At 42.2% G+C, this 72,089-nt stretch overlaps 1 protein-coding gene across 1 annotated transcript; it reads left to right on the top strand.

The window, feature by feature from the left end:
- Nucleotides 1–21,668: 21,668 nt before the first annotated feature.
- Nucleotides 21,669–53,679, top strand: LOC147886547 (folate-sensitive fragile site protein). The gene is made up of 11 exons (XM_087395661.1): nt 21,669–21,802; nt 23,214–23,281; nt 25,692–25,776; nt 25,988–26,071; nt 33,037–33,076; nt 46,154–46,199; nt 49,925–49,983; nt 50,190–50,257; nt 52,654–52,740; nt 52,921–53,015; nt 53,113–53,679. The coding sequence occupies exons 1-11, from the start codon at nt 21,747–21,749 to the stop codon at nt 53,214–53,216; spliced, it is 792 nt and encodes a 263-aa protein (XP_087251787.1). The 5' UTR covers nt 21,669–21,746; the 3' UTR covers nt 53,217–53,679.
- Nucleotides 53,680–72,089: the final 18,410 nt, after the last annotated feature.

Here is a 72,089-nt window from a genome sequence, read left to right as displayed (position 1 = left end):
ATGAGAATAAGGGACATATGCTATAGTTGTGGATTGTGAGTAGGACGGTTTTATCAAATCAAGGAATATATGGATACAAGCTTCCTGGAAATAGAGCAAAAATTGTATGGTGAAAAGGCTTTATGGCAGGATCGACTAGCATGCCACAACTTCCACAACCACTGGGTTACACGCATGGCATCCCAACTCCATGATCACAATAAGCCATAACCCAAGGATGGGTAATAAAATGGATCTGGGAGTATGTTGTCTCTGTGCCAGCATGGACTTAGGTAGCACAGAATGTGTGTGTAGAGTAGTGACAAAGCTCCTCTTGTACTTGCATAAGGCTAGGAATATAATCCCTCTTAGGAATCCAACTTGCATGTTCTACATGCAAGTTCTACATACGATTCCTACATGCATGTTCTACATGCAAGTCCTACATGCATGTTCTACATGCAAGTTCTATATGCAACTCCTACATATGCAACATGCAACTTACAACTCCTACATGCAACTTCTACATGTAGAGAGAGAATGTCTTACAATCCCTACATGTAGAGAGAGAAGCTCTCCAACTTGAATAAATACCCCATAATGGAATGAAGCCCACACTCTTTGGGGCATTGTGTTGAGTTCTACTTTGGTATTCAAAGCAATTGTCTCCAAGTGTCCATGCTTCCTTGCACTCCATGTCCAAAAGCATGTCCTACCTTGCAACTCCTCCTCCCCTCTCCTCCAACCTTGCAATCCATCCTCTCCCTCTCCTCCTCCCTTCTCCTCCTCCCTTCTACTCTTACACCTTCTTCCTCTCCCACTCCTATGCTCCCCCTAAACCCTTAGTCCCTCAACCCTTGACCTCCATGATCTACGAGGGAGACGAGTTCTCCACCATGTACTATACCTTGAAACTTGGATCCTCCTTCTGAACCGTGAACCTCTTTTAAACCCTAGAATCTCCTTCTAAACCTTGGAACCTCCTTCTGAACCCTGAACCTCCCTCTAACCCTCAAACTCCTCCTAAACCCTTCAACCCCCAATGAAGGCAAAAGCCTTCATTACCTCAATCATGATGATGCACTTCCCTTTCACACATGCATGTACTATGTTTGCTTACCACACTTAAGCCTACGTCTTTCACTGGAATACGACCCGACGTCCTAAGCTACACTTATACTACAAACAACCACACCGATATATATGTAGGTGACAAAAAGCCTCGGAACCCTGCATACGGAGAATACCCTACTCTTCCTACAAAAGCCATGGGAGAGAGCCAACACCAAGGTACTTGGTGCAACAAACGTACATCCATCATGTTCAAGCAGCAATGACAAGGTGCTAAATAAAGAATAGAAGAATGAATGGAGGACAAAGACTCCAAAATTATCATCACCAACAAATGAGAGGCCAAAATCAACTTTGGGCCTATTGATTATGAAAAATCAAGGAAAAGATTGGAGAGAAGAACCATAAGAACCTACCTTGAAAAAGTTAGAACCACAAGAACCTACTCACAAGGACAAGGGCAAAGAACCAATATAAGAGAATCACACACAAAGGTCATCCTTTACCTCCTTTCATGTGGTTGCACAAGAACCTGTCTCAAAAAGAGAGACAGTAACACAAGAACCTACTCGACCACCAGTCTACCAAAATGCCTTTGAATTCATTGCACCATCTTCATGGCAATTACACAAGAGCTTGCCTTCTGAAAAGAGACCTTAACACAAGAACTTGTCAAGAAAATAATGGAATCTTCTTTGGAAGCTACACAAGAACCTTCCTTAGTAATAAATTCAGCATCAAGCTTCGTGACAGCTACTATAGGTCACACCAACTAGGCCAGACATAGTGCAAGTCATGAAAGAACCTTCCAATAAGAATGATGAATTATTTTCACTAGAAACTTTCTCAGAAGCAACTTGGGCTCAAAAAAAGAAGAAGATCTCTGAGACATTACGATCCTACTCACATTTTCTCCAGCAGACATACATCACTTTATTACGGTGAGAAAATGGAAGTTGAACATGCTTATAAAGAGGCGACCTCCCCAGTCCATTGTGTCAGATCAGTTCAAATTAGATCAGATCTTCTAGCTAGTAGCTCTTCACCTAGTATCTGTCTAGATCACCATCTAAGCTCTATTGTGGGAGTGTATAGGTGGACGGAGCCATCGTATGTACTACAAAAGTATTGAAGGAAAAGTTCATTCGTCTCCAATTTGCTGTGTACTCTCTATTCTTTGTTCAGTTTTTGTTCCACTGCGCCGTGTAATTTAACATAACCCTGTGGCCACCTTGTGTGCTGTCCTGAGTGCCCAAAGCACTAAATCTAAATGTTGATCCCAATCTTGTGGGTGATCAGCAATTGTTCTTTTGTAAACTTTTTTCATGAGCTTGTTGGAGCTTTCAACCAATCCATTGGCTTGTGGGTAATATGCTATGGATTTTTGGTGCAGCATCATGTGCATCTTGGTCATTTTTCTGATGGTTTTGTTAATGAAATGGGTTCCTCTATCAAATACAATCTCAATGGGAACACCAAATCTGGTTACAATATTGTGATACAACTATTCTAGCTTTGCATGTCTTCAATGCTACAGCCTCAACCCATTTAGTGCAATAATCAGTAGCACCAAGAATATACTGATTACTTGAGAATTTGGCTAGAGGTTTGATTGGTCCAATAAACCAATCCCCACTTCTGAAAAGGTCCCAATGGAAGAATGGGCTGATGTGGCATTATGTCACTATCCATTGGTCTATCATCCCTTTGACATGACAAGTATGATTTGGCATAATCGTGTGCATCTTTTAATACTGTGGGCCACCATAATCCAGCTTGCAAGATTTTCTTGCCCGTGATATCACCTGAGAAGTGGCCTTATGATGGCCCTCCATGTGCCTTTGCTAGCATGGCTTTTGCTCATGGTCTTTGGTCAATACCTCTTCTATATAATACTCCAGCAACAATAAGGAAAGGTCTGCTTTGCAATACTAACTTTTTTCTTTGATCCCTATTCAATGTTTATGGAATTAGTCCATCAGTAAGGAAAAATAACATCTTGTCATACTATTTTGGTGGTTCTTCTATCCTTACCCCATAAATAAACCTACATCAGGGAGTTCATCTAGGATGCCAAGGTATCTTAAAAATCTGCAATGCCATTTGATTTGGCCTAGAAATCTTTGAAGTTATTTGATGTTTTTTGGGGCTTTTGCATTCTGAATTGCTGAAACCTTGTTAGGATCAATCTCCATTCCTTGTTGTGAGATAATATGTCCTAGTAGAATTCCTCTACTAACAACAAAAGCACACTTTGCTGGATTTAAACTGAGACCATCAAATCTACATCTAGCAAAGCATAATGCTAAGTGATTTAAGTGTTCCACCATTTTTCCAAAAACTGAGAAATCATAAAATACCTTCATGAAGGATGTGAGGTACTCTGCAAATACCTCTTGTATATATTTTTTGAAAAGTAGGTGGGGCATTCTTTAGTCCAAAAGTCATCACATTTGATGCAAACACACCCCATTCTGTGACAAAAGCGGTTTTATCTCTGTCTTCTGGAGCCATTCTGATATCGTTGTACCCACTGAAACCATCCAAAAAGCTATAAATTTCATTTCCAATCAGCATCAAGTAATGAATCACAAAATGGTATTGGGAATGGATCAGTGATAGTGTCTGCATTTAACTTTCTATAGTCTACACAGATTCTTAGTTTCCCATTTTTCTTTGGAACAATGACAATAGGAGATAACCATGTGACATGTGTCAAAGGATAAAAGAAACCAACTCTTAATAGCTTGTCAATCTCCTCTTTGACCAGCTTGGCATAATTTGGATTCATATCTACTTTGTATGATTGGTACTGCATCAATCTTCAGATTGATTCTATGTGGCAGAATTTAGGATCTACTCGTTTCATATCAGTGTAGTGCCATGCAAAAATATCTTTGTACTACATCAATAATTCTTTGAGTGCCATTTTAAAAGCTAGAGAGAGATTTGAACTTACCATGACTGGTTGTGGGTTGTCATTGTTTCCCAAGTTCATTTCCTCCAAGTCATCCTACTTGACCCTGGCACTTTTTTGCATACGTTCTTCAAACTATATTTTTGCCTCCATGATTGCTTCCTCTGCTGACTTAGCAGTGATGTCCTCTGGTGTATCATGTTTGCTTGCATCAGTGTCTTCTGTTGTATTTTTTTCTGTGAAAACTTGATCCAACTGGTTTTCGACTTTGTTCTATTCTACAACAGTCAGATCTGTGTCGAAATGTGGTATCTGCTGTTTGAACCTGTATATTGATCAATAATCTTAATAACATCAATCTCAAAAATAGGATATATAGTGGGGTTCCTTTTGAGGAAAATTTCTTCTTCATCTTCATCAAAATCTGGAATCATATTGATTCCCTCTCCTTGCAGTGGCTGTGTTTTTCTTGGAAAACACCTTCTTGAGGATAGGTTGATTTTAACTTTCTTTTTCCCTTTCCTGATAGTGATTCTCTCTGAGCCCCAGTCTTGCTTGACCTTGGCAGCTCTTAACCAAGGCCTACCCAATAGTATTGGAGTAAGCAGAATCTTTTTCCTCCATTTGGAGTACTACAAATGTGAGTGTGAATGTGAGTCCCATGATTGTAATCCCTTGCCCTCTCAGTATTCCAAGAGATTGAATTCTCCTTTGGTCAGCCATCCTCACCTGGAATGGTGTTGGAACCAATTCATTGCAGCAAAAAATTTTTGAATAAATCTTATGAGAGGATATTGACACCTGAGCCTCCATCAACCAATACTTCTGGGATTCTCTACCTTTTGTAGTCTACATCAATGAGCGGTACTTTGGTAGTCGACATCTTCAACTGTTGATGAGTAAATATCAAGAATTTCCTCTTCATCATTTCTTGGTTGTTGAGCTTGTGTTGGATGTGACTCTTATGGATGCAATTTCTTGCAAATTTGATGTTTGAAAGCTAGAACCAAGTTCAGTAGTTGATCAAGAGTAATTTGTACCTTGGAGTCCATTAAATCTTGGAAAAAGAGTGTGTTATCCTCATTTTGAATGTTAGTGTCTTGTTGCATCTCTTGGGCTTTTGTAGTAGTAGCCTTACTACCTTGAGTTGTTGTGGCCTAGATCATAGTCTGTGGTTCTATCTGTTTAGTTGTATTTTTTAATTCTGGGAACTCCGACACTGTTCCGACCAGAAAGTTTGTTTTCTTTCTCGGAGTGGCATTTTGAGTAAGTATTTTGTGGATGTGGGATCTTCTCAGGAAACTGTCCTGAGGGATTGCTACTGCATTGTAAATTTGTAGCATGATTTTTGCATTGTTGTTGGTGAGCAAGCGGACTGTTGTCAGCGGATCTGTTGATACTGCATTATCCCTTTGTTTTGTTATTCCATTGTTCTTTTCTGACATCCTATGAGGCGTTCTTCTATAGTACTTGTTGCAATGCTTTGTTTCTTGTCTCAGTTTGATTTGGCCAGTTCATTGGCCTGGCTGTTTCCCTTGGGGCATCTCCTAGCCCCGGGTAGTGGCTTTGTATTCTTTGATCTTGTAACTGCCAAAGACTGAACATTTCTTTGATTGCATTGATTGTTGTGGTTGTACTCCTGATGGATGGGCTCTAGATAGACCACATGTACTCCTGGAGGAGGTTGTTGCTGATGATTTTGATTGTTCCTTCCATTGTATTGAATAATGGGTATACCTCTCTCTTCCCTGTGCTTGCACCAAAGCTCACATGGTGGACCTTGCCTATGGCCATCCATACCGTAGTAGGTGCAAGCTTGGTCTTGCATTTGCCTTGGCTCTATTAGTTCCCCCATGGTTGTTGATTTGGCCTTCTTGGAGCTGCATTTTGATATCTTTGTTGTGGTGGTCTTGCCACTGCTATTTGATTAGCAGGTATTGTCGGTGCTTGATTCTATTATTGCTGAATGTAAGGTGGTACTCTGCCTTTATAATTGGGGTTGTACCAGCATCTTTCTTTGTCGTGATTGTCCTTTTTGCAGAATTTGCATAGAACTTTTTGTTGTTGTGGGGGTGGATTTAAGCTTTGTAGCTGGTCTTTAATCATCTTCTCCGACTTGGAGATTTTTTATGCTGTCTTTTTTGCTGTTCCTTTTTCTATTTTTTGAGTTTCTCGAAAATCAATACAAGTGAATCCTAGCTAGCATATGCCTTTACAAAATTAGCCTCCTCATGATCTCCATAGTTAATCACACGTGGTCATACATGGGCATCAGGATGTGTTGCCGTGAAGATTCGTTCCTTACCGTAGAGGGCAGACCCTACCGGAAGGTGTTTCCATTGCTTTCACTGTCGATCTTGACCTTACTTATGTTTCTAAGGATTAAGTAGGCCCAAATCTTATCTGGATTTTGCACTGCCTTGATGATCCATTGCGCCATGATTTTGGCTGTAGATTTCTCCACATCTACAATTCCTAACCCTCCAACTACCTTTGGCATTGTGCATGTTTGCCATTTAACTTTAGGAACCTTGTGATTGACCTCATCTCCTCGCTAGAGAAAAGATCTAAACAAGCTATTAATTTGTCTCAAGACCTTCTTAGTTGGGAACGAGCAAGAAATGAAATAGATAATGGAGGGGTAGATGTAATGATTGAGGACAAACTTTCTTCTTGCTAGAGTCAGTTGCAATCCTTGCCATCTATTCACCTTGCTTTTGACCCTGTCTAAGACCCAATCCCATCTGTCCTACAGAGTGCATCCGAAGCCCATAGGGATTCCTAGTAATCTGAAAACCTCTCCTTTCTCAATCTCTTTACACCCCTTATTATACGGAGAAAGGGGGGGAGGGCTCAAGGTGCCATATATCCCCATTTTATTGTGATTTATTTTGGATCCCGAGGACATGCAAAAGGTATTTAAACACTCCAAAGTAACTTGCACTGACTCTTCATCATTGTGTGGTGTTAGATTTGTGTCGTCTACAAATTGTTGGCACATAATATGTCTGCCTCCTTCCACCTGAATTCCTTTAACTGTACCCTTGTCTAGTTCATCCTTAACAAGCCATCCTAGTGCATCTGTAGCTATAGCAAAGAGCAGAGGAGCTAGCAGGCAACCTTGTCTGATTGATCTTTTAAGCCCAAAGGGTTGTGTCGTTCTACCATTTACTTGAACCTTGCTTATAGCTTGACACAATAGAATTTCTACATAAGAAATAAAGCCGGGTCCAGCTCCCATGTCTTTGAGGGAGGACAAGATAAACCCCCATTCCATTCTATCATAGGCTTTGTCAAAGTTTATTTTGAGGAAGCATATGTCCTACTGAGTCTCCTCAGCCAGTTCAAGTCCTTCCCACAAGGTGAGAATAGCTTCAAGGATATGTCTTCCTTGTATAAACCTCTTTTGATCCTCCCTTATCCAGCATTGCATCTTGGTTTTGAGTCTAATAGCAAGTGCCTTTGCAAAGATCTTATAGCTACAATTCAGCATGGTCAACGGTCTCTAGTTCTTCAGTTCCTCTTTGGTCCACCCTTAGGGATAAGTTTTATCATGCCTGTGTTTATTCTTGGGTCTAAGAACCCTTTCGCTTTGGAATCTTGCCAGAGCAACATGAAATAGGGGCCTACCGTTTCCCAGAAGACTTGATAAAACTCTATAGGAAGGTCATCTTCTCCTAGAGTCTTACCCTTCCCCATTTGATCTACTGCACCTTTCATTTCCTTTAAGGTGAGGTCTATGTCCAGGTAAATGCTATCAAAAGTGAAGACTTTTCTTTCTCTAGCTTTAGAGGATTTCCCATGAGATTTCCCATGAGCTATAGCCTTTTATGTTGTGATGATCTCCTCCTCTCCTAGCAGCTGGTTAAAGTGTTCTGAGATCACCTCAAGAATTTCAACCGGGTCTTGAATGTGTCTGTCTCTGACTTGAAGAGCCTCTAGGGATTCTTTAGTGTGTTTTTTCCTCAGGCTTTTAAACATATCCTCATTAGCATTATCTACTCTTCCCACCCACCAATCCCTAGTGTAAATCTTGGCCTTCTGCCTACTATTTCTGCTTCTACTCTGAGTTTAGCTCTGACTATCCTTAGTTGCCTCTGACCCTGATTAGTGTTGTCATGCTCAAGGAGAGCCAGCTGCTCTTCAAGGTTCTGAGTTCTAAGAGACCTATCTTTGTCAGTTCTCCGCTTGATTGCTTGCAATAAAATTTTAGTCCTAGTCGTGGCTCTAATTCATTTATCTGTTGCATTAGCTGGACCCCCAAAGGCATTGTGCCAGATTTTACTTGATGTATGGGAGTTGAAAAAAGAAAGGATTGGCTTTGAACCAAGAGCGCGGCCAATGATCCTTTCTTCCTTTTCCAGGACTATGGAGATGGGTTTGTGATCCGAGAAGGGGAGGGTACCCAGCGCTCTACTCTTAACACAAAGCATCTCCTCAACTATTCTCTTGGAGCAATAAGCTCTATCCAGATGCCCTTTTCTATGGAGGTGTCCTACCTGGTTATTTGTCCAAGTAAAAGCAGTTTCTTCTTATATGTCCACCAACTCTGCCCTTTCTTTAAGTGCAACCACGTATTCAGTTCATGGCCTCTTATCACACTACCTATCCCTTTCCACCTGTCCATTCTACTCTCAACCATATCAAAGTTTCCAAGTAGAAGCATGTTGTCTGCCAGGTGAATGGTTTCCCACAAAAGAGCCGAATTTGGAGCATAAACCGAGAAGACCTAGCAAGAGAGATTAGGATGAACAAATTCCACCCCAACCTCGAATTTGCCAAATATCGGTATAACTCTTCCTACTCCTTGAACCATGATCAGTTGTGAACCAGCTTCTCTTGTCATCGATCTGCTTTAAATGCCAGAGAAGCTTAGCTCCTCCAACTTTGACTTCTTGGAGAGCTAAGAAGTCAGGGGAAAGCTTGTTTGTTCTCCACAGTCTCTTGAAAACTAGGGGTTTCAAGTCATTAGTTAACCCTTGAACATTTACTGAGAGACACGTAAATTTGGGTGGAGCTTTTGTTCCTCAACTTTTTGAAGTTGATCGGGCTCATTTGAGGGGATAACGCAAAACCTCTAGACAACCTCCTCTTTTCTCTTTCTGCTAAACTCTTCTTGGTAGGGTTATCTAGGTTGGAGCTATTCATTTTTTTTCAAATTGGATTGCTCTTTTCCCCTTCACAATGGTGAAAGGTTGTTCATCCTGTGAGATGGTTTCGAGTTCGGCTTGCTCTAATTGAGCTTCAAAATCCTGAGTGTTGGGGACAAACTCCTCTTCTCTTGAGGTGTCTTCCATGTTCTCTCCACTGGTCCTCTCTTCCTCTATCTATTTATCTTTCTTTTCTATCTCTATCCGACTCTTTTTAACCTGATTCTATTTCTCTTCCTGTGGCGAAGGAGGTGGTTCCTCTACCCTTGTATTTTCCAGTGCGTCTAGCTCTTTACTCTTCTCAGCTTGCTTCTCTTTACCACCACGACTATTGCGGCGGGCAGGGCAGTCTTGTATAAAGTGTATGCCCAAACCACAGAGAAAACATGAGTTCGGGATATTCTTATAGAACACCTTTTGTATTAGTTCAGACCGGTCGCCATCAAGCAACCGGATGGCATTGGGAGGATCTATAGACAAGTCCATAAGCACACAAGCTAGTGGATTTCCTCTAGGACTTAAGAATCTCTCCATTTCTAATCCTAGAAACTGGCCAAGAGGGAGACAAAGCACACTTCCAACTGAGGAAAGAGCGACAAGGGAAGGTCTGGAAACTCTACCCAAATGGGCGCTTTAGTGGGCGGAGGTAAGTCTAGATTGAACAAAGGTTCCCACAGCTAGACAGAGAGGGGTTGGTTCTTGATCGTCCATGTGCCTTTCTGCACTACTTCCATCACCATTTCTACCTTCTCAAAAATAAAGACGATATATCCGTTTCTCAAGAAGCGAATGCTTGTGACATTTAGTCCTTCACGCGACCACAAATTCCTAATCCATTCCTCTAGGAACATTGCAGGAGGCGAGGGCCATGAATGTAACCAACAACCACACAAGAACATAGCCATTTGGTTGTTTCATTTAGCATTCCATTGTGGACCTTCACTGTCGGAAGCTTACCTTTGATAGTGCTTCCATCTATGCTAGCAAGCTTCTCAATCGGTCCTATGCTGGAGGTGTTGCCGAAGATACGTTGGGCCCTTGGGGTGAGCTGTTCCCACACGGTTTGCTTTGGGGCTTGCGGCACTTTGAAGAGGCTCCTTCCTCCACCTTGAATAGCTCCAATGTAGGAGCCTCTCAACACATCTTGCATGGACACCCTTGCTTCGGCCTGCTGCATTGGATCTTGATGTGGAGCTCCATTGGACTGGTGTGTTTGTTTTGGCATTGAAAAGGTGACTCCTTTAGACTTTTCTATCGTTTTTTTTCCTGATAAAGATGGGAAGTTGTTGGGGGCCGATTTGAAAGCGCTTAGCAGTTCTCTAATAGTAGCTGTTGTTCCGCCGGCATTGTGCATATCACTGTCCTCCACTTGGAATGTGAAGCCCGATGTCGTACCATCCTTGGCATTTTCTTTGGTTCGATCAAGATCTTGCATGATGAGGTCTACCTTACTATTGTCTTCATGATTCAGGGCTGGCAACTCTAGTTCAATAGAGAAGAGGGGGATTACTTTAGCAAGGTGGGCTCCCACCCTATCTCTGCCGCCATCATTGGGGGAGACCTTGTCGCCGCCATCGCTAGGAGTCACTAGATGATGCCATAAGTTATTTATTTAGGTTGCTTACAAACTTGCTTCCACTTGGATTATAAAAGCTATTACCTCTCTTAACACTGACTGGGCCAATCTTTTGCTTAAGAAATTTTAAATTTGTCAGACCTTTCAGGGCCCCTAGGTGGAAATATTTTCCTCTCCTCTCATAGTCCTCTCTGTTGTGGGGTAAAGGGAGTTTTATGGCTTTGGACACAATTTGGGCATCTTTTTTCTTTACTAAACAACAGCTAAGTGATGATTTCCTAAAAGCCTGGCAATTATCAAAGAAAGGTTTGACTACTTGGGGAGTTTTGTGGGACAAGGCCAACTTTAAATGGAAGACATGGTTGGATATCAAAAGGAAATTCAAACTTAATAATGCAGATCAAGAGCTGGTCATGAGTAGAATACAACTATGGGAGGGTGACACTACTTGGAAAGGGGCATTATCTTAAACTTCACTAGAAAATTTAGTTGGCTTGGCAACTCATTGTTTTTATCGATACCCACTCCTTCCGAGGGTATATAAGAGGTGGTTTTCATCGTCAATTCTAGGTGGAAACTCTCTGATACAAAAATGGGATGTCAGGTTCTCATTGATTTGGGACAAAAAGATACTAGAAAAAATGTCCACTCCTATGGCTAATCCACCAAGTTGTCTGGACCACCTACAAGAGCTTGAGTATTGGCAAGGGACATGGAACCTGTAAATCTTGTGTTGGAATCAAAGAAGACATTTTTCACCTCTTTATTTCCTACCCCAGGGCTAGAAAAGTCTAGAAGGTGATCCAGTCAATGCTAGGGAACCAATCAATTGGAAATCACTTCTACTGGGGAATGCACTCAAGCTACCTTATGCCACATGGGTCAACATCAGAGCACATGCACTGTGGTTCATATGGATTGCCACCCAAAGTGTGTATGTTGGCCTCCCATCTATGACGCTATGGAACTGCATAGAACTTGGGATGGGTTCTGAGACATGGAGGTGCACGTAGGTACTCTTTCAAGAAGATTACATCAAAGAGTTTGGGGTGGCTCCAATCAGGTTGGGGATCCAATTTGCTGACCCAAGCTTCACTAACTTGATGCTAACGAAGGTTGTTAGGGAAGTTGTCAAGGGTCCATCCACCTCGAGTTTTCATATTAGGATATTTGCTCCAGAAATCCTTGATGGGGTTACTAGGAAGTGGTATCACATCAAAATCATACCCATCATTGGAATTTGGTGTGGGAGTGCAAATTGGATTATCCGGATCCTGATATTCAAAATCAAATACTGGGTCATTTTCTGCTAATGGTAGCACAAGTAGTGTCGGAGGTGATGGCAGGGTAGGAAGAGAATTTGTGGACATGGGGAAGAAATATGGAAGAGTGTTAGTTGTGGGAGGGGAATCAGAGGGGAGGGAGGGAAGAACTAGGCAAATGGTTTGAGTAGCTTGGTAATCCCCTCGAGGGTAGGATTAGCCTAAATTCCTTGCTGCCTGCGACCTTTAGTGGCAATGTGCTCAAAATGCTAGAGGTGGTGTAGTGTGGCAACGTATTGTGTAAGAGCCTTATATGGTACTCGTAGTGGCCTAACAGGAGTGTATCGAGCCAAATGTCTACCTAGAGCAAGAAAGCCTTCACGCGAGCCACCAGATTGAACATGTTTTTTATCAGCAGCATCCCATGCATTGTGGAGTAGCTTGTGTGGCGCATTGGGAGCATGGAGATGCTATTGCTAGTGAGAGTCCAGAGAAAGACATCATGTGGCTGAGCCACCTTTGTAGCAAGAGATTTACAAGGAGTGTCAGTCGAGTGGGAAGACCAAATGACATGTGACTCCTAGAAAATGACCAAATTATTACGAGTGCATCGGAGAGATGTAGATGCGACTAAGGATGGCAGCTTGGTGTGGAGTTTTTGTGGTGCAAAGTGAGGTAGCAAAGTTGCAGACCAGTGTGGGTTTTCTCTAGGCTTGCAAAAGCTGGTTGTTTTGTGTTGGACCCTCTTCAATTACTTGCTAGATTTCTTTTCATCCAAGGGTCTCTCTACACTTAATCTCCAAGGGAGAGCTAGGAGCGGGATGAAGTAGATGTTGTGATGAAAGGAACATGTCGACTCAAAGATAGATTGGATGGAGCAACTACATCGAGAGTTTACTTCATTGCCACAAAAGGCGATTATGCGAAGATGAGGCTGAGAAGAATTGAGATTTGTTAAGGATGATTTGCAGTTTGAAGTGGGTGCTATCATGCACAAGCTATATTGATATGCTATTGGAAATTTCTTCAAGTATGGAGCATTCCATGCTATTTTGTAACACATTTTTATCACTTATGCACGAACAAGGCTCTCTACCTTGACTATGCCCAAAATGATTGTACTCCTTTTTGCACATGCACATAAGGCATCTAACAGCTACTCAGGGGATATTTGTGCATGTGTGGTTTGCACAGTCCACCATGAGTGCCATGTGTTAAGGCATAAACACACGGGTTTAGCCTTACATGGGGAATGCCAAGAGACCCATGTGTGTGGGGATACCAAGGGGTGCATGGTGTGGCCAATGAAGGAGCATTATCCTCTATATTTGTATGCATGCAATGCAAGAGCAACCAATCGATCAGTTATCATTCTTTCTTCATTCTTGTTTCGTGTATCTTCTTGATCTCTGTTTTGAGAGTCTTTTGAGCACAATCTTTATTGGGGCTATGGTCCCAACATGGCGAGAGGCATGAGCAAAGAGATGATGAAGGGAGTAGATGTTATAGGCTGGAGCTCAAGGAAGTTTAAGAGGGTGGTAGCAACAAGGGTAAGTGAGGTTTGGCATAGAGAGTGGTTAGATATGGGAAGTTAGATGTGAGATAGGCCCTTCATCCTCCGACACTTCTTTTTGTTGGTGCAATGCGATCATCGGCTGCTGCAAGGGTGGGATGTTAGTTATGTCATGCCTTGTAGATAATAGTGATGGCCTTTGTAGCAATGGCAACAAACCAGCAATAACCCTAAGGGGAGGATTCCCCATGAGGCATACATATGCAATGAATGCATCCATCCTGAGTGCTATAAACTCGGCATATGTAGACAGGTTTTTGTATTAAAAAAAATCTTTGGATAAGTCTTGGCAAGTTATGCACAGAGTTTTGGCCCCTGTGGAACGTTCGCATTTGATGTTTGGATGAGTTGATATGATCCTGAGTTGGAGTTAGAGTTGCTTCCATTGGATGTGGTATACCATCGTTGTGCATTGTAGTGGGACTTCATTGGTGATGTCTTCCATTGCCTCATTGTTTTGCACTAGCAATTGGAGTTCAAGCTTGGAAATGACTATCTTTTGGGATTGCATCTCATCCATTTTTTCCTTATATTTATGGTAGATGGATGTATATGCCTCCTTAAGCTTTTTCATTTGCAAGGTGACACCTGCGCTTGTTGAGGAATGACTTCAGTGGTATTGGAACAATGGTCCAAGACTTGTGCTTGAGATGTGCTAGCCTCTTTAGCAGTAGCAAGTTAGTCCTTCAAGCTTTTCTTGGCAATCCTGGAGCCTTCCTGGAGCTCTTCTTGTTTTTGGATTAGAGTGAGTCGAGCTCGTGCCAGTTCCTCCGTTTGGTGAGCATGTGGTGAGGTCAAGTATTCATAGGAGGTTTGTAGGATTGCCATAGCTTGTACTGCTACTGTCAGTTGTATTTGGTCTTTGATGGCTACTACAATTTGTTTTTCCAATTCTTGTGCATGTTCCGATACCACAGTAATTGAACATTTGAGAAATAACTTGCTCCATCACCCAAACACCTGGTGCTACATATTGTAAATGAGCAAACTGCTCGTTAGCCTACATATTGATCTGCCACTTCCACCAATGATAGTTGTGGTAGCCCTCAAGTTTCATCGTCTTTAACTAGGCCAAGTTCTCTGTTACATCATCATCAACTACAAATGAAAATGACTCGATGAGGCATATTGACTTACTCTTTTGGCTCGCTTTAGCTTGCCAACTAAGAGACTGTAGTTGCCAAAGCAAGGAAGGTTTTAGCAGACGATGTAGGAGAACATGCATAGTTATGTGGCAGAATAATTTATATTACGGGTTTGAAGAAAAGTTGATACGGGATAAAGGAGAAGCATCCGCGAAGGGAATTTGAGAATATGGGTGGAATGGAAAGTAACGCTACATGTTAGATTCCACGCATCAATTGGGACCCATCACTTCTTGTATGCGGTTGCTATAAGAAAACAATACAACGTCTGTGCTCAACAGATAACAGGATCTCGTACGCAAGAGAGAAAAGCAGATAGTATGGAGAATCAAAAATTTGATTACTATAGAACTGATACAATAGAACTGATACAATAGATGGCGTTGCCTCCCAGCCATGCGCTCCTGTGAAAGAAGCTTCGATGGCGTGCTGGAAATAGTTGACGACGGAGGCTGGATGCTAAGGAATCAGGGTTGCTGTAGCCAGTGATGAAATGGGCTTCACGGGCTTGCTCTTACATAGCCACCACTCGTAGTCAGTTAGGTCCAATTGGGTGACCGACCAAGTTCGCCCAAAACGGTCGACTGGGGGTCGGTCTCAAAATAGGCCACCGACCACACAATAAAACCATGGTGTAAAATAGAGCAACTAACCTACAGTCTCCGTTCGGCCCAGAGCCATCCGGGATCATCTGGGGCTCCAAACGGGCCCCGCAACCCGAGAGTGGGCTGCCCCGGGAAATGCTCCGTCTACCCTCAGTGCGGTCAGTCATGGGATGCCTTCTCGCACTTGCATGTCGCCTAGTTGGCAGTGTACCAACTCTATTTGAAGCCGTCCAGCCATCAGGCCACACATGGCCCCCATCTGGTGTCCAAACCAGGACCTATCGGATAACCGAGCTACTCAAATGCCTTCTCCTCATATGGGGGGTTTACAAGTAGAGTTAGCTGGTTCCCGCGTAGTTACATGAGAGTGGAGCATTGATATCTAACACCCCCCCTCAATGTCCACCCGCAAGTGAACTTACTTTTTCGGCCCAATGCCAAGTCGATGAAGATGCCTCTCCAGCAAGTCTCTTCCAAGAGCCTTCGTGAAGATGTCCGCAGCATTCTCTGTAGTCGGACAGTACACCAAGTTGACCTCTCCATCCATGATGAGCTCGCATACAAAGTGATATTGAATCTCAATGTGTTTTGTGCGAGCGTGGAACACAGGGTTCTTTGCAATCGCCATGCAACTCTGATTGTCACATGATAACTGCGTAGGCTTGTTCTGCACTGCACCCATGTCCCCTAAAATCTTCTTCAACCACATTGCCTCGCAAGAAGAAAAGCATGCTGATTTGTACTCAGCCTCGGTAGAAGAAAGAGCAACTATGGGTTGCTTCTTGCTGACCCATGACACAGCTCCAGATCCAAGTGAGAAACAGTAACCTGTCACTGATCTCCTGCTATCCACGTCTCCTGCCCAATCCGAGTCACAGAATCCGGTCAAGATGTTGCCCTTGGTATAGGTGATGCCATAATCAAGTGTGCCTTTGATGTATTTTAGCACCCGCATCCCTACCCTCCAATGGTTCTCCCGGGGCTTATTGGAAAACCTGCTTAGTACACCAGTCGCAAAACTGATGTCTGGCCGTGTGTTGCACAAGTAAATCAAACTGCCCACAAGCCTTCTGTACTTCGCTTCGTCCACCAGTGGTGATGAATCCTCGTTTGAGAGCTTCATGTCAACCTCCATAGGGGTGCCAACTGCAGCCATGCCAAATGCCTTCAGTATCTCCCTAGCATACTTCAGCTGTGAGATGAAGATCTGTTTTGGCTCTTGCCAAACTTCAATCCCCAAACAGAAATGCATCAATCCGAGGCCTGTCATTTCAAACTCTCTTCCTAGCAAATGCTTTGTCTGCGAGATCTTCTCTTCATGGTCCCTGTTATGACAAGGTCGTCCACATAAAGGATCACGATCATACACCTGCCTCCTTCTCTGAAGATATACAAATTTGCATCAGATGGGCTCCTCCTGAACCCATTTTGTAGAAAGTAGGCATCAATTTGCTGGTACCATGCTCGTGGGGCCTATTTCAGCCCGTAAAGTGCCTTTTCAGTTTACAGACTTTACCTTCTGAATCGGGGATCACAAAGCCTGGTGGTTGTTCCACGTATAGCTCCTCCTTGAGATCTCCATTCAGAAAGGCGGATTTTACATCCATATGAAACACGGGCCAACTTCCCTGGGCTGCTAAAGCCAAAACACTGCGAATTGTGGTTAGTCGAGCTGTGGGAGCAAAGGTATCCTGATAATCAAAACCATGTACCTATGCGAATCCTTTTGCCACGAGCCGAGCCTTGTACTTATCCAACGTGCCGTCGGATTTGTACTTGGTCTTGTACACTCACTTGGTGCCGATTACCTTGCGTTTTGGTGGTCGATCCACAAGGTCCCAAGTGTTGTTCTTCATTATGGAGCCATACTCGGATTGCATAGCCTCCATCCACCTATCATCACCCTGTGCCTCTTCAAGACACTTGGGGTCTTCAGCACGGATCACCTCTATCATCAAAGTGTAGTTGACCAAGTGTTCCTGCGCCCTTCTTTGCTCCTCTAATCTCTTGGACCCCGACGGTGTTTGGATGGTTCCTCCTCAATGGCTGGAGGCTCTTTGTCGTCCAAAAGTTGCTTTGGGAATGGCCGTTGCCGTTGTGGTTCTGCAAGCTCTTCTTCCTCTTCTTTATCTTGAATCCTCCCAAGCACCGTTGGGGGAGTTCGGTCTGCTGTTGGTGGTTGTACTGGATGGATATCCTGGTCCTGGTTGTCTAGGAAGGAAGCATCCTCCTCCAATTGATGCGGCTGTTCTGAGAAGACCACATCGCGACTTACTATTACCTTCTTGGTAACAGGGTTATAGAGACGGTAACCCTTCGCCTCTTCACTGTAGCCCAAGAAAATACACTTCCGGCTCTTCGGTTCCCATTTGTTCCTATTAGCATCAGGGACATGCACAAAATAGTCACATCCAAAAACTCTGAAATGTGCAGCTGAAGGTTTCTTACCAGAAAAGGCATGCACTGGAGTCATCCTGTTCACAGCCTTTGTGTAGCTACGATTCAGAATGTAAACTGCCGTGTTTTACATGCTTCAGCCCAGAAAGTCTTTGGAAGATCTTTCCCTTTCATCATACTCTTGCCCATTTCGCAGATGACACGCATCTTGCATTCTGCTACTCCATTTTGCTGTGATGTATGTGGCGGGGGTTTCTGCCTCTTGATCCTGTGACTTTTGCAGTAACTTTCGGATTCACTTGATGTGAACTCTCCACCTCTGTCTGATCTCAACTTCTTCACCTTCCTCCCCGTTTCTTTCTCGACCATTACATGCCATTCTTTGAACTTACTAAAAGCCTCATATTTAGTCTTCAGGAAGTATATCCATATCCTTCTACTGTAGTCGTCGATCAGCGTCATGAAGTAGTAGGAACCACCCAAAGCTTCCGTCTCCATCTTTCCGCAGAGGTCCATGTGAACGAGCTCTAGAGGAGCCTTTGCCCTGCTAGCCTCTTTAGGAAAGGGCTGCCGATGCTTCTTGCCCATCATGCAAGCTTCACATACATCGAGCAGATCTCTAATTTCTGGTAGGTCTGCAATCATTCCACTTTTATGCATCTCCTTTAAAGAACTAAGGTTTAGATGACCAAACCTCTGATGCCACAGCTTAGTGTTCTTCACATCGGCTCAAGCACTGAAAGCTGAGAGTTCGTAGATGTTGTTGCACCGTGTACCTTTACCAACGACCTTCCCTTAAAGATCCAGAATCTGTGCACCATTCTTATCGAATTGAACTTTGAGGTCCCGATCCGTGATCACAGAAATGGACAACAAGTTCCTCTTGATATCTGGCACATAAAGAACATCGGACAACCGTTTTACAACTCCATCTGACTTGAGAGCAATCGTACCTTTTCCTTTCGCTGGACATTTTGCATCATTGCCGACTGCTACCAGGATGGCATTCCCTACCGGATGTAGAGAGGTATACCAAACCTTCTGACTAGTCATGTGGCGTGATGCACCACTGTCAATAATCCAAGGTTCTCTTCTGCAGGTACATGAACTGCCTCCGTGCAAATCTCCTCAATTGCTACGAACAGCTCTACTGGTACTGCCTGCACGCTGTTGCTGGACTCTTTCTTTACTCCGTTCTTCTCATCTGCAATCTTCTTCCGGCACTCATTCTGCTTGTGCCCTGCCTTGTTGCAATAGAAGCACTTGATCTTCTTCTTTCTCTTTTTATCATAAGAAGAAGATGGGTTACCAGAGTCCTTACCCTTACCTTTCTTTGATCCATCATAGAAAGCCGAATCTTCTCCAGTCCTCGTCTTTTGACGCATCTCCTGCTCGAGAAGCATTGCGCTAAAATCCTCAAAGCTGAGGGGTGGATTTCTATTCTACATATTCAGCGCCGTAACAGGACCGTCGTACTTTGGTGGGAGGATCCGTATGCACCTTCGAGCTAGATTCTCGCTGGTGATGGTGATGTCAATCGAAGTCATCTGATCGCGCAGATTCTTCACCCTGGCGATGAACTTCTCTGCCGCTTCAGACTCAGATAGTTTCTCGTTCGCAAGTTGAGTCTCTAGATTCTGAATCCGCATCTGATTCGTGGTCTCGTACTGATTTTTCAAGACCGTCCATGCCTCCTCCGCTGTGGTGACATGTTGAATTAATGCCATGACAGAATCACTTACACTGCAGACAATAGAACATAGCACATCTGCATTTCTTCTTGTCCACGCGAGAATCTCATCCGCAGTTGGTACTATCTGTTGTCCTGCATTGGTTGGATCCGATCTCGCAACCGGCTTCACGTCCACCCCAGTAGCAGTATTCCAAAGCTTGTATGCGCTTAGGATGGTCTTCATCTTGAACTTCCACAGTCGATAGTTAGTGCCGTCCAACTTTTCGCTTTCGCCGAACGGTGGGATTCGCAGTCTTGCGGGCTGGGCCATCTCTCACAATCTGCTCGCAAATAGAAACACACTACCAAACCTTCTTGCTAGAGCCCAAGCTCTGATACCATGTAAGAAAACAATACAACGTCTGTGCTCAACGGATAACAGGATCTCGTATGCAAGAGAGAAAAGCAGATAGTATGGAGAATCAAAAATTTGATTACTGTAGAACTGATACAATAGATGGTGCTGCCTCCCAGCCGTGCGCTCCTATGAAAGAAGCTTCGATGGCGTGCTGGAAACAGTAGAGGACAGAGGCTGGATGCTAAGGAATCAGGGTTGCTGTAGCCAGTGATGAAATGGGCTTCACGGGCTTGCTCTTATATAGCCACCACTCGTAGTCGGTTAGGTCCAATTGGGTGATCGACCAAGTTCACCCTAAACGGTCGACTGGGGGTCGGTCCCGAAATAGGCCACCGACCACACGATAAAATCGTGGCGTAAAATAGAGCAACTAACCTACAGTCTCCATTCGGCCCAGAGCCATCCGGGATCATCTGGGGCTCCAAACGGGCCCCGCAACCCGAGAGTGGGCTGCCTCGGGAAATGCTCCGTCTACCCTCAATGCGGTCAGTCATGGGATGCCTTCCCGCACTTGCATGTAGCCTAGTTGGCAGTGTACCAACTCTATCTGAAGCTGTCCAGCCATCAAGCCACACATGGCCCCCATCTAGTGTCCAAACCAGGACCTACCGGATAACCGAGCTACTCAAATGCCTTCTCCTCATATGGGGGGCTTATAAGTAGAGTTAGCTGGTTCCCGCGTAGTTACACGAGAGTGGAGCATTGATATCTAACAATTGCAACAACAGCATTTGCAAGAACCGGATGCAGATCTGTGTACTTTTGAAACAATAATAATAGTAGCAGAACTCTTCGGGGCGGATGAAAACATCCCAACGGTGTCTCTAGATGATGCTGATATGGCTTTGCCGAACAAACAATTGTAGTGAATCTGGTTTTAGTAGTCAAAACTGCGACATTGGCTCAGTGGTAAACCAATCATCGCTTATGGTACAACCCACTTCAAGTTGGAGGGTCTGGACAAAAGAATTTGGCCACATAATTTGAAGACGTGGAAATTCGTATGCCAGTAGTAGAGGGATTTGAACCCATAGCCAAGGAAGCAGCCAAAAATTCGATGATGATCAACAGTTTAGTAGCACCCACAATAGTCCATGGTATCCAAATCCAGTGTTAACCCCAGCATGTACCGGACCATCGACAAAGCAAACAACGCGATACTGCTAGGAGATTTCAACATTGATATGTTACAAAAAACAAAACAATCACAAACATTAAAAGAAATTATGACTACCTTTAAATACGACCTATAGTGCGATCACATCACAACAATATATGGAACACAATTGGATCACATATGGAGCAACATACCGAAGACACCCACTCACCGTGGAACAACATACGCATATTGGACAGACCACTCCATAACATACATACGTGCATAATAAAGCAAAGAATTTTATGTATTGCTATATGTTAGTCAATTCCAAGGGGGGGGGCGGGGGGAAGACATTCACTTCTCGCATAGAACTCACAAAAAAAAAACAACCACCACATTTTATTTTTTTAAAATAAAAAATATTAAAACAAGGACTTTCGTGTCGTACTACACATTAAACACCTCCCAAAGAAAAAAAAAACAAAGGCAACTTCATTTCTCATATAAACAAGATTGAACCAGGTTCAATTGGCCTGCCCTGTAGTTTTTCTTTCAGGACAGGATGTTCTCTCAGGTACGGAGCACTAGTGGGGGTTTTGTTGCCAGAAGTGTCTCACATGCATGTACAAGCGAGAGGCGGATCGGGCGACGTGGAACGGTGCATGTGCGAGTTATACCGCAAAAGGGAACTCAAAAAATGAAGCCCCCAGAACTACTTCTCTCTTTGGTTAGATGAAGACCAAACGGCAGGCCAACAAAAACCCAAAAAATAAAACCAAAATTATTAAAACAAAAAAAACCATCCAAGCAGGGCCATAGTGGTGCCACTACCTTGATATTTAGGGCATTTGGCGTTGTAGCTCGCCGAGGTCGAGGTCGGGCATGGCTTCGTTTTCTGCAATCAGAGCCGAGGTGCTTGATCGAGAAGAACGGAAACGGTAATGTTGCTTGTTTTCCTTTCCATCTCGATGCTGCATCTGCAAACAAATCTGTCCATATTCGTAATTATCTCAACGCCAGCGCTTTGATTTCGATGTATACTTGATCATGCTTGAGAAATCAATCTGATAGCCTCTTGTAAGTACACAAGGGCACCAGATGGAGATATCGTCTTCCAATCTTACAGCATAGGGCTAGAACTCGACAAACTGTGGCGATATGGCACAAAATAAGAAGTATGAAATGCTCTACTTGAGATGGGGATCAATTGGTACGTACAAGGAAACAGTCCTGGCTTGGGATTCACAGGTCTGGAGTCGCAGCTGTCATTGCGAATCGCGAGGCTCTCTTGGGACAGGTCCAATGTCAATACATTGGAATTGTGAAGCGCTCTCGTCATCAATCTGAGGATGTGCAATACCAAAACCTAAAACGACCAACAACAGCGGCCATACTTTACAAAACCCAAAGACAGTCTCTATAAATACATGTGTAGAAAAAGTTCATAAATTCTATGGTTTATAACTTTTGTTCTCTATGGATATGGAAATTGTCCTACCTACATCAGGGATTCTATACCGTAGGTGTGGGTTGTGATTTGCTAGTGGAATAGTTCACCCTAGTATTCATTTAGCATGAATGTGAACCCTTTGGTAATATGAAGTTGTTGGCACTACTTGCTTCGGGATTGACAAGAAAGAGGAAGTTATATATGGTGAGAAAGGAGGGTTGGGTGCAAAATTCTGCTACAAGGGTTAGCCACAGCTTGCTGCCATGATTTCTGACGGAATTGGGCTACATTTGAATAGGAAGCATTAGACTGTTCTTATGTCTTTGAACAGGCTCCTGAGGCTCCTGGAATCAGATGATCCTTCAGATGAATCATTAACAAAGTCCCAACAATTCAGGTCCAATTGCGACCACAATAGCATCTCTTGCCAAATTTCAATGGTGCAAGCTTCTATCAACAACTTGTACATCACTACGAGCAAGCGATCAAGGAAACATTCTTTTATATTTGATTTTAACTTGTTTTGGTGACATTTTGTCTTCCCACAACACTTTCTAAGTGGCCCAAGCTCGAACTTAAGTTTGAGCATGCCTTCGTTGGCAATTGGCATTGCTGAGCCTTGCGTAGATGACAAAAACAACGTTTAGAGAGATGCATGGAGATGCTTTTATGCATTCTTGAAATCTATACATTAGTACATTGCGATGTGATTTAAGTTAATAAATTAATAAGTATCGTAGATGCTTGGATGTTTCATATTTTCAGTTGATTACAGACGCCTTTGGACAGTTTGATTGGTATTATATTGTTTCAAGATTGTCGTCAGAGTTGTACACGTCATATGTAGATTTGATGGCCATTATTCTGCTATTGATACGGGCTTTGATAATGATTTGCAGGCATTATGCGAGTCATTTGATGGGACTCAATGCATATGATCGACATAAGAAGTTTATGCATGATTATGGTGGGTGCTTGTTTTAGGGCTTTTGAATTTTTGAATTAGAAATAATACTCTTCATCCTAGGGGGTGTGTGTGTGTGTGTGTGTGAATATGTATTTTTCCAAGTTTCACTCCGGATGTCACTTAGGCAATCTTTTTATGATTGTCTTAGTGCTCTCAGATAGATTCCCCTGTCGACTTGTCTTATATTGAAATCTTCAGATAGATTCCTTTGTCTACTTGTCTTACATCAAAATCTTCTGATGTTTGTAATGGCATGTTCCATCTTTGGGGACTGCTTCTTGTAATATAAACAAATATGGATTTCACAAAAAAAAAGTGTGTGTGATGATATATTTTTATTTAGCAGGGGACTGACACCCTAAGTTTCTGTCAATTAAGAACCACTGGCTGGTTTTGGATGCCCGCATAGCATTGTCTGTGTGGATAACTTACTATTGTAAAATGTCGTTAGTGTGTGAGTTTATGTGGGCTCATTTTATTTGATTACCCCACAGCCCTAACAGCTGTTTTCAGGTGTTTGTACAGGGGAAATAAAAGAACAAATAGTTTGAAAATAAATGTCAAGAAAGACTTGGTTATAGCTTAACTAAATAAGAGGTTAATATGCAGAATGGTAAGCCTCTACAGACTCCTATAAATGGCTGAGTCAGCTTCTGTTCATGCAATATTATATAGACAGCTTGTGGGCAGCCTTAATCGCATGACCACCACAAGGCTAGACATCATTCGGGGGCCAGCGAAGAAAACTTTAAGGTCCGTGAAGAACTCAATGCATTTGGGTTTTGGTTTCTGCAAATGTGACGCAACAGACTTGCATCAGACTTTACTGATTCAAATTGGGATGGTTCAGTTCATGCAAGCTCATCACAACTTTATATGATTGGAAAATTTAAAAAAGAAGGGGGAAGCCTCAAAGTCCTTTTTGCTGTTTTTAAAGATTTGCACATTGTTGAATGTCAATCTGGTCTTACATTATGGAATGTCAATCTGGTCTGAGATTATGTATTGCTTTGATTTCTAAGCTGTTGTCATAATAAAGAGCTTGGAATCTGTCTTCACCTGCACGCCAGCATTTGCTGGAGTACTTTTACTTTTAAAGGTGTTATCTAAATTATTATTTTTTAAAATTATTATTCTAAATCTGAAATAAACAAATAAAAGCCAACTAATTTCAAATTAATGATAATTAGTGTTTCCTTATGCTTGCGTTGGTGTTTAATTGGTTGTCTTATGTGTACGTTGGTTTATATTTGTCTTAGCACATTAGTTTTTTTTTTTTTCTGCTTCTTTTTACGATTTAATAAAATTTGAGGGTTAGTTTGGGTTGTGTTGGAAACTTAACCTAATTTAATTCTCTCTCTCTCTCTCTCTCTCTCTCTCTTTGCTTTTCTTCTTCTAATTTTCTGCTTGTTTCTTCCTTTTTCCTTTCAAAGTTTTTGTGGTTTGGTTGTGATTTTAAAGCTTAGTAAGCACTGGGTTTACCCAAGAAATTCCGCAATCTTTGGAAACCCAAATGACAGCTTATGCTTGGGTATTGATGAGAACATAAGCTTAGCTTTGCTTACTAAGTTCTTTTTCTTCTTTTTTATTTTACTGATTTTTTACATTTCCTTTGTTCTTTTGTTTATTCTATAAAAAAATTTATTTTGTAAGATTTTTTACATTCTAGTCTTATGAAGGTATGTATGTTATCTATGTTGTTCTAGTCTTATGAAGGTGAATATATATTCCTTTCTTTCCTCTCCTCATACTTTGTAGAGCCCTTTGACAAATGTCATCATGTCTTCCCATGTTGTTTCTCCTTTCTGAAATTTTGTTGCATGAGTCTGCTTAAAGAATTTTGGGATTATCGCATCTTCTGCAGAACTTCTTCCTTTTGATATGTCTTGTCTGATCACTTATGCTACTCATTCCCATGCTCTTCTTGCTTCTGTGTGATCCTTATGTGTAATTCTGGTGCATGCCCATCCTTTTTCTTCTACTCTTGCTTGCTTTGAAGGATTAGGGTTTGTTTTTGGAAAATTCTGGTCAGATGCTTTGATTTTGGGCAGCTCCAAAGCTTTGATACTGCTGACTCAACGCATCTAAAACCAAAAGTGTCATGGAACAGTCCTCTACAGGGAATGTTTTGTCGAGGGCTACACATGACTGAACATATATGTGAAGGGCTACATGTAATCTAAGGTCATATGGGAAGCTTTACAGCGTCATAGTGCTGACTCAAAGCATTGAACATTGACGGTGTCATGAAAGAGAATTGTACGTGGAATCCTTTTTGGAGGGCTATGCATTAGGACACAGATGTGATGGGCTAGATATATGGAAATCTTACTTTGATACACTAGTATGCTTTTGAAACGTGCTATTAGCTAAGTTTGAAAGGTATTTTGTGTTTCATTCTCTGTTGCAGTACTCCGTTATAATGCTTCCACAGCAGCAGGAGACCAAAGGCAGCCATTGAAGACAGACCAGGACACTCTTCGAGAAACATACAGGTCTTTGATCACTTCTCTTTATGAACGTTCCATGGTTGAATGTGAAGCAGCACTGAAAATGAGAGTCTATTTCAGACTGTCAAGCATAAGCTTTCAATTTGGCTGCTTCATGTAGGCTTTTTTTTCCCATTCTTAGGATGAGATTTGTGCAATTTTTATTTGCAGCAGTATTGATTGGACACTGATAATATGCTTTTCTTTTTTGGGGAAGGTTCATTCGTTCTGAAGAAGACGATTCGGAATCTTCATGGGAACAAAGACTAGCAAAGCGTTACTATGACAAACTCTTTAGAGAGTATCCTAATAATGTTTGGGATTTTCTTTTCCCTGAAAAGGCATCACGTTTTCTTTATTATGTAGTTTCTCCATGGTTGTAATTGACAGCTTGAAATATAACTTCTCAGAATGAATGAACTTTTGTGTAAGGTCCATTCATCCTGAAGAAGCTGATTTCGATCCAAAGACTAGCAAAGCACTATGATGTGAAATTCTGATAGAGCATCCTAATATATGCTTGGCATTTTTTGTCTTCACAGGAAAGGCATCTATTTTTTTCTTTATTATACGGGGTCTCCATGGTTGTAATTGATCTTGGAATTGAAACTAATGTTTAAAATTTAATCATGAATATGGCATCGCATGTAGGGCTAGGGCCAATGATGCACCCCATCACTGCTTTCTTTTGTGAAGAGAGGTCTCGACTTGTTGCTTGTCTTTTGGTACAAGGGGTATCTTGATGAAGGGGGTTCAAGAGAGGTGCCATTCGAGCCACCCTCACCAAACCGACTGGGTGGAAAACCATTCAAGCCATGTGAGCCTCTAAATGATGAAGAAGAACTCGTGCTTTTGGAAGAAAGAAAACAACAGCAAGACACAGAGAAGGGAGGAGGGAAGGTGAGGTGGAAAATAAAGGAAGAAATGGGAAAGGAGACCTAGGAGATATAGGAGAAGAGGGGGATGGGGATTTGGGGGGGGGGGGGGTTGGGGGGGCACATCGGCCTATGGGGAGGTGGGAGCGAGGAAGTGCACGGGAAGGCTGAGTGCTTAAGGGGGAGAGGAGGATGTGTCAGCAGGTGAAGGCTGAGTGCTTTAGGGGAAGGAAAAAGAAGAAAGATGGAGAGGGAAGGGTTTTGCCGAGGGAAGCAGTGTGGCTTGCTAGGATGGGGCAATTGTGGTGAGCAGATACAACAAGGGTAGATGGCTGAGAGCTTTGTAGTGGGGGACATCAGCAAGGGTGGGGACACTAAGAGAGTGGAAGGGAAAATTGAGGCCTTGGTGGAGAGATGCTAAGGGGGCGTAGAAAGAGAGGGGCTTGATTGGTGTCAAGGAGAAGAGAGACGGGTGCTTATGTGTATCTTCTTCCAGCCAGATTGTTGGAACTTGCTCATCTTTTGGCGTGCTTCCCATGCAATGCATGGGAGGCCGTCCTGTGGTAGCTGGGGACATTGACTAGGTACTTTCTCATTCCCTCCATATGAAGGAGTTCCAGGGGTATTATACCCATATTTAAGAGCAAGGTGGAGTAACGAAAGGATTCCTTGACTTCAATGAAGCTTGGAGAAATCGTTTTTGTATTCTCAATTTCATTCCACTCAGAATCCACTCAGAGGCGGAGAGACTGCCCCCCCAAACCTCAAAGCTGTATAAAATCACTGGCATGATTGAAGCGTCAAAGAGGGGTTCTTGAGCATCTAACACCAAATGTCAGCTTGCTTGCATTTGTTCTCGAAAGCGTAGTAGCTTTTCCAACCTGCCTGTAGGCGCATGTCAGCATAGGTGGCCCGGTTATGATCACCCTGCACATTGATACCCAGGAATCCGAAGGACTTGACTGCATCGAGGTGTGGGCCCTAGTAGATGAGACTCAGTGGGGTATCTCTGTGAGTTTTGACCAGCATAGCTTTTGTTTTCCCCACGTTGACCTGTAGTCAGCTACTGCGTTTTTTGCCAGCAAAACCACATCATCTGCATATAGCAGCGAATAGAGGATCTGAGTGCACATATGTGGCCTGGATGTGTGAGGATAATTTCGTCAAGGTGGTCAATGCATAAGCCAACAGTGTGGGGGAGAGGGGGCAGACCTGCTGGACCCCAATGCCACTGGAGAAGGGTTTTGAATGCTGCCCCTTCATGCGGAGCTGGCGTTTCACTTTCTCATGCGTCTGTGAACAGCGGGCATGTTTTCCAATGTCTTGCATTCTTTGGCCATAGGTGTTTCTTGGGAACTGTATCAAAGGCTTTACGGACAATCTACAAAGCAGCAAAAATCTGGCGCTGCCTTTTGGCTTTCTTGCCTTGGTTTCTGCCCAGTTGGTGATTTTAGTTTTGAGGATGGTGCTGTACAGTGTAGGAAGAGTGGACCTGACCATGATTGTCCGATAGTTTGCCGGATTTCCTGTGCCCCCTTGTGTAGGGGCTTGGCCGAGTTGCTTTGTCCAATCTTCTAGGAACCTGTGTATTGCTGCTACATTCAGCATGCTGCATGTCCACATAGCTGCCTTTGAACCTGCCGATTTAATCAGTGCTGCCTGTGTATTTTGAAGGTCAGCTGCCTTGTCATTGGCCATCTTTCAGAGTCCTGCCTCAATGTCCTCAATGGTGAAGAAACTGTCAATAGACAGTGGGGCTTGGCATGTGTGGTTCATGTATAAACCTTATGTGTGGCCTATCACGACAATAAAGTCATGAGACCTTCTTGCTTGCATACCTTTGGGCTGAAGTTATTCCTAAAATGCTTTGGTTGTTGTGGCCCTCCTCCTGACTGTGCTTAGCCTCATATCTACGCTGCTGCTTTTTTATGATCCTGACCCTTTCTTTCCTCCGGTCCTTGCAGTCTCTTTCCTCCTGTCCTTGCAGTCTTGGTCGTATCATTGGTTGCAGCAACGAATTAGTCCCCTGGGAGAGTGGGAAGCATGTGTATGCAGCCCCATGGAGGATCTTTCGGAGAGTCTCCCAGCGCTTCTGTGCTTTTTGTACATATAGCTGGAGTTAGGTTCCATAGAAGTCAGGTGCTATACATATGTTCTGTGCTTTATGCCAAGTGATATTGTGAGCTTATATGTTTTCACAAACCTAATCATTTGACCAGCAAGCGACAAGGGGAGGTTCGTAGACTGGCTTGTATTGTTAGGCATTGCTATAACATGTTGGCATGATAATATAAGGTGAAATCTAGGCTCCTTTATGATGTAATCGTCATTGCTAGCAACAAACTATCACAATGACTGTTTTAATATAATTTAGGATATGAATGGTACTAACGCGGGTGCAGAAGCCCCAACAGCTAAACTTATTCTCATTTATTCTTATTATTATTTTAATCCTTTTCTTTTTGTTTAAGAATTTAATTTTAATTTTAATTTTATTTTTAATTCTCTCTCTCTCTCTCTCTTAATATTATTTTTTTAAAAATTTATTTCTTTAAAAAGTGTGCTTTTGCGTTTTGTTTTAGTTGCTCTCCTTGGTTTATTTCATTGTATGACCGCTTTATTTTTTATTGTATTTTTTAAATTATTGGTAACTTTCCTTTTCTCTTTCTCTTTCTTTGGTGCTTCTAGGTTGATTAAGCTCTTACAGTGGCCTTGGGGCCCTGGCTAACCCTAACTGTAATTGCCAATTTGGGGGTATATTGGCTTAGCGATACATGCTATGATGAATTTGCCTTTTGGAAACGAACAGGGCGATCTCTTGGGATGTCATCTGGCTCCTGTGACATTCCCTTGTAGTAGTAAGGGAGGAGTTACCTTGGGACGAGTAATGACTGTGCAAGCAAGCCCCCCCCTAAATACTACTAGAATTAGGAGATATAGCAAGGGAGAAACTGCCTTGGGATGGGCAGGGAGAGTGCAAGCAAGTTCCCCAATGTTGGATCGTTTGACCTCACCGAACAACATTGGAAATACTAGTGATGGTCTTGTCTCTTTGGTAGGTGATTTAGTTGGGTCTAGCTCGGTAAATCAAAACAAAAAAGTTAGAAGAAACATATATAGAGAAAGGTTTAACTTTTTAGCTAGGTGAAACATGAATAATCTTCATGATTTTGGGGAAGGTAACATTAATTGGTCTAACTTTAAGGCTTTATTAGTTAGCACTCATTATACTAATAATAACATAAGAATACTTAATAAACTAAGACGTCTTAGAAACAAGCATCTCAAGACTTCTATTTCTATTAGTCCTATTCATGCCACGCAAGTAATTTATGTTGTCTATAACATACATAGTAGTAATATGATTTATGTAGGACAAACCTATAGGACAGCTTTTATTTGTTTTCAAGAACATATTAGGGAAGCTAGAAAAGTTCATAGGAAGAATTCCTTAATTGAGAATTCAAAACCCTTATATGCGGCAATGGCAAAGTCTTGTTTCGTTGCTTTCCCATTGAGCATATAGAGAGCCATTTTAATAATGCCAAGGATTTTTACAAGGCTGCTCGTCCTCGTGAATTGTTTTGGATGAGAACTTTACACACTTTCTTCCCAAGAGGTTTTAATTTGGAAGGAAAATCAACTCTTCGTAAAAATAAAAGAACCTCTAAAAAGAACCCTTTGATGTGGAGAACTCATATCAAGCCCTTTAACATTCCTCATTACCAACATAGTCATACACCTAACATCGTATGGAAACCTAAAGTTATGTTACGAGGTTGTCCTAGCTCTCCTGCAATCTCACATGTTGTTCGTGAGTTGCCTCCCTCACTTCCTCTTCCTCCACTTCCCCCTCCTTTAGTTCCTTTAACTTCCTCAGTTCCAAGAGTTTTTGCTTCTCGAGACTATAAAAGAAGACTACTCTACCTAGATAGATTAATGTCTCTGGGTCTTTTTTCAATAAAAGTTTTTGAAAAAGATAATGTCAAAGTTCTTTTTAAACTTCAATACACCTTGGAAAACTTCTCTTTTGAGGATTTAAATTATCTAAATAAGGAACTCTTGATTTGTATTTTTACTTCTCCCTCCCTTGACAAGATAGGCTTAAACTCAATTTTGAAGTCTCCTGAAGTAATGGATTCTCTCTCTCATTTTGTGAGAAGAATTTGGAAGCATCCAGTAGTAGCTTGGAAGTATGTAAAAACTTTAGGACAAAAGGCTTTCAACTATGGAGAGATAAGTAAAAGGCTTTCAGAGCATTCAAAATCTTCTATCCTTAGAGAACCTTGTTGTTATAAAAGTAAGAGATTCCAAAGCTTTATTGATGCTGATTTAGGACATGTAGTCACAGTTGATACCTCAATTTTGCTTTCTAGTAACTTAAGAGACCTTTTCATGAAAGGCACGAAATTTCGATGTACTCTTTTAAAGAGTCTTGCCTTTTAAAAGCTATCAATAAGGGAATCTCAAAGTTTGTTTTGCAATTAGAAGAATGTTTAGGAGTTCAAAATATCTTATCAGAATGGAAAGGGAAGATTTTGAAGAAAGTCGCTTTGAAACTAGAAGAAGTCCCTTCAGTTAATTGCTCAAAGCAAAGTAACCATCTTTCCAAAGAAGATGAAACTCCTCTTCGAAAATTCCATAGGAATTTTGTCATTTCTTATATGGACAAATGTTCCAATAACTTTGTTTTTATTTGCAAAAAGTTTTACTTAGAATGTCTTTTGAGAGAAGTGAACTCGCTTGCCAAAACTTACGCCCCTGCCTTAGTTTCTCAAAGGGATTTGATCTCAAAACATTAGAGTTTTTGCAAGTCTTCTGGGTTGCTCTTGGATAGATTTTCTTTTAGATAATCTTTACATCACAATAGGTGATTCTTTGTTTCAACAAATTATAGGAATCCCCATGGGCACTAATTGTGCTGTCTTTTTAGCAAACTTTTATCTTTTCACTTATGAATTTGAGTTTATGCAACGTCTTATTTCTAATAATACTTGCCCTATCATTTTACATAAGCTTAGCCAAGTTAGGCGTTTTATAGATGATTTATTTGTACCAGATGTTCCTAACTTTCAAGACTATATGTACAAAGACGCTAGTGCTTTTGGAGAAGGAATCTATCCTCGTGACTCTTGTGAACTGAACTGCACTTCAAGAGGGGATTCTTGTGTTTTCTTAGATCTTAGAATTTCTCAATCTACCGTAGGATTAGAGGTTGATATATACAATAAATGTGAACAACCTGAATATAGTGGTTTACACATTATAAAAATGCCTCACATTGACTCAAAACATTTCTGATTTGGCAAAATATGGAGTCATTTCTTCCCAATTCCATAGATTTTCCCACCTTTGTACAACTAGGGAGTCTTTTATCACTCATTGTAGTAATTTGATCACTTTACTATTATACAAGAGGTATAATCCAAGGAAAATAATGAAAAAAGTACGCATAATCTTAGATATGAAGTCTTTTATCTATGGTGTATCGGCCTTAGGTATGTTTAGAATGATTGAACATAAGCTGAAAACAAAAAGCGGGGAGCTGAATAGCCCGTTTTTCTTTTAGTTTCAAAAGAGAGTTTGTTTGAGTATGCTTGTGCTTTCTAAGTTAGAAATGTATTTTTGCCTCTTTGTAGGAAATGATACATAAGTGTAAAGGACCATTTAGCTTTTTATGTTTTAAATAAGAGTGAGAGTGAGAGTGAGAGTGAGAGTGAGAGTGAGAGTGAGAGTGAGAGTGAGAGTGAGAGTGAGAGTGAGAGTGAGAGTGAGTGTGAGAGAGAGAGAGAGAGAGCGATATTCCAGTTTTTTGGAAGATTTTGTTTCTTGACTTGCTTGTTTATTTTTGCTTAGTCACCTGCTTCCTTTCTTCTTTATTTCTTGTTTTCTTTCTCTTTTGTTTATTTGACGTATTTTAGTAAGCACTGGGTTTGCCCAAGAGACTCCGCGGGGTCTTTAGAAACCCAGTATAACTGCTTATGCTTGGGCACTGATGACGACATAAGTGTTGCTTTGCTTGCTAAGTATGTCTTCCTTTTGTTTTTCATAAAAGTTTTTGTGTACCTCTTTTTTCTTCTCTTTCATATTCTCTTTTATTTTCTGTGTAGATTTAGAACAACAAAAGTCTAAATTTGTATGATTGGACTTATTCTAGTCTTACAAAGGTATATATATGAATGGTACTAATTTTTAAGTTTGAGTAAGTAGCGTATTGTTTTTAAAGATAATATATCAGTATTATAAAATTCTTAGGTAGATGGCATTGCTAGAAAGGAGGTTGAGGTTTCATTTTGTATGAATGAGGTGGTCATGTTTATAATTTAAGGATTGTGATGTTTTATGAGAGCATGATTTTGAATACAAAGTTTGGATACTTGACTTTAATCAGGTATTGCATTGCTGATATGGCTCGTTATAAAGACGGCAAGGTAGTGTATTTTCTCTCTAATATAGGGGCCTTCAATAAAAATCATTTTTTGGACATGCTCTATTAATGTAATAGACAGCTAAAAAGATAATAGATTGGAGATTACATTAGGAAAGGGGTTTCAGAATTCAAAAATTGTCCGTACATAGAAGTCTAATCTGAATTACTTTAGAATTAACAAAATTTAACAAGAGTTTTTTTAAAATGATTGTGCTCTCCGATTCCAAGTATTCTCTAGTGTCTGCAACTGTAAAGGAGGTTATGATTGTGTTAATGTCCACAGGAGGTCGAATAAGCATGGTCAAGGGACTGGACTGTGAGACCATAGAATGAGCATATAGACATACATTACTGACATCTTTCATGACTAAAAACTAAGTAGCTGTGCACTAGTGAATCAAAGTGCTTGTCTATGACTTGGGTTAGTCTCCCGGTAAGAGGTTGTTAACATTGTACAAGAATTTTGAGTGAGGCAATGGGAAAGGGGTTGAGAAGAAGTGATCTCTGCTGCTTGGCGTTGGTCACTTGGCTGAAGATTGGTCATGGGTCTGTCATTAGTCTTCATGCCATAAGGTAATGGAATCTCAAGGACGTCGTCGTAGTGGAATTTTGCTGGTTTTCTAACTGGTTACAACTAGGAACCAGTAGTAGAAGCTCTGTTACAGTTGGTATCAGAGCAGATTTTGGGCCAGATCATGGGTACTTTGTGGTTCATTTGTGGATCATCACATCCTGAGTCCAAAGCTGCAAAAATCTGTCGCCAGGAGTGACACTGATCTGCTGCATGTCAGCCATCTGGAGGGTCGAGTTCTTTTTTCTCAAATGGACCACAAAGTCGATTTGGAAGACCTCCAAATCAACCGCATGGTTGGTTTGATCTTTGAACACTTGCACTTGGACTCAAATTGACAACGCGGTGGATTTGGACCAGTTGTGTACGTTTGCAAGAGTAGCGAACTCCAAGTTGACCACGTGATCGATTTGGTGCTTGTGGCTCCTATAAAACAACAACGTGCTCTATTTTGGCCCAAGTGCTCAAGAGTTGATGTCCATGGGTAATTTTTGAGGAACTCCATGGATCTTACTGTTCGAAAAGTCACTGCCCCACCTGTGAGCCCTCGTTTTGAGGGGACAAGGGGGCAGGGGACTGTAGGGGGGTAGGGGACACAGGACCTACCAGGCTGGAAACCCGCACAGCAAAGGAGAGGGGTGCGGCCCTTCTACGCAGCTCATGGAGCAAGAAGTGGCGTGGCAGCAGCAACCCTTGTGCTGGGCACATGGGCCCTTTTATAGGGCTGGGCCAAGCCAACCAACCAGGTCGGTGGAGGCCAGCCTACAGGTCGGTGCTGCAAGCAGGGGGCCGACCCCCTGCTGGTCGGTTTTTACAGCCCCAAGCAGGGCCTATATAAAGTCCCCTCTGCCCCCCTCATTTCTCATCACTTGCACAGACTACCTTGCAAACAGGCAAATGCACATAGGGAGAGAAGTGGCTCAGCACTTGACAGCAACCTTTGGCTGTTTGTACATGCTCACCCGGTGAGCTTTTGTCTGCCCACGATTGTGGAAGAATACATCTGAGTTTTGACTATCTCTTTCTCCGTCTCTCTGAGTGTTGTATGAGCTAGACCAGGAGTGAGGTGTGAGTGATTCTATCCTCTATTTCTAACTTGGTATCAGAGCTAGGTTCACAGCTCTAGATCGGAGTACCTCAGCAAGTATGCGACTCCAATCGACACTCAGGTTTGCTGCGTGGTCAAGTTCTCCGCTGTAAATTCAGTTTACTGCTCTTTTTTACAGCAAGGATGGAGGACAAAGATTCTACTGTCGCCTCTCCAGCCCCTTCTCTTCCTTCCTCCAGATTCCTCTCATTCACCATCCCGAACTTGGGAGAGTTAGGGAAGCTAGACGGGTCGAACTACCCGATCTGGAAGATGAAAATCCGGAGCCATCTAGTGGCCCGGAAGTTGTGGAAGCTAACAACGGGGGGTGGAGGCAAAACCAGAAGACTTGTTGGACAGCAAGGGGAAGATTGTCATTCTAGTGGATGGTGGGGATGTGATCTTTCTTCTAGGAGGTGAAGGATATTCCAGAATGGCAAGAAGCCATGCAGGCAGAGATGGATGCCATTTTGAAAAAATGACACCTGGGATTTAGTGTCCAAACCAATCAAGCGGAAGGTCATCGGGATTAAATGGGTGTACAAGCATAAGTTCAAGTCAGATGGGAGCTTGGACAAGTACAAAGCAAGATTGGTGGTGAAAGGCTATGCATAGTCAGAAGGACTTCACTTCGACGAGACCTTCGCCCCAGGATGGTGACTATTCGAACAATCATTGCCTTGGTTGCTCATCACAGTTGGCCTATTTTTCAGATGGACGTCAAGTCTGCATTTTTGAATGGTAACGTGGAGGAGGAGGTATATGTGGCACAACCACTAGGATTTCAGATTCCAGGATCCCCATTAAAAGTCTACAAACTGAGGAAGGCCTTATATAGGCTGAAACAGGCCCCCAGAGCTTCGTACCAGCGGATAGATGTTTTCTTTTAGAAGATCGGACTTTAACGGAGTCCATCAAAGGCAAATCTTTATCTCGACACAGAGGGGGATTTGCGGCTGGTATTGATTCTATATGTAGATGACCTCATCATTACTGGGGATCATACGAAGAAGATTGCTCAAGTCAAGCGACTTCTTATGGAGGAGTTTGAGATGATTGACTTAGTCATACTTCACTACTTTCTTGGGATTGAGGTGAAGCAGGGAAAGAGCAGTATCTTTATTTCACAGGAAAAATATTGTAGGAAACTGCTCAAATGCTTTGAGATGGAAAATTGCAAAGTAGCAGTGACTCCCATGGAAACTGATCCATCTTAGTCGGTTGATTCATCACTATATTGATGCTTGGTGGAGTTTGTTTTACCTCACCAATACTCGACCAGATATTTCCTACGCAGTTGGATTGCTATGTCAGTTCTCCGCCACACCCAAGAAGGCTCATTGGGACGCATGTATGAGGGTACTAAGGTACTTGAAGGGTACCTGCACCTACGGCATCACTTATACCAGAGGCATTGAGTTGGGAGGTTTCTGTGATAGTGATTGGGCAAGTGACATTGATACCCGGAGATCGACCTCTGGATATTGTTTCTTACTCTCATCAGGAGCTGTGTCATGGCTGAGTAAGAAACAACCTACTGTCGCTCTTTCATCTATAGAGACGGAGTACAGGGCTGTCTGTACAACGGCATGTGAAGCATTGTGGCTCAGGTGGATCTTGGAGGACATGAATGTGGCCCAAGAAGATGCGACTGCGGTTATGTGCGACAACCAGAGTTGCATAGCGATCGCCAACAACCCTATGTTCCACGCACGGACGAAGCACCTCGAGTGTCCACTACCACTTTGTTTAAGAATTCATCGACGAAGAAGTCATAGAGTTGATATACTGCCCGACCAACGGCAACATCTTAGATGTCTTCACGAAGGCGCTTCCCAGGGAGCAGATGGAACATCTCATTCGACGCATGGGAATTGGCCCACAGTTGTGTCATTGAGAGGGGGTGTTAGAAAAGTGACTGCCCCACCTGTGAGCCCCCGTTTTAAGGGGACAAGGGGGCATGGGACTGTAGGGGGGGTACGGGACAGAGGACCTACTAGGCTAGAAACCCTCGCAGCAAAGGAGAGGGACGCGGCCCTTCTACGCAGCTCATGGAGCAGGAAACGGTGCGGCAGCAGGGGGCTGACCCCCTGCTGGTCGGTTTTAACAGCCCCAAGCATGGCCTATATAAAGCCCCCTCATTTCTCATCACCTGCACAGACTGCCTTGCACACAGGCAAGCTCGCAGAGGGAGAGAAGTGGCTCAGCACTTGACAGCAACCTTTGGCTGTTTGTACATGCTCACTCGGTGAGCTTTTGTCTGCCCACGACTGTGGAAGATTATATCTGAGTTTTGACTCTCTCTTTCTCTGTCTCTCTGAGTGTTGTATGAGCTAGATCGGGAGTGAGGTGTGAGTGATTCTATCCTCTATTTCTAACACTTACAGGTTGGGGAATTTTGTTAAGCCTACCTCGGTAAATAACTCCCTGCTCGGTGCACTTGATCGGCAGGTCCAGCTGCCATAGACAAGCAAGGAATCCTCCATCTGGAGTCGGAAAGCCTGCTAGCAGCGCGTGTGTCACCAGTGGGGGCTTCTCCCAAGAAAATAAAGAATAATCTTTATTAGAATTGACTTTGGTCAAAGAATGGTTAAGTTAATTAACCAAGAATAAGTTTTATTGTTTTACTTTTGCTTTGCATCAGTAAAAAGAGAACTGTGGGGACGCCCACAAGGGACTAGAAATAGTCCAAGAACTAGAATGCATGCATTAGACTAACCTTTAACGGGTTAAAGTGTTGAATGTTTGTGGCAATGTGTAGGACCAAGGAAAGTGCAAAGAAGCCCTAGAATTAGGGGAAAGGTGCAAAAAGCAGGTCCTACCAAAGGCAAAAAGCATCCAGAAAGTGGGCGGTTATATGGAGGAGGGCCCCAGCTAAGCAGACAAGCATAAAAAGCAGCGCAATTCTCAAGAAAAGCCCTAAAAGCAGCAAAAAAAGCTAGAAAGCTTGGTTTTTGTATAAAAGTAGCTTTTAGGAAGAACAAAAGCATAAAATAGCTTTTAAAAAGCAGGTTTAGCTTTTTGCTAGGCCAAGTTTATAAAAGAAGAGCCAAAGAGCTGAAGATCATTCAGTTTTGTACTAAGTTCATGCTCTTGTGAAGAGCCAGTTGTACAAAGACTAATTATAAAGACCTTCGGGGGGGGCCAGCCCTTCTTTCTGGCCCCTAGTGCTGTGTTCTTGCTTCTCTCCCTCATCTCCCAGCTACTCTACTTGTCGGCAATCACGTTTCAACAAGCTCTTCAAAGTTCCCACGCTTTGTTCAAGTTCCGGTTACAAATTCTAGTGCAGGAGCAAATTGCAATTTCTTCTACAGAGCCTGTCTTGGATTGCGTGCCAGGTTCTTGAGCCCGAGAGTGTTTCCTTTGCTGCGACTCTGTGCTAGAGTGTTCCCGTTGCTGCGATTTTGGTTTCTACACGTGGATTGAAGCCCGTAAGCGCTTGCAAGCCGTGCCCGGGAGCCCAGGAGGAATTTGCGATTGGTTTGAGGGCTGTTCTTTGGTTTAGTTACGGTTTCAGCCTGCCTCGTGCTATACTATGAGAATTTAAGAGACATTGTTTGATTTTTATTTCCAGCTTTAGAAATGGAGCCAAAGGCAATAGAAATGGATATTGATGTGCCTGAAAATAAACATGTATTTTGAAGTCCTAATTCCTCTGAGCTATACCAAGAATCCCTTAAGAAAGGGAGAGGTTGTCCCAACTTCAGCTTGAACCAGATGTTAGGGCAGTCATGGCGTTTACCCAATTTGCTAAGATTATTCACAATGACCTTTAGAGTGAAATGGGACAAGAATTGGGCATGGGTAATGATTAAATGATAAAATCAGTTGAAAGGTGAGACCAGCTCACCAAATGTGTTGGAGGAGTGGCTAAGCAAATTGGAGGACTGAGTCCGAGGGATGACAGTGCTATAATTCAATTTGCAGTATTGCATCTAGAAGAGTATGCTCATACTTGATTGTGATGAAGAACTGAAGCCTAAGGTACAAGCCAACCAAAGTTGGTGATAACGGACAACCTTGTTTGACCCCAATCGTGCTCATGACCTCCTCTGCCCATCCTGCCGAAGTCTTGACTTTGCCTGATACCTGCTCATATAATGTTCGAATTGCCTAAATAATGTCCTAACTGTACTCTAGATCAAGTATTCTTCGAGGTTCTATGAGATTGAAAAATTAGATACAATGACTTGAATGGGTGGAGCCAGTAAGTGGGCATATGTACCCAAGACAAACACAAACACAAACAACAAATATAACCAGAGAGAGAACGAGAACGAGAACGAGAACGAGAACTAGAAACATAAACATGAATACTAAATATTCTGAAACTCATGGGGAGGACGGAGACACAGTAGTATGGTATCAGTGTGGCGGTCCTCTGTATGCTGTTTGAGGAACCAAGTCTAGTGGGCGACTAAGAATGGCTAAGAGGGTCTATGTAGATAGAGGCTTTGTGTCACGATCTGTGACGTATTCCTTATACCTAGACTTATGGATGGTTTGATGAATGGACACTTGTGGAAGGGTATGCCCTTTCGACGGGACACTTCCTATTGAGGCCCAACCCTTCACAAGAGACACATCCTATTGAAGAGACACTATCATTGTAATGTACCCTCTCATCAAGGGTCACACCCTTCACAAGGGGTACACACCTCTTCATGCACATACAATTTGGAGTACGCACCTTTTCATGTGTGACTCTTCACTCTCTATATAAGAGAGGCTCAATTGTATGGATGACATACTACAGACACTCAAGCAATACAAATATTCCTTGTTCTTTGCTTTTTCAGTCTCCTTTCTGTTCCTTAGAACATTTCTAAATATAGTAAATCTAGGATTTCTTACAGTGGTATCAGAGTAAATTTCGCTCCTACCTGTAGGAAATGCCCCTCACCTTCTAGTGCCTATCTGATGCCTCTACTTCCGCTAGAAGGAAATCCACGCATGTTGTGCATGGAAGAGATGGAGAGGATGAGCGTAAATATTTTTACTGCCAACCCCACCTAAGTCATTAGTGGCCTCTCTATCTACCTCACATCACTAGTTGATGTGAATGAGCACGACAATTCTCGTGTGTTTTGATGTGCTTGGGCTGTGCCAAAACCAAGGGGGACACCCTTTTTTGCCAATGGACGTGCCTTGTCGATGAAGAGCTTTGACTCCTTTTAAAAAGAGACTTACCCCTTCATGAAAAGGCACAACTATTCCAAGGGTCATACCCCAAGGCACCAAGCACCATGTTATAAAAAGGGCGCCTAGGGGGGGCAAAAAGGGACAACCAGCCCCCTTACCCAAGGCCATCCCTAGTGTACATTTGGGTTCAAGTAACCCAGCCTTTAATTTTTGGCAACCACCCAACCTAGGCAGCCAAAAGGAATCACGATTTCATCTCGGCGCAATTTGTACGGGAATCGCCTTTCTTTCCATGCATAAAAGGATTTGTATAAAAGGATGCTCAAGTATGTGTGGGTGTGTGGATTTGTATGTGTGAGAGCATATTTTTATACTATGGTCTACCCCCACTGTTGGGCGCTGATGACGTCAGTGGGGATGTCATAGTAGCTAGTCCCTGCTATGCGTGATGGAGTTTATGATTTTCAATCTTATGAGTGACTATCGTGAGATTGAAAGTGCACTATGTTGTGGTTTTAGAGGATGAGTGTGGGAATGTTCGTGGATTCATCTAGGTATATTTCTTTCCATGCATATTTAGCCTTCCATCTGCCGATTTGCTGCCCTTGTTTCTAGCTTGGCTTTCTTGGCCCTGATCAGCAGCCTTTGCTGCCCTCAAATTCGCCCAAGAACCGTGCAAAGCACAGCCCTCAAGCAGCGCCAGATGCAACGATTTGCTTCAGCCTCTGCCAGCGAATTTCCTTTGAGCCTCTCCTGCTTGCGATATGCTCCTGCCAGCGCCAGTTATGCCTTGAAATCAGCCGATAACTCCCTGCCCTCAACCGCCCTTACCATCTGCTGAACTTTTGCCCTGATTGGATGCTCAGGTCATGCCAAAACGCTGCTGAAGGTGGCTATTTGACTCCGGCTACAGCAAACCCTAATTTCGAAATTTGGAGCCTGCAATTTGTCTTCAACTACCTTGACATCAGGACCCCCTCTAAATCACAATTGATGCTGTACCATTTCCAGCCTGAAGCCCACTGCTTGTACACAATTTTCAGCACCACTATGACAGTCAATCTTTGGTGCCAGGTGGCTTCTTTCCTTTCTTCTTTGAGGACGTTCTCTCAACACATATTTGCTGTCTTTACTCTCACAAAATTACAGCAAATGAACATCTCCTCATTCAAAAATGGAAACCCCTGGTAATGCTCTTGATATCCCTTCAAGGACACCTCGGGCATCACCCATCACCCAATATCGTGTTCAGATTGCACAACCAGCCCACTTTGGAGTTTTTGCATCGTTGGTTTTTTGTCACGTGCCCTTCCCCTACTTGGACGACATCCTATATCTTTTGTGTGAGGCACCTCAACTTCACTACTTCCTCAACACAGTCTAGGTTGTGTTTCACGAGACATGCAGATACCCAGAACCCGATATTCCCCACGAGTTCGATGGCCATCTTTGGAGAGACTTTTACCCCTTAACTTCAGCATCTCTAGGGTATTCTCCACCTCCTTCAGCTTCGAGATATCCTCCTGAGTAGGTTTCACCTTTCCCAAGAGAGTATTTACACACTAAAGGCACTCCTTCTCCTGGATATCCTCCTCTTCCGACAGCAGCTCCTTACCCTTTTCTGGATCCATGGACTTTGCAACCAACTCCTATCCTGTCAAGAGCGGTATCACCCAGTTTGGCATCATCGGTGTTACCTCCTTCTGGACCTCCTCTGCCAGATTTCCACGAGTGGTTCCATCTTGCCTCGCCTGTCCCATCCAGCATGAGCAATCTCAGGGAGCAGCCCGGATCTTCCTCCAAGAATGGTTACAAACTAGAGCACAATCTCATGCTTTTCTCACAGGGACCTCAGAGGTGTCGAACCGCTCGCGTCCAACCTCTCCGGAGATTAGCGATTTCAATCCTAAAAAGTTCCCTAAAGCAAATATACATGGCAAAGCATTACTTCAACTTCAAATTTCTAAACTTAAGGACAACATTTCTAATTTGGTTTGGAAAGTCCAGCAACTCCATGATTCTAGCAGTACCACACATACAGAGGATGACGAGATGCCGCCCGACAACTATGTGGACCCGATTCCATTAGAGATAGAAAACGTTTGACATAAAACTACTGGAACCCTACACTGGTCAGCGGAATCGCTAAACAGTTGACCAGTGGCTCGCCAAAATGCGCATGTATTTTGACACTATTGACCTCACTAAAGGCAAGAAGATTGCCGTGGCAGCTTTCCTATAGCTTTTCTTTGGTGGCAACGGCACTTAAAGGACAGCAAAAGTGTGCTAACTTGGGAACATTTTGAATACGTGCTCCGTAAGCAGTTCATACCTGCCAATGCGGACTTTCAAGCACGCTCAAAACTTCGACAATTGGAGCAAATGGGCTCCCTGTCTTCCTACATCTCCCAGTTCACCACATAGGTGCTGGAGATTGACCATTTGACTGATGAAGATTGCCTCCATGCTTTCATCTCAGAATCCCTTGTTACTCATTGATGTCCGCAAAGTATATATCACCACCACCGTTGGCGCTATTGCTTACCCAGAGCGCATTATAGATTTTCAGAATCAAATCACAGAACTATACATCGGCCAAGGGTGCTCGATGCGACCTTTGACAAGAAGAACATCTCCAGCACAAAAGAACTTTGTACCATCTGCACTGGTGACCATAGATGGTTCGATTGTCCAAAGCGACACAAGCAAAATTCAAATATGGAACCTAGCACTTCCTAGACAGAAGATGCCACTCCCACATAAGACAAGAAAGGCAAAGCTGTTCGAATGGCAAATACCATTCACATGAGCCTTGCCAGCAATCCCGAACCTTCCCTGGACACTCAAGTACTTTGCGTCCAAGGAGCGATTCGTGGAACAACGGTCACTATTCTCATCGACAGTGGCTATTCTTATAACTTCCTAGCTAGTTCTATGGGCGAAAGACTTTGGTTGACCTCTAGTCCTAGTTCCAAGGACTATCAGATCGAACTTGCTAATGAAACTACCTTCTTGTGCAACACCATGGTAAAAAATCTGTCCTTTCGCATCCAACATTATACGGACAAGTTGAATTTTGACATCATGCCTCTTTCCCGGTACGATATCATCCTCGGACAACAGTGGCTCTACGACTATGATTTATCAATCAGTTTTTACAGCCATACAATCTAGTTTGTCCACGAGGGAAAACTTATCGAGTTAATTGATTCTAGGGACGCTTCTTCAAATCCAGTTGCCTCCGCCTGAGAAGTTAAGAAGTGGGCTCGTAAATGCCAAGTGAAGATTGCATGTCTAGTGGTGACGGCAGTTGAGGAGACACCGACAAAGGATCCTCCTGAGTACCTCAACCAGCCTTTTTTCCAGCCTTATTTGGATGTTTTTCCACGGGAATTGCCCAAGCAGTTACCACCTCGACGACCAGTGGATCATCCAATTGAACTCTAAGGAAGTAACCCACCGTCGAAATCTCCTTATCGGGTTTCTTACACACAAAATGAAGAAATCCAAAGACAAGTGATCGAACTACTCGACAAAGGTCACATTAGGCCTAGTCGAAGCCCTTTTGGATCTCTTGTACTACTTGTGGAAAGAAGAATAAGTCCATGCGCCTCTGCATCGACTACCGAGTCCTCAACAAGCTCACTAGCAAAACAAGTATCCATTGCCTCGCATTGATGACCTCTTTGATCAACTTCTGCACGCAACACACTTTTCAAAGATTGATCTTCGCTCACGTTATCTTCAAATTCACATATGAGAAGGCGATGAGTACAAGACAGCTTTTCGAACAAAGTATGGACACTATGAATGTTTGGTCATGCCTTTTGGGTTAAACAATGCTCCGGCCACATTCATGACACTAATTAACGATATCTTCAGGCCTTTCCTCAACAAGTTCGTCATCGTTTACCTTGATGACATCCTTGTTTTCAGCAGATTCTTAAATGAGCACAATCAACATCTTCACCAAGTTTTTGAAGTTTTCCGCGCCAATTCTCTCTACATCAACGTTGAGAAGAGTGAGTTCTTCAAAACTTAACTCAAATATTTGGGACATGTTATCTCAGCCCAAGGCATCTCTGTGGATTCTAAGAAGGTCGAGGTAATCCGAAATTGGCCTACTCCTAAGAATGTTCATGAAGTCCGCTCTTTTCTCTTTGGCAAACTTCTACCATACAAAGGTCTCAGTTTTTCGAGATTGCAGCTTCGAAAAGCACGGCATTTTTCCAGTGGCTCCCGAAACAGAGTATAGTTTCCAACAACTCAAGCAAGCGCTCACTACCACATCTATTGCTGACCCAAACCTTCTGTTTGAGGTCATGACAGATGCTTCTGACATCGCTACAGGAGCAGTCTTGATGCAAGAAGGCAGAGTTATTGCTTTTGACAGCCATAAACATTCCGATATCCAAACCAAATACTCGGTTTATGATAAGGAGATCCTTGCCATTGTACATGCTTACCGCTCTTGGAAACATTATCTCATGGGAGCCGACTTGGTGGTAAAGACAGACCATTATTCTCTAAAGTATATATGACTACTCAGCCAATAATGAATGCTCATCAAGCACGTTGGGTTGAGTTTCTGGCCAACTTTCACATGACCATTAAGTACATTCCAAGACTACGCAATGTGGTTGCAGATGCTCTTAGCAGGTTACCTCTAGCCTCGGCTATGGTAATCTCTACATTATCTGTGGATGTTTAGAATTCTTTCAAAGGGAGTATCTCCAGGATAAAGAATTCGGCACAACAGTACAAGTTCTTTTGAGATCAACCTTCTACGTCAAAACGGAAGATCTTCTCATCCTATTCTTATACAGACGACCTTCTGTATTATCAAGATCGTGTTTGTGTACCACATGACAAGGATGTTCGACGTCTTTTGTTAAAAGAGCATCATATAGTTCCTTATGCTGCACATCCCGGCATTAACAAAACTTATCGGTTACTCAGTGCAACATACTCAGATGAAAAGTGACGTCATCAAAATGGTTACGTCTTGCTTATCTTGTCAACAAATGAAAGCAAGCTTCTTCAGTCTCTTGTAGTTTCAACTGAAAGGTGGGAAAGTATTTCCATGGATTTTATTACAACACTACCACGATCATCTAGAGGTAACACTCAAATTATGGTAATTGTTGATTGATTGATTGTCCAAAATGGCACATTTTGTTGCTTGCAAAAGCAGTGCCCAAGCTCCGGACATCACCAAACTCTTCATACAACATATCTTCAGCCACCATGGATTGCCCAAGAACATCCTCTCCACCGACAGAGATCCTAAGTTTACCAGTCACTTTTAGACTTCTCCTTTCGAATCCTTGGGTACAACTCTACTGTTCAGTTCAGCCTACCACTCAGAATCAGATGGCCGAACTGAAAGAGTCAACCAAGTTTTGGAAGAAATGCTCCGACATTATATTCAGTCATGCTTAGCAGCTTGGGAAGAGTATCTGCCACTCCGAGAGTTTGCTTATAATAATTCTTTTCATAGTGCCATCAACATGACTCCATTCCAAGAAGCTTATGGACACAATCCGATCATACCAACTAATGTTGTACTTAAACATCGAGTGGCCCTAGTTGATCAATTGGTTCAAGAAATGCAATATATTCTACTCCAAGTCAGGGATCATATGCGAAACGCGCAAGAGTGGTATCAACGGTCCGCGATCCAACGTAGACGTCACCTTGAATTTGAAACGGGTGACATGGTGCTGTTATTTGTAGCCCCACGCCATTACAAGACGGTCAAGTCTGTGTTTCCTAAGTTGCAACCAAGATACTATGGACATTTCTAGATCATCAAGAATCATTCACTCTTAAGTTACAAATTGGAATTACCACCACCATGGGGTAAAATCCATCCGACATTTCATATTTCTTGGTTAAAGACATACATTTCAGGTGATGAAGCAGTTCCAGAAATCGAAGATGATTATGTTCTCCTTATTCTTGAGCATATTTTGGACCATCGACAACAAGAGACTTGACACGGAGAGAGAGAGAGAGAGAGAGAGAGAGAGAGAGAGAGAGAGAGGCGGGGGGGGGAAGGGAGGGATGGAGGCAGGGTATTAGCGTTCACTATAGCAATGATGGAAGATAAAATTTATATATCAACGAAACAAGAAGTACCTTTCTGATTTAACAATCAGAACATAGCAAATAAGATTTTACTGGCAAAGAGACTCGTTTGATTCAATGTATGCAAGCTAGACGTGTATGCATTTACTAGTTCTAGACATTTAAACTGGAAATATTTTTTTGGACAGGTTGGATTAAGGTGGCGAGTAGAGAAGGAGGTTATTTCTGGAAAAGGTGCTTTTAATATCTTTCCTTGTGTTTGTGGTATACATTCATTCATTTCTTTGTTCTTATGCTTGATTTTCTTTGTCAACTTTTCATAAATAACTAATAAAAGCTCTAGCCCTAGGGTAGTTTATACCAAATGGATGCGGGTCCTGGGAGTGGCGTGATGTGGTATTCTTAAGGGGATGACATGCTGTATCTGCATGGTATGAATTGAAATCAAATCTTGCAATAAGGGAAAGACAATAAGGGGAAGCCAGATGTTGCAATAAGGCAAGGTAACAGATTTGTGGAAAGCAAACTTTTGCTGCTGTCTATGGATGTTGCTAGCCATTATAATTTTGGTGAGAGATGTGTGCTTTTTTATCTTATTTCTGATCTGACGTATTTCCGGTTGGTCGTGCTGGTAATGTTTCCATGTATTATACATAAAAGGCATTTACAACCAGTTCTCAGAAATTGCATGTAATGAAACTTTGATTTTTGGGTATGTATAAGCCTTTTGGCGCTTTTTTGTGGCTTTCATGGTAATGTTGGAATGGTCACCTCCCCATCTGTAAGCCCCCATATGAGGAGAGCATGGGGGAGGGAGACCTAGGGCAGAAGATGCCCAGAGAAGAGAGAGAGAGGGGGCTGCCACATGGGCAGCACACAGGCTGTCATGTGGGCAGCCAGCTAAGGGAACACACCTGTAGTCAAGGTGGCTGCAACAGATGGCGCCAACAACAGGAGCAGATGACGAGGCATTCAGCATCAGGATCTGGCCTGGAAGAGGTGGATCTGGAACAGCAGACATGGCGGGGTGTCCCAGGTAAAAGGCGTGCTGATGTCAGCAGCAGTACGGATGTGTACGGCGCTGCACACGTGGCTGGAGATAGCCTAGCAGAGGGCGGGGCAGACCAGCAGATTGGGTCGGCCACATGGAGGCCAGGTGGGGCAGCAAATGGGGCTGCTAGTAGGCAGTGGCATGCCTTATATAGGGCTGGGCCCTTGCCTTAATTGGAGGGCCAAAGGCCCTAGAAGTTTGGGCCAAAGGGCCCCAGTTTTAGAGGCCTTTAAGGGCTGGGCCAGCAGCAGACTGGTCGGCCAGTATGAGGCAGGCTGGTCGGTTTTTTCCAGCCCCCTTGGGGGCCTATAAAAGGAGAGGCCTCAGGCCTCATTTTACATCCAGCATCCAGCCAAGCAGCTTTGGGAGGAGCAGAAAGGAGCAGCATATCCACCAGCCTTGGGCCTCTACATAGGAAGTGAAGGAGAGAGGTGTTGCTGCAGACTTAGCTCTAGGAAGAGGCTGAACCTAGACTGTCTTCTAGGGCAGAAGGTTGCTGAGATCATCATCTTTTGGAGCAGCCATTCACAAGCAGGTTGGAGCAGTGGAACAGCTATCTTGGGGCCTACATTCAGGAGGACCAAGGGGACCTGTGTGCTGCAGACAAAGCTTGGCAAGGGCTGCCCACCTAGGCTGATTCACAGGCAGTAAGGTGGAGAAGAACACACTGGATGGAAAGTCTACAGATGCTCGAGGTGGAGCACGCGGGCTCGAGTCTAGAGATAATTGGCAGATAGGAGAAGGACCTTGTGGTAAGATCAGAGGACCACACCATTGGTGGGACTCTGGATCTATCTCTTTTGTATTTGTGTCCATAGTTTTGGACGGAAATATATTATTTTGGTGGTTTCTCCATCTGGCTGGTTCATTGTCTATTGATGAGTCTGCACATCTATTTTTTGCACATAAGTTAAGAAGTTTGTGATTCCACACCCCACACGCACACTGTGTGAGCTCCTGGGCATTACTATAAGTCTTCCGCTGTGCGTACCCTCTGTTGGGTCTTTTCTAACAGGTAACCATCATATGTCCACCCTGCACTACGTTGGGTCAAGTCCTTTAGCTGGCTCAATTGACTTGAGCAAGAAATGGGTGATAAACTAGACATGATTGAGGTATGCTCTATGTTGAGGACAGGTTTGAGCACGGGGTTGAAATACTTGCCATCTTGCATGTGCTACAATGTCATGATTGTTAGGACTTTTTTACGTGGTCTCAGATTTGTTGGCTGTTGTCCCAAGAAGAGTCTGGAAGATGTGAAAAACTTGGTAGAGGCTAAGGGCTAAGAAAAGTGAGGAAAGGCATAAATGTGAAACAAGAGATGTTAGAAAGAGGAGAGAAGCAGGTTGTTGCATGGAACAGAGTGTAGGGTGAAGGTGCTAGTGCAGCAGCAAAACTGTGAAGGGATAATGCAGCAGGATAGGGGGAGACACATGACTTGTGATTTGCCATGTGGCCTGATGGCCGCTTTTCTGTTAGCTCGCAGGGATTGTTGAGTATCTGGGCCAGGCAATTACACGTTTATGTATCTATTATGCGTGAGTACCTTTGACTCCCTTTGAATTCAGTTTTGCTTGGTATTGTGTATAATACCAAACCGTCCCACTTGGATTATCAGTAATATGGGGTGTTCAAATGATCACAAAAAACTGCCTTACCATGAATCAGCCTTAAAATCAGTTTTAATGAGGTGATAGCCCTCAATTTGCAACTTGCAAGCCTTAATTTTTTAAGAGATGAAGGATGGCTGCATAGTGTAGCTTTGTGATAGACTACTTCGTACTGAACTTTGCTCTCTTTAAATGTCAAGACTTTGTGGCACAAAACAGAATATTGTAACCCATGGTCTCAAAAGAGGCATGCGATTCTATCATTTGCATTTCGTGCTGTCAGAGATATCCACTAATATGGCATAGTTACCAGGGAATGGAGTTCCATCTTCCTGGAACGTGGGAATGCCGTTCCAGGAAGCAAGCCGGAACCGGAACAGCCCCAGAACGTTCTCTTTTTTTTTTTTTTTGGCTGTTTGAAAGTTTTAACTGGGTATTTTAGAGCTTATATAGAAAGTTTAAATCTGTAAAATGTTAGTTTCTTTCATTTTCTAACATAGTTTTATGTCATATAATGACGTGTCGTGTATGATGTGGCGTTCCGGTGCCCGTTTCTGTTCCGGTTCCCATTCCCCTGAATTTCCGGACGTTCCCGTTCCCTGGTAACTATGCAATATGGCATGAGCATTGAAATTTAAGGAAGATTCAACTTAACTATTGGAGAAGCTCTGTACCCACTCCACATTTATTGCTGGAATATGCTGATTCCCTTACTCATGTGGCATCGTAATTGTAACAGGGTAAAAATGCGTTTGTGATGTGTGGCATTAAGGGGCTCAATTAGTCCCACATACAATCATGTCAATTGGGGATCCTTGAATAGATGGCATTGATTGAAGACCCTCCTATAATCCCAGCCGGCTCTTTTGGGGTGATTGGGGCCCCTGCACCTGGTGCTCTTTGGGCGTGCCAACATATATTTCCTCTCCACCTACACAATGATATGTGCCATATATAGCATCTAAGTGTACGCTACATCAAAGTGCCAGTTAAATTGCACAATGACGAACACACCTACATAATGATATGTGCCATATATAGCATCTAAGTGTACGCTACATCAAAATGCCAGTTAAATTGCACAATGACGAACAATCTGGAAAAGTGATTGTTAATGTGATCTGTAAAGAAGATGAAAGATGATAGTAAGATGCGTATCCTGATTACAGGAATGTTTAATGGACAAGGTAGAATAAAAGAACTGTTTAACAATGAATAGATAGTTGTAAAATAGTATTTTCTCAACCTTAGCACCTTACGTACTAATGATTGTCCTTTGGTGGTTGTGTTTTCTTCAGGTCAATTTGTATGTGGCAATAAGAGATGTGATGCTAAGGAGGGACTTTCAAGTTATGAGGCATGTCTTGGTGAGCTTTATGTGGTGCTCTGTAATATCCAATAGACTCACAAACGTCTTTGCTGTAACCAACATACCACAACTAGGCCTTATTTCTTGCCCCCAAAAAGGACCAAAGTAGGCCCTTTGGGCTGTAGAAATTTTTGTTTTATTATATTGCTCAATATGATGCAAGTGTTATTGGCATGGATGGGACTTTGTGGCAGGTCAACTTTGCATATAAAGAGGCGGGGCAAAGCAAGCAGGCACTAGTTAAATTGAGAGTCTGCGCTGGGTAATGCATTGCATGAACTAAGATATAAAGCTAGCGTGTGTCTTTCTTGAAGCTATTTAATTTGATTGCCTTGGTTTATAGGTGCAAAAGAGCATGTTGTGTTCTTATATAAAGTAATTGGAGAAAAGGTTCCTGTGTTCACATTTCTTTTCCAGGTTTTCTAATAGAATGTTTTTGTAAAGAGAATTGTGTGCTGGTGCTAAATTGGTGGATCTCTCTCTGGCTTCTACTTTGAAGTAGTGACAGAGAAGCTTCTTATGTAAGAAGCTCCACATCAAGGTGACCAGTAGCAAATGTTCGTATTTGTTATGGTAGCTGTTTTCTTTCGGTTATATATGCTTTGTGCAGGGGAGCAACCCTCACTCATACCATAACCAAGTTACCTCTAGGACATAACATCTGATTTTCCTCTTGGGATATGCACTAAAATCCTGTCCTCCAGTTTTTGTGATTTGTGCTCACATATTACTGCATTCATTGGGACCTATGCTTTGACAAGAGATCGTGTGTCCAACATATCTTTTGGTTTGTAGCTCTCTAAATGCTAGGTCGGAGTCTCCTAAACTGCACCGACTTTCTAATAGCTCAGATGCGGAATATGATATCAGAGTATGAGGGTCAATTATGTGAGCCCCCATATGAGGACAATGGGGAATGACACCTGGAAAATGATTAGGGCTCGAGTCTGCCATGTATGCAGCATGTGGCCTGCCATGTGGGCAGATATGGAGCAAGAGTTGGCTGCCATCTGGGCAGCACCCTGGGAAACCGTTTGGGGAGCAGATCAGAACTGAATTGACCGCTGCATGGGCACTATGGATTACCCAGCCACTGTGGGGTTTGGAAGGGCCCTTAATCCTACTTTCAAGTGATCCTCCCTCATCGGGAAAAGAGATACGTGGTCGGGTATATTATTGTACCTGTCAAGTACTTGAGCACCCATAATCCTACTTTTGAATGCTCCTCTTTTGGTTTTGATGAGAACACATAGAGACCCTCAGCGACAAAAGGGATGTCTAGGTCGGTTATTCCAAACTGTCGATACTTACTAGCATCCACCAACTGAGATGTATCTCTTATCCCCCACCTCCATCTGCGCACTTAGCTTATCCCCCACCTCCATCTGTGTCACCCTTCCTTGCAGTCCTCTACTTGGAACCGTGTCAAGAATGATGTGCTCCTTTTTCTTGACTTCAATCCCAAGGAAGTAATGGAGAGTCCTAAGTCAATTATCTCAAAATTATACACCCTTGGTCTACGATGCGTGATGGAGTTTATGGTTTTCAACCTTATGAGTGACTATCATGAGACTGAAACTGCACTATGTTGTGTTTTTAGAGGATGAGTTTGGGCATGTTCCTGGACTCATCTAGGTATATGTACAATCTATCCCTTGTGATCATCTGTAATATCAAATCACGAACATACATGATTATAATTACTTGTTTATTCCCCTCTAAAAGGAGGTACAGATTTGCATCCGATGGACTTCAAGATTGGCCAATCTCATTGAAGTAAGTCATCGATATGTTGGTTGGGGGCATCTTTCAGCTTGTATGAAGCTTTTCTAAGTCTGCATATCTTTTCACATGAACCTGGACGTGAAACCTATCCGGTTGCTCCACAGATACCTCCTCCTTCAGATCCCATTTAAAAATGCAAACTTGATGCCCATTTGTAAAATTGACCATCCATGATGGTCAACCAAAGCAATGACTGCTTGTATGGTTGCCATCCTTGTTGTTGGGGCAAAGGTCTCATGTAAATCCAAAACCTTTGCCTGAGCTTGTCCTTTGACCATGAGCCTCACCTTATAATTATTAAGACTGCCATCGGATTTGTTTTTCAACTTGTACATCCGCTTGGTACCTATGTGGATTTTCATGTAGCAATGTGAATTGAAATCCTTGATTCCTGAATACCTGAAGCGACTCTAGAATCTTTTTAAATCTGGATGTCCAGCTATTTCAGGATGTGTGAGCTTGATTAGATATATTCTATTCACATCATTTCAGGATGTATATACTGAGATTATAGATAGGGAATTGATCCTTTGTTCGGGTTAGTTGTTTGACAATCTTGCAGTTGGTAATTGTTGTGTACCCTTGCTTTTGTGCTTTTGTGGTAACTGTCATCGTTAAGACACCCATGTTGGTTGTGTCCTGACCCCATCCTATCATCCTCAGGTAACTACCCCTGGTTAGACTCTGGTTGAATCTTTTGGGGCCATAGCACTAAGGTAGGGAAAATGTTGCTGGAGTGGTTGGGATGAGTACCTTGGATTTGAAGACTGCTTAAGATGGATCGCATGACTATTGAGCTTTGTTTTAACATGAATATTTGATTCTGACAAAAAAATCTCAAAGTAATATTTGTCATTTCTTCACTTTTCCCAGATGTGCAGATAAGCTTAACTATAAAAGGGAGAAAGCTCGCGAGAAGTCTTTGCTACAACAAGAAAGAGAGAACAAACAACAACGAAGGTGACATGCGTTTGCTTTCAAATTTGTCGAGCTTTACAGAAGTGCTGACTTGTAGTAACATGGAATTTTTACACGGAAGAAAGTTTGCTACGTGGTCAAGACTAACTGTCTTGATTGGAAAGTGCACATTCTGAGATGGAATTTTGGTAATATAATTGAACTTTGGCTCCACACATACAGATCTGAAGAACCCCAAGAAAACCCAGGAACCCTCAAGAAAAGGAGACATGAAGCAAAGTCTGATGCTGATGACAAACTAAGATATAAAAGGAAGAGTAAGTCTGCGCTACTCTTCGTTAGATTTAGAGGCAATGCCAAAATGGTTTTTCTAAGGCGAATTAGCTGGATTATTGTGTTGTGTTTATTATGCAGGCAGTGGCAGCTCATCACCTCCATCAAAAGGGGGAACTGTGGCTCCCCAGCTATCGGGGTGCCAGGAAGAGTACGATGATTACTTCAAAGGGATGTTTTTGTGACACTGGCATGCTAATTTCTGTTCTGTGACACAAAATCTTGTATTAGCAGTGAGCACAGAAACTGCTGTCTCTAGGCGTTTGTCAGGGATACGAACCCAGGGAGGATGTTGTCTTCTGTCCACCCATAGTACATGCTGGACAAGTGTAGTACTCCAATGGGGGCAAACTCCATTGCTGTACTCAGTTATACAAGCAAATTTCCAGATGTTTGCTGAAATGTATATTTTCTGATTCATTTATTTTCCCCTAGGAAATCCAAGCACTCTGTATATCTATACAAAGTTTCACTGACTGTATGGCTTAAATGACAGAAACACACTACCGAGAAATTGTATTTTGTCATTTCTGTATCAGCAGAGGTCTTATGACGTTGAAGTCCTGAAGTAAAGCTCATGAAATGTTAGTTACGTGTCAGTAGTATTTAAGGAAAAGAGAAGAGTGGAAACATTGCAAAACTCTTTGTTGCAGGTATCTATCAATCGTAATTTCACATGGATTTGAGCAATGGAGAAATCTTCTTTTTTTTTTGCTAGAGTGAGAATCTTCACATCAATTTTGTCCTAAAGACAAATCCTTTAATCCTTCTGTTAATTCTCCCGTTTTGTATTTGCAAATGAAGTTAGATAATGGGGGGGAGGGTGTGTATGTGTGTGTGATTTCACTAAAATGATAACTCATCTCTACTAGAGTTTTCCATGTTATCGTATTTTTAAAATGAAAGTTATTTTTCAGAAAAATAGACGAATTCGATAAGAAGGAACTTACAAAAAGAGGCATATAAAGCTTTATTAAAGGCGATCTTCGTTTTTCTTCTTGGTGAATGATTACTTGTTGCTACAGTTGAATAAATAGCCTGCTTTGCGTGCATGCACGTGTTCAGCTTATCACACGACAAATGTAGAGTAACCAATACTCATACAATTGTATTTGATGCCTTGACATGGTTTTCTAGCATTAAATTCTCCTACTCCTTGCAAAGTCTTCTTTTACTTTGATTGTGCTCTTAAACCATATTGTAGATTTTAATGCACATAAATGTTGAAGGATAGCTCCTGACGAATTGATTGATCCAAAAAAGAGAATTTTCCAAAATTTGTGCTCTTTCCAAAATTTTATGCTCTTTCTATCTATGCATTCATATCTGGTTTTTGGAAAATGTATTGATGTCCTTAAAATGTCTAAGGATTAAAAATATGCATAGAATGAATGTATTTATGCATGATCGTGGGGAGATAGAATTTGCAATCCCTTTCAAAACGATGAGAAGACGAACAACTACGGGTAACCCTACTGGCATGGCCACACCAACAACAAAATTGTCAACAATAACAAAAACTACAAATTCAACAAATAATATAACAAAATCCACTATAGTAGTTCAACCTCCAATAGTTGGACCACTAGGTGTTGTTTCATGCATTGAGCCACTAGGTGCCATTCCACTTGTGCCTACAACAGGTGCCCCTTTGATGAATCCCAAAGCAACAAGTTTGAAGTGGAAGTTTTTCGAGTTCAAGGGTCGCCAAAGAAAAGACATGGGAAATCATGTCACATAATTGGGAATGCAATGAAGTGGCTTGGAAAGTATGTTTGGGGATGTAGAGAAGTAGTAAAAGTTTATAGGTATGCTATCGAGCAAGGCCATCAGATAGCTCAATCCATATGTAGTGGCCCATTTTGCAGATTATGATGTCCTACGAACAACATTCTTGGCAGGTATATTTGAAGCAAAGCTTACTTTGAAGGTTGTCTTAGCAAACGGCTTTCAAGCTACACTTGCCCGAGTCATGGAAGGCCATGAGATACTCGATTGATCTTGAATTAAGTTGGTTTTTTGGTTTAGTTTTTATAATTTAAGAATTTTGATTGTTATATTTTGCAAATTTAAACTCTTATAGGTGATTCTTATTATTTTGTTCTCTTGTGTAGGATGTGGCCACATATGTAACAAAGCAAATAGAAAATTTGCAACAAACATCTGGTCAAGTGATGAAGATCATGAAAGAGAGAGCAACGAAGAGAAGTGATTGGAAATTGCAAGTTTTATCCCAGATTCTCAAGAAGACTTGTTGGCATTTACACATTGTATTACTTCTCCAACTCTGAAACTAGTAAAGGAAAAATATTCCTAACGAGGCTCATTACTAGTGAGTAATACTTTTACCCCTCCTATTGCAATTAGAGTAAAATGTCCATCCTCCAAGAGTTGAGCTGATAGATAAAGAAAAGCTTATTCCATGAAGGACAAGACAAGGAAGTTGTTTTACACATTCCTCAAAAGATGAAGAAGAGAGTAGAGATATAGGCGCAGTGGGAGCATCTATAAGTGATGGGATCATTGATAGCAACCAAAATCAAATTTCAATCAAATGCAAACAAAGATGGAAATGAAAATTGGTTGATCAATAAACATTCTGCTTGAATATCAATCAAATTCTTCATCCATTTGTTGATCCATCAACATGACTATGCTGTCTTGCACAACCATTATTCCAAGCATTTTGAAAATACAAAGGGCAGGATGCAAAAAAATCCTCATGCAATAGGTGTAGATTGGGTTCGTGTTAGTTGATCCCAATCAATGTCCTTCCAAGCAATCATTTCATAGAAGAATATAGGTATTACATTCTTGATGAATCATGCTAGTCAAAGCAAAGTAGCAATTGCATTTATAGAGTATTCAAACAATCATTTTCATAAGGTTTATACTACGAAGTTGATAATTGAGGAAGCAAAGATTCTTGCATTTGATCGTAGTAATGACAATGGTTACATAAAGTCTAGGACAATGATAGAGAGAGTTTTCTTTTATCATAACGAGTTTAAAACTACTTGCAATGAAAATGAATATTGTAAATTTGAATTTAAGGATTCATTACTAGTGAGACCTGCATGTCCTTGCCATTAAAGAGATATAGGTTGCCCAAGTGATATGTTGAGGATATGATAATCTATTTTAACTATGTGAAATTTGAAATTTAATAGATAATGTTTTCATAAATTGGGAAGAGTAAGAGGTGAAAGGACAGAAGAAAGCAAGTGCACGTATTGAACCTTCTATTGCCAGTAAAGAGGTTGTGCATGTGAAGTAATTGGTAGAGGACATGAACCCTTCCCCATGGGAGAGGATGAAAGAAATCAAAGATGAAAGTCACTACAAGGTATTGGCTGGTTTTTGACGCATATTTCGGACATAAGATATGTTGGGAATTTTATTTTGCTGATGGAAAAAACGTTGTTGTGTCCATTGGTATGTCTGTCGAAAAGTGCCCATCAGTATCGGTGTCAGGTCTTGATGGATCTGATAGTAACGACACGTCGGTATGGCCGTCAGCCCCCGATGGCCATATTGATGCTGTGTTTTCAAATTTTTTTCTTTTATGGAGAAGAATGAGGCTCGTTTTAGCCCCATTCAACACTGCTATATATCTTTTTATTATAAGGCAATACAAAAATGAAAGCATGCCATCCGAGCTACAAAATTGTAAATTTGCCTAAAACTCTTGCATCATGTATTATTACAAAAACTCCCTTCCAAAGAGGGTATTACAAAAAAAAAAGAGGCGTACAAAATGGCAAAATGCCTGAAGGGTGGCTACATCTAATCGACCTCCTCATCTAGATCATCCTCGTTATCATGTTGATCTCCTCCCTCACGTTGCCTCCTCCCTGAGTGCCCTCACCTATGTCCTCGCTTTATTAAGTCGTGCCCTAAGAATGTTGCATGAAATAGTTTAGATACTAAAGCTTGATTGTAAGAATGGAAAGGTCAAACATGATTGAGAACAAGAAGGATCGGAGACTTACATGGCGACTCTCCATTGCACTCTAGTTGTTGATGGGTACTCCCTCGCGTTCCAACTCCTCGCCTGCCTGCCATGTGCATATACATAATTATATTCACTCTTTCTTCATAGGGAATCAATTGATCTTGAAAAGCTTGTGAACCCAAATTAAAAACATTAGATGAAGTGCTATGAGCAAAACAATATGTTCAAACCAAACTAAAAATTACTAAAGGAAGTATGTTACAACACACATATACTTACCACCCATGCCTCAATTCCTTTCATGCCACCACTCTCGAGGTTTGAAGCACCCGTAGTTCGCATACGTGCACTTGCTGCCTTCCGCTAGCTGTCCCACATCTCTAAATTGTCTTAAGCTCTTGCTTTTCACTCTTCCAATTTAACTTATTTACATGAGAAAGACTTGGCCTACTACCCTCGCTCACCGCATCATGGATCTCTGATCGGTGATGCTTGAGTACATCGCCCATGCATCTAAGCATATAGGGAGTATCAAACTCATGAATTGGTAGTACTTGGTACTCTTGCTTGAGCATCTCTATGACATAGTATTTTTTCCTTCGCGGTCTTGCCTTGGCTATGGATCTCATATATTTGAGTCAAACTTCATAGCCATAACTTGCCTCATGCGAGCTATGATGGTGGTCCCTTTGTCATCCACAGTGATTTCCTTTAAGGTATTGACATTATATTTTAGGTCTTCGTCTTGGGGATGCCAAAAGGGTATGGTGGATGGGCCTTCGGTGCCAGATGTAGGTCTAAGTGTACTAATGGGAGGAGTGGAGGTCATGCAAGAAGTGAATGTGGTAGTGGCAGGGGTGGAGGTGGATTGAGGGGTGGTGGTGAGGCTGGTGGTCACAGGCTATATCTTAACATATTTGCCTTGGCTAGAATTTGCTGGAATATTAAGTCAAAGTGAGTGTATTTGTGTGTCCTAGGTCACTAGGACTTATTTTATACTCTAGTGAGTCCTAGATAGTGCCATGTGTCATATGGGAGATTATCCCATATGCATTGTGACTTTCTAGAGTCTAGAGGCTCACACTATATAGTCTTGTACTAGTCTTGAGTCTTTTCATATCAGTCGACATCAAGCTTTCTATCATGTGAGTACTTTGGTTATCATTGCTTTGCACTTGTATCTTCATTTTAGTCTTTCCATTTCCTTTCCATTCCATGCCATGTACCTTCATGTGGTATCAGAGCCATGTTCCTAGCCCTACTCTCTCTTTCCCTTTCCCTTCCAAGAGGTTGAGGTGAGGGAGGCCAATGACGCTATTCTCCCTTCTCCTCTTTAAGGATTGTTCGGTAAGAAAGTCATCAATTCAAAGGTATTCCTAAGACATGAATTCTTCAAGCTGCAAATGAAGCATGAAGACTCTTTTCTTGCTCACTTGAATCATATGGAATCCCTTGTCACTCAGCTTGCTAGTCTGAAGGCCCCTGTAGGGGAAGATGATCAAGTTGTTGTGCTCCTCTCGAGCATTGAGGAAATTTCTAAGTACTGGGAGATCATACCAACATTGCATGTGACACAAATGGGTTATGAGCCTATGGTTGCTATGCTCATTGATCATGAAAGACGGTATGTAGACACTCTGGACTCCAGTGCACTGTACTCCAAGGGCAAAGGCAAATTCAAGCCTTTCAAATGCAATCACTGTGGGAAGCTTGGTCACATCGAGGATCGCTGCTTCAAGAAGCTTGCAAGTAACAAAACAAGGATCATGCCAACTTGGTTGGGGTTGCAACAAGTGAAGACGAAGAAGAAGATGACGCTTCGACACCGACTCAGGCTCTCACTGCCGACATCAGAGATCTCTCTCTCCATTCAGAGGTCTATGTGCCTGATGATCGGGACTTTTCTTTCTGATCTATTCTATGTGTGCTTGGGTACTCTACCCTGGGTAGTCCCCCAAAAATGCTTGTAATAATGAGTCTTGTGTCCTTGAGGCAATAAAGGTTCTCAGCCTTGGATAGTCCTCCTCAAATGATGTTTTATTTCCTTTATGAGTGGTGTGTGGCTTCCTACCAAGTATTGTTATGAAGCCAGGGGAGGATGTATTGTGGGAGCCTTTTCTATTGTCTTTGATGGGTCTCTCTATCAGGCCTGGCCAAGTTTCAGGATGTTGGTGCAGTCCCTAGGACTTATTTTATAGTCTAGTGAGTCCTAGATAGTGCCACATGTTATATGGGAGATTATCCCATATGCATTGTGACTTTCTAGAGTCTAAAGGCTCACACTATATAGTCTTGAGTCTTTTCATGTTAGTCAACATAAAGCTTTCTATCATGTGAGTACTTTGGCTATCATTTCTTTGCACTTGTATCTTCATTTTAGTCTTTCCATTTCCTTTCCATTCAATGCCATGTACCTTCAGAATTGACAAAATATGAAGAGGGGAGAGGAGAAGAGTGGAGATGAGGAGAGACCGCACAGCTAGAGAGCACACCACAAATGACTAATTGTACACTAGATTTAGGTGAAAATGTAGAATATATACAAACCCTTTTAGGGTTAGGGTTACGACATCTAACCCTTTCCTTTATAGCACTCTATTGGGTTAGTGCTATGCACATATGATCACATGATGTTGAGCATGGTCTCTCAACACCTTCCCTCAAGATCAATATCATGAAGTAGGCCTTTCCTCAAGATAATGATTCTGGGGAATTGAAGAAGGACTGAGCATTACATTCCATCACACCCCTTTAATGGGAATGTCCTTCCTTTGCGTCAAACCACGAGCTTGTCGATGCTTCTCGAAAAGCTCTTTACCGAGTGGTTTGGTAAAGATGTCTTCAACATTGTCTTTGCTATCACAGTGCTACAGTGTGATGTCACCAAGTAACACTCTTTCTCTAATGAAGTGCTCTCTAACATCAATGTGCTTGTTTCTCAAGTGATATATTGGATTCTTGGCCAATGCTTGAGCCAATTGATTATCACAATATATTGTTGTTGGCTTTGATTCATCAAAGTAGTCTGTTTCTGACAATAGTCTTCTGAGCCAGATAGCCTCACATGCACCTGTAGTGAGTTCTCTATATTCTACTCCAATCGAAGACAAAGAATGACAACCATGATATAGCACCTTGACCAAGGTAAAATGCATGTCCTTGTGTCGATCTAGTAGTCTCATGATCTCCAGCATAGTCACTGTCACAATATCCATGCAACCTTGGGTGACTTCCCCTATGTTCTATCCCAAATTGTCTTGTACCTCTGATGTATCTTGAGACTCTTTTGGCTGCATTCTAGTGAGACCATTTCGGATTTGACATAAACTGTGCTAGTGAGCTTACTTCATAACAAATATCTGGCCATGTGATAGTCAGATATATAAGAGATCCGATGAGCTGCCAATAGAACCTATCATTGACTGTAGGATTTTCTAAATCTTTAGAAAGTTTCAAACTCTGTTCCATGGGAGTGCAATCTTGCAATGTGCCATATGAAACTTCTTCAGGAGACTGTCAACATATTTCAATTGACTCATGAAGGTGCTTTCTGAATCTCTCTAGAACTCAATTCCAAGACAATAGTACATAAGTCCAAGATATTTCATGTCAAACTTTGCAGATAAGTCTTGTTTTAGCTTCTTGATGAAGCTATCCTTGCTTCCAGTTACAATCAGATCATCTACGTACAAAAGTGCAATAGTGATGTCTTTCCCTTGAACTTTGTAGTAGAGAGTATGATCTGCATTGGATTTCATGTATCCCAGATCAACAAAATACTTGTCGATTCTGTTGTACTAGCTTCTGGTTGCTTGCTCTAAGCCGTAGAGACTTTTGTTGAAATGGAAAACCTGATTCTCCTTAACATAATCTGCTGGTTGTTGCATGTAGACTTCCTCATCCAGGTAACCATTGAGAAATGTGATATCAAGAACTGTATGGAATCCATCTTTGCTACTGGAGCATAAGTCTCATCATAATCTTGACCATACTACTGTGCAAATCCTTTTGCAACTAGTCTGGCTTTGTATCTTTCAATACTTCCATGTGGATTGTACTTCACTTTGTATGCCCATTTGTTTTCTATGGACTTCTTTCCTAGTGGAAGGTCGCATAATTCCCAAATATTATTCTTATACAAAGCTTCCATTTCTTCATTCATAGCAGTTTGCCATTCTTGCTTGTTAACTGCGTCTTCGAAGTACATTGGCTCTTTTGTAGCCATGATGGTAGTCATAAGATCATAGTTGGTGGTTTCAACCTGAATTTCTTTGCTTTTCTGAGCATATGTCAATCTGGCTGGTGGTCTGCTTTCCCTAGTAGACCGTCTGAGTTGCTGTGGTTCTTCTCGAGGTGCTTCTGGCAATTCTTGCTTTTCTTCATCAACCTTTTTTGTAGATGACTTTGTAATCGGTGCGTCTATCTCTTGTGTATTTGAGGTTTTCCATTCTGATTCTCATCAAAGATTACATCTCTGGAGATAATGACCTTGCGATTGATGGGATCATACAACTTGTATGCTTTGATTTCTTCACTGTAGCCAACCATGATGCATTTTCGTGACTTTGCATCCAATTTTCTACTGCCCAATGCGTGGCTTGTGTCCAATGAATTCTTTATAAGGTGTCATACCCTATATTGACGATTCGGTTGGAAGCCAATAAAGCAAGTAGTTTGTAGTGTCTATTGCTTCTACCCAATACTGATTCAGAAGATGCTTTTCACTGAGCATTTCTCTAGCACTTTTTGCTAAAGTACCGTTCTTCCTTTCAACTCTTACATTCTGCTGAGGAGTATCTGCACATGTGAATTATCTTCGAATGCTGTGGCTTCTACAAAAGTTCATAAATGCTAAAGAAATGTATTCATCTCCTCTGTTTGATCTCGTAACTTTGATCTTTCTGCATGTCTGGTTTTCTACCATGTCTTTGAATTCTTGAAATCTGGAAAAGTCTTCAAATTTCTCTTTCAGAAAGTAAACCCAACAATATCTGCTGTAGTCATCGATGAAAGTCAAGTAGTAAAGTGAACCATTGACGTTGCGGGCTAGGGATAACCCCATACATTTGTGTGAATCAAATCAAGAATACCTCATGCTTGAGAGGTGCTTCTGCCAAAGTTGGTTTGCTTTCGTTTATCGAAGCAGCATGCTTCACAAAATTTTCCAAGAAATTGAAGTTTTGGAATTCCAATTGCCATATTCTGATTTCTGAGTTCTATCAAGATTTTGAAATTGACATGTCCATATCTCTTATGCCATTTTGCATAAAGTGGCATCTATTGCAGTTGAGCTGACATGGCATGCAAATCTAGTATTGAAGCTAGCATTCTGAACAAGCGTCCTTCCTTGATTGCTTTTCCTACTAGTTGATATCCTCTGGATTTGTCTTTGATCGTGCGTTCATCACTGTCAAAGATGACTCGATAGTTCTGTTTCATCATTTGACCTATTGAAAAGAGGTTGTTGCTAAGATTTGGAACATAGAGTACATCTTTCACCAATCCTTTCATACCAGTGAAATTTTTCATGGGAACAATTCCTTTCCTTTGAACTGGGTTTGGTGTATTATTTGCTGTGTAGATGACATTCTTCTGACCTTCTAATGGTTTCATCTCTGTGAACCATTCCTGATGCTTTGTCATATGAGATGATGCACCGCTGTCAATGTACCACAGATCCTGATCTGCTTGGTCAACTTGATAACTGAAATCCTCTTTTGAATTGCAATTAGTGTCAAGATACACTGTATCAATCTTTTGCATATCCTCGCTTGCAAGGAACATGTTCTCAGGTTCATTGGCATAATGAGACTGTGACTTGAATATCCACCATGATGACTTCCTCTTCCTTAGAAATTCCCTCGATTGCTATTGGATTGAGTGCCTTGGTCGTACTGCTTCTTGCGGCAATATTTTTCATAGCATCCAAACTTATGATAGTAGTTGCATTGAATGTTTGACATGTTGGTGGATGCATTCCCTTGTCCTTGGAATCTTCCTCGATTGGAATGATTTCCTCTTTGCTGATGTTGATGTTGCTAAGGATGATGTTGATGCTGACTTTGCTGATGACTTTGTTGCTGATGATGACCACTTCGGTGGAATGATAAACCTCTGCCTCTGCCTTTGCCTCTAATGCTATCTGAAGCTACGAATGCTTGATCATTGGAATGACCTTTGTGTGCATGAATGGCTTGTGTCCTGAGCTCTTCACTAGTAAGACTGAGTGGAGCTCTTCTAGTGTCGAAATTTACTGTTGGATGGCAATACTATGGACTAGATTCTTGTATCCCTCTCCTAGTCCATTCAAGATGACTTGAACCATTTTTGCAGGATTCATAGTCTCTCTTGCTGTGCTGCGAGTTGATTGTTGCAATCCTTGACCTTGAGTACATAAGCATGACTGGTTTCATTGCTGTTGTGAAAGCTCTAGTTGATTTGGTTTCTCAGTGTGAGAATCTTGGAAGTGTTCTTGGACTTGTAGAGAGCTGCAAACATATCCCATGCTTCTTTTAATGTCTTAACTATGTTGAGCTATCCTAGCATGCCATCTTGCACATTCTGCTTGATCAGATGATATGCATACTTGTCTTTCTTGTCTCATTCTGCATGTGCTTGGGAAATGGCAAGATTTGCTACTAGTGCGAAAACTGTTGGTGTAGCTAGAGGTCCCGCTGTTGATCCTGCTATGATGGTGCTATGACAATAGGTGGAGTAGAGCTACTGCTATGACTGGATTGTCCAATGGTCTAGGTGTCGAACCATCGACATACCCCATTTGTCCCGAAGTACAAGAATTGTCTCCATTCGGTATTTCCATGTTGTTTAGCTTAGCAGATGCCTCCAAATTGAGATTGTTAGTCATAGACATGGTGCAAAAAATGTACTCAAAGTGTCTGTGAAATCACTGTCTAAATCAACTGCAAAACACTGACCATGTCAAGTGAAATTTGAATTGTCGGTGAAGATAGAACTACAATATATAATCCAATCTCTTACAAGGCTTGTTGCAAATGATGCTTGGAATAGCCAAGAGGCTTTACAAGGCTTGAAATGATGTGCACAATGCCGAAAGAATGATGAAAAAGTAGCAAATAATTCCTTTCTATGTTTGTTTTAGGTGCTGGGTCAGATGCGTCGATGTAGAGGCTAATCTTCGTGAAGGAAGTGGATTGGTCATCGAGGCAAAAAAGTGTGTGATACTTGTGCCAAAATGTACGTAGAGCACCAAAAATCGAGTGTTTTTCCTTTTTGGAGTGCCCTCAAATTCTTCCTGGATCAAGAGATACGACTTGATCTAGGTGGAGGGGGAAAAAAAGAGTGAAATGCATAGTGATGGTGTGGTAGATGTGTTCACATGAAAATACAATGCTTAGAGGGACTGTCCCTGTGGAGCAGTGTGTTGCAGCTAAGTGAACATACAGTGCCTATGAAGGGGTGTGCCTAGGAAGCATAGTGATGTGGCAAATGGGTGCACGGAGTGTGCTTGCACTGTGCCTAGCAGGGGATTGCCACATGGTAGTGATGACATGGCCTGCTAAGGTGATAGGATGACATGGCAGTTGAGCTGGCTTGATATGTCAGTATGATGTGGGAGGTGACATGGATGCTGACATCATTACTGATGTGGCACTAGGGTCCGTATGTTGACATCACTACTGATGTGGTAAATGATGAGATGGCACTAGGGCCCGTATGCTGATGTAGTAGTCAACTAGTCAAAGATGACATGGCATGCCTGTTGGTAGAGGTGATGTGGTAGGTGGGGATCTTATTTCATGATGTGGCACCTAGGACCTGGCAACCTGATTGCCTCACCTAGCCCCATGGCTTATCTACCACGTGTCAGCTAGGCACTAATCGGAATCAAAGGAGATGCTACTAGAATCTTTGCACCATTGGGCTTTTCTATCAAGTCACCTTGTGTAGTGCAGAGCTTGTGGAACTAGTCATGGACGTTGTTGATGGAGTGCCCCCTGTGTCTGGCATTGTAGTAGGGAGCTACTGCTACTGCAACGAGGCGATACTGCAGAGAGCTATGGCATAGGAGCTTGAGGGCTCGTGGAAGTCAGGTTGCTGTGTACATTCAGTCGGTCGGTGAAGGAACCGATCGCATACGTGATGGAGAAGTGCCTTAGAGGGCTCGTTGGTGTTGCTCGTTTGAAGAGTTAGAGCTACCGGGTGGTTACAAAAGCAGCGTCTGAGTAGGTCGATGTTGCATGCGGACTATTAGCCATTTCGTGGGAGGCAAAAAGAGGTCGAGTGCTCATTTATTGTAGATGGTGCAAGTTGTTTGCTTTGGGCCTGAGCTTGCTGGCTCATGGTTGATTGGAGAGGCATGGAGGCACCTTGGATACAATGAGGTCGCCTTGGATATAGCTGGGTGGCGCTATAGTAGGAGCTGGAGTCACGAGCAGATAAGAAGACAAGTGTCTTAGGCACTGATAGGAGCCGCTGGCAGAAGTCCGTCGTATGTACGGCGGTCGATGGAGGCATTGAGACTCCAGGAGCTGTTCTAGTGTTGCCCAGTCATTGTGGGAGCTGTGGATGAGCTATTTGGAGGCGGAGCTTCTCTATAGAGACATTGAGATTGTTGTCTCTGTTCCAACATGGACTTAGGTAGAACAGAATGTGTGTGTAGAGTAGCGGCAAAGCTCCCCTTGTACTTACATAAGGCTAGAAAGAATCCCTCTTAGAAATCCAACTTGCATGTTCTACATGTAAGTTCTACATACGATTCCTACATGCAACTCCTACATGCGAGTTCTACATGCGAGTTCTACATGCAACTCCTACATGCGAGTTCTATATGCAACTCCTACATGCAACTCCTACATGCAACTTCTATATGCAGGTTCTACATGTAGAGAGAGAATGTGTTACAATTCCTACATGCACAGAGAGAAGCTCTCCAACTTGTATAAATACCCCATAATGGAATGAAGCCCACACTCTTTGGGGCATTGTGTTGAGTTCTACTTTGGTATTCCAAGCAATTGTTGTTGAGATATCGAGCTCCACTCATGATATGCCAGGGTGACCGTTGTGCATTTATGTCACCGACTTGCTAGCTGCAAATGCGGTTCGTACACCACCCATGAATAATAGCTAGATGACAGCTATCTTTATGTACTCTAGTTAGTGGCTCAGTTAGTATGCCACCTAGGTTAGCTGAGTTTGGTTTGAGACCCACATATAGGGTTCACCTATTCCTTTTGTACTAAGAGAGATACTTTTGGCTTTCACAACTAAGAAGAGGAAAACTGTTTTTAGCCTCCACCTTTGTGTGTATTCCCCCATTGTGTATGTGAGAAAGCTGCAAGTGAGACTCCTTACTTCTCTCCCACTCTCTTCACATGGCATTAGAGTTTGGTTCATGGTAAGGAGCTCAAGAAAGCAAACCAAGTTTGCGGTGTCTTGGTAAGAGGATCAGTGTTGCTTTCCTTTTTTGAGTTTGGGAGCAAATCTCTGCAGGTAGCACAGCCGAAAAGTGCAAGAGTGCACTGTCTCAGATTGGGACGCCCTTCGCGATGTGGCGAAAGGGTAGTTTATGTTGCAGGATTGACATTATTTTTTTGATTCGAGGCCATTTCGAGGCCCGTTTTGGTGGAGGAAGTTTTCCGTAGGCACTCAGAAAAGTGCCCTGTTTTTGCTATGCGACCATTGTTCCGTAGGTTGGTGAAAAGTTACCGCAAAAATTGCATCGTATGCATGTGCGCAGAGATATTGGGAGTGACAGAATCATTCTTATTGCCTGTTGATGCAAAATCATCACTAGGAAGTGAATGTGTGGTCAAATACCACTTTCGTCAGTTTTGCAGATTTTCCCTTGTGAGGCAGAAGTTGTGTTTTTTGCAGTGACAGAATATTTTTGCAGTGTTCTGTAATGGCATCTGATGCTCTTTCACAGATAGTCACTGAAAAGCTTGACAAGAACAACTTCCAAGCATCGAAGTTTAGAATGACGAATTTCCTTAAGGGAAAAGGCTATTGGGAGTTCATTACTAGGGCTGAACAATAACCAGTTATTCCTAATGTTCCCAATCAACAAGAGTTGCAGGCATTTAAAGGATGGCATGACAGAGCCAGAAAAGTTATGTACTGGCTGTCTATCAGTATTTCAGATTCTATGATTGTGCATATTCAGGATGCAAGCACGCCGAAGGAGGCGTGGGATACTTTGACAATAATGTACAGCACAAATACACAAGCTAGGAAAATGCAGCTCAAGCAGGAGTTGCATAATGTGCAGAGAGAAAATATGAGCATCAATGACTACCACATGAAGGTGAAGAAGATTGCAGATGCACTTGCTTCCATTAAGTCGCCAGTGGAAGATGATGATTTAGTTTCAGTGACCTTGAATGGTCTAGGAAAGGATTATGCAAAATTTCGGAGATCCGTTGCCGTCGGTGAAAAATTTCTTGATTTTGAGGAGTTGATTGCTCTTCTAATTTCTGAAGAGTAGAGAAATGGTGGTGCATCTTCTTCAGGAGGAACTTCAAAAGAAACTGTATTCTACTCAAATGCTGGAAGAGGTAGAGGCAGAGGTAGAGCAGGCCGATCTGGAGGTCGTGGCAAAAATCAGAATATGCAGCAAATTCAAGGAAACCAATCCTATGGAGGAGGATGTGGTAACTTTAGAGGCAGGGGGAGCCAAAGAGGTCGTGGTGGATGGCAGAGAGACCAAAATGCAAACAAAATTGTTGAATGCTAGTACTATGGTAAAATGGGTCATATGGCTAAAGACTGCTACAAAAAGCAAAATGACATCATGAATGGAAAATTGCAGCAAGGCAATTATGGATCCTCTAGTAGACAGGGTGATGACAGAAATGAGCATTTGTTTATGGTGCAGCACATGACCAATTCTATGACAAGTGTAGAAGAAAGCAATGATGTGTGGTATGTTGACTCAGGTGCATCAAACCACATGACAGGTCATGCAGAATGGATGCAGGATGCAAGGAAAATGGAAAGACTAGGATTTGTGGAGATTGGTGATGATACTGCACATCCTATTGTGCAGATTAGTAAAATTCCTTTGTCTATGCAGGATGGGAAAAAGAAATACCTGTCTGATGTATTTCATGTCCCGAATATCACCAAGAACCTGGTTTCTGTTGGTCAAATGGTTGAGCAGGGCTTGTAGGTCAGATTTAATCCTCATGGATGCGTTGTTGAGGATATGAAAAATAAAGGTCGCGTGATAGCAAAAGGGAAGAAGAAGGGCAGGATGTTTACGCTGGATGCAGACATGCCTGAATTGAGTGCAGCAATGTTTGCACATGGGACCAGTGTAGTTGCAGATATTGATGTTTGACATAAACACATTGGTCATGTTAATGTATAGCGACTTAAATTAATGCAGGCCCAAAATATTATTGCAGGATTGCCTAAGTTCAAGGTTGCAGAAATGCATAAGGTATGTGAAGCTTATTAATTTGGAAAACAGGCAAGGAAACCATTTCCTAGACATGTTCAAGAGAGTAAGAGGCCATTGGAATTAATCCACTCTGATGTGTGGACTACTAAAGCTGCATCTATTGGAGGATGTCATTATTTTGTCACTTTTATTGATGACTACAGCAGAAAAGTTTGGGTGTATTTTATGAAAAAGAAAAGTGAAGTGTTTGGGCATTTCAAAGCTTTTAAAGCTATGGTTGAGAAAGAAATAGGCCTGCAAATAAAATGCCTAAGGTCAGATGGAGGGGGAGAGTACCTCTCAAATGAGTTTGCGAGGTTCCTGTAGGAGCATGGCATAAAGCAGCAATATTCATGCAGTCATACCCCACAATAAAATGGACTTGCAGAAAGGAAAAACATGCATATTGGAAAGGCATCTCATGCCATGCTCAATGAAAAAGACATGCCAAATTATTATTGGGCTGAAGCAGTTGCTACAATAGTCTACATAATGAACAGGACTCCCACTGCAGCAATACATGGCATGACGCCAGAGGAGAGGTATACTGGTAGGAAACCAGATATTTCTCATTTGAAAGTTTTTGGTTGCATTGCCTATGTTCATGTGCCAGATGAGTTGAGATCCAAGTTGGATCCAAAAGCTGAGAAGTGCATCTTTATTGGCTATTCTCTGCAGCAGAAAGGGTATAGATGCTATAACCCTTCTACTCGTAAGTTTATAGTGAGCAGAGATGTTGTTTTTGATGAGATGAGCAGCTGGTATAAACCAGTAAATGTGATTGATGATGTAGATGCACAAAATGGTAATGCTACACAGAATTCACGGCAGTAATCACAAAATATTAGTGGACCTGTAGTGTCCTCTAGCAGTGGTTCACATACTTTGCCATGGATAGGCAGATTGAGATCTGGAGAATCTCGTCAAAGCAATGCAGATAGTGGTATGCAAGTATCACGAAAGGGAAAAGAGAAAGTAGATCAGCCCATGGTTGATGTGAATGCAGGTCACTCTTATGTGGATGGTGAATCCAGTGGCTCAGAACAGAGCCTTGATGATGAGTTGGGTATTCCTTCTATTGTTACACGTGGAGTAAGGAAGACAAGGGATGTTTGGAGAGCACCTAGTAGTGAGCCTATTTTGCGCAGGTCTACCAGAGTGAAGTATCCTGTGGATAGGCTGAAATACGATGGATTTACAGCCATTCACTATGCCTATATTAGCAAAGTGATACAAGAACCAGAACCCACTTCTTTTGAGCAAGCCATGGGAAAAGAAAAATGGGAGAAAGCCATGGATGAAGAAATGGATGCCTTGGAAGCAAATGCTACATGGGAATTGGTGCCTTTTCCTAAAGACAAGAATGCAATTGGCTGCAAGTGGGTTTATAAGGTGAAGCACAATGTAGATGGTTCTGTGAGCAAATAGAAGGCAAGATTAGTTGTCAAGGGTTATGCATAGACATATGGCATTGATTATGAAGAAACATTTAGTCTGGTTGCAAGGATGGCAACTGTAAGAGCAGTCATTGCTATGGATGCATCAAAGGGATGGTCTTTACATCAGATGGATGTAAAGAATGCCTTCTTGAATGGTGATTTGCAAGAAGAGGTCTATATGGAGTACCCACTAGGTTATGTGCATTCTATTCATCCTGTTGTTTGTAGGTTGAAGAAAGCCTTGTATGGCTTGAAGCAAGCACCCAGAGCATGGTCTGACAAGATAGGACAATATCTTTTAACTATTGGCTTTTAGATTTCCAAGGCAGATTTCTCACTTTATGTGAGAAAAATAGAGAAAGGCATTATGCTACTTGTTATTTATGTTGATGATTTGATCATCACAGGTGATTGTGATGATAGTGATGAAGATATCCTTCATGTGAAAATGCTATTGAAGCAGAAGTTTGAGATAAAGGATTTGGAAGAGCTGCGTTATTTCTTGGGCATTGAGGTGATTAGATCCACAAGTGGGATATGGCTCTGTAGATAATTTGTATGCAAGTCTAATATTTTTGCATAGAGGAGACAGCTGTGATGTTTGGTGGGGGTCTCGTTGCTGAGGCTGCAGACTCTTTTGCCAATTCATCTTGAGTTTTGGCATAGCTTGTTTTCCTGCTTGTGAATTCATTGCATGCTTTAAGAATATGGAATGAAAGTGTGTGATACTATTATTGATGCAATCTATTATGTGCCTATGCAAAATCGTGTGAGTGCACGTGATGTGTCTAACTATATGCTTATTTGTGGGATTTAATAGGGAAACTAAGACTCAATCATCCCTAATACGAAATTGATTAGGTCTTCCTAAATGTGCAAAAATGTGCATATGCTAGTTATTGTGCATGTAACAATCTAGTGCAAATTATATGTGCAAAAATGTGCATATGCTAGTGGGTGCTCGTGATACAATCTAATCCTGACTAAGGAAGACTTGGTTTCCCAAATCTTCATTTTTGTCAGGGATGGCTTGCGTGTTGATGTAGTAGCACTTCAGTCATCTCCCGTTTATTGTTGTGTTGAATTGGACTCCATCCAATGTTTCTAGCAGTACAGCTCCGATGGGATTCATCTTTTGTACTCGGTAGGGTCCTTGGCCTAGATACTTTAGTTTCACCTTGTGTACTTTGGCATTGTATAACAGAACTAAGTCGCCTTCCTTGATGTCTTTAGCTTTCAGATTTTTATCAATCCATGCCTTTCTTCTGCGTTTTTCTTTTGTCATGGCATGGTAGGCGACTAGTCTTGTCTCTGTATGCTTCTCCAACTGATAGAGCCTTTCTTTCAAGGATTCATGGTCTCCCATGCATTCCTGTACTGCTATACATGGACTTGGTATTACAAATTCGAGTGGGACCACAGCTTCAAGGCCGTACACCAATTGAAAAGGTGTGTTCCCTGTACTCCTGACCTTGAATGTGGTTTTGTATGCCCATAAGGTTGCATTCAGTTTCTCTGCCCAATTAGAACGCTGTGGTTCTACTACCTTGGTGAGGATAATGCATATTATTTTGTTGGTGGATTCGGCCTGGCCATTCTCTTGGGCATAGTAGGGTGTGCTTTTTCTATGGATTACCATGAAGCTAGACAAGAGTTCTTGGATTACCTCATTGACAAAATGTGTGCCTCTATCTGACACAATTTCAAAGGGGTATCCGAATCGGGTGATCACATTTTCGTATAAGAATCTTGTTGTGCTTCTGGCATCTGCCTTTCTAATTGCTTTAGCTTTAGACCATTTTGTAAAGTAATCAGTGGCCACAATGATGTAGTGTGCCTGTGTTCCTTTTGCTGCTGGATGTATGGGACCCACATTGTCAATCCCCCATTTTCCAAATGGTTTTTGTGCAACAATTGTTGTTAGGGGATTGAAGTCTTTGTGTTGTGGTTTAGTAGTCCGTTGGCATACATCACAACCTTTTACATATTCATAGGGATCTGCCCAGAGTGTTGGCCACCAGTAGCCTGCAAGGATAACTTTTCTTGCTGTGGAAGTGTCCTCCTGCAATGCCTTCATGGACTTCACTGAGCATTAGCATGATCTCATGAGGCATTACACATCTTAATATCTGGTCCTTGCCCATCTTATATAGTTGTCCTGTAATGAGTTGATAGGGTGAATCCTTTAGAATCAATTTTCTGGCATCTATTGCTTTCATTTCAGGGGGTGGTCTTCCTG

Source organism: Dipteris shenzhenensis, chromosome 24 (genome assembly GCF_047967505.1).
Source record: "Dipteris shenzhenensis isolate YYH24624 ecotype China chromosome 24, Dip_SZ_1.0, whole genome shotgun sequence".
Classification (NCBI taxonomy): domain Eukaryota; kingdom Viridiplantae; phylum Streptophyta; class Polypodiopsida; order Gleicheniales; family Dipteridaceae; genus Dipteris; species Dipteris shenzhenensis.
This window is presented reverse-complemented; position numbering and strand designations above follow the sequence as displayed.

Bases quoted from the DNA above. Each gene is read 5' to 3' on its own strand.
- LOC147886547 (XM_087395661.1), top strand. From the start codon at position 21,747: ATGGCTTCGTTTTCTGCAATCAGAGCCGAGGTGCTTGATCGAGAAGAA. The intron at 26,072-33,036 runs GTATCCTAATAA...GACTTTAATCAG, and splicing joins TATGACAAACTCTTTAGAGA to GTATTGCATTGCTGATATGG. The intron at 50,258-52,653 runs GTAATGCATTGC...CACTTTTCCCAG, and splicing joins AAATTGAGAGTCTGCGCTGG to ATGTGCAGATAAGCTTAACT.